The 71,940-nt window shown below is 45.7% G+C and overlaps 1 protein-coding gene and 1 long non-coding RNA gene across 3 annotated transcripts; one reads left to right on the top strand and one right to left on the bottom strand.

The window, feature by feature from the left end:
• Nucleotides 1–26,559: 26,559 nt before the first annotated feature.
• LOC147122678 (uncharacterized) lies at nt 26,560–63,957 on the bottom strand. 2 transcript variants are annotated; one of them, XR_015081373.1, is made up of 4 exons: nt 63,736–63,957; nt 30,705–30,885; nt 27,303–27,551; nt 26,560–27,037 (listed from the first exon to the last, which is right to left on the bottom strand). It is a non-coding gene; the product is annotated as an uncharacterized LOC147122678 (long non-coding RNA). The 2 variants fall into 2 exon arrangements; XR_015081374.1 differs by lacking the exon at nt 63,736–63,957 and adding an exon at nt 41,307–41,439.
• noazfp (nucleolar atypical zinc finger) lies at nt 41,531–62,141 on the top strand. Its single transcript, XM_086008961.1, has 9 exons — nt 41,531–41,795; nt 50,592–50,611; nt 50,979–51,049; nt 54,693–54,772; nt 55,333–55,459; nt 59,026–59,130; nt 59,951–59,997; nt 60,215–60,332; nt 61,678–62,141. The coding sequence occupies exons 1-9, from the start codon at nt 41,676–41,678 to the stop codon at nt 61,965–61,967; spliced, it is 978 nt and encodes a 325-aa protein (XP_085865087.1). The 5' UTR covers nt 41,531–41,675; the 3' UTR covers nt 61,968–62,141.
• Nucleotides 63,958–71,940: the final 7,983 nt, after the last annotated feature.

The following is a 71,940-nucleotide window of genomic DNA, read 5'->3' as shown; positions in this document are numbered from 1 at the left end:
GCAAAAACAGTCCTCAGCATATTTTACCCCAGGTCCATCCCTAAAAAGAGTATAAAAGAAAGACCTGAAAAGCCCGTAGTGCAAACGGTGGAGTGGAGAGCTCCCGAGGGTGGATCTATGCTGACTCTGGTCTAACACTCTTGGGTATTTCAAGAAGAGAGAGAGAGACGTGAGATGAGAAGGAGAGCTGTTTGCGCACGCCAGCCGTCTGTTCGATCGGGGCCGGTACTCGCTGCTTGTCACGGTCATATGTTTTTGTTGCATAACTAGTGTGTGATATTCCGCCTTAAACTCGGATTAAACACAATATTCCCACCATATTGGTTGCAGTAGATCCTGATTATTTGAAATACCAGAGATACGTTAATCTCAACAGTAGAACATAGATGAGTGAGGACAGAAAGATTCAACCTTAGAAATTCCGGCCGCACAATGGTGCCACTGGAAGTGCAGCAGGATGGAACTTCTGCTCACCACTCTGTTCCCACCATTACCTGTCCCAAATTGCAGGGATGGGGTAATTTAAATAATAGGTGCAAGTACCTTCACCGGAAGTGGCACCTCCTGTCCCACGGAGGCAGCATAATCTCAAAGCAGTAGCCTGGGTTTTGGAAAATTGTGCAGATTCCTTTACAGGAGTGCGCTTCAACCTGCTCGATTTTTCAATATTCATTGTGCCGAGCCTATCCAGTGTGCTTGGGTCTGGACCCAGGAAAATCTCCCCCACAGGCCCTGAAAATCCAGAGGGCTATTTATGCCGGTGTTGTGTTCTGTGGTGGCACGTCCACCTGATGTTCCGCTCCAGCAATTGTCCTGCAATTATTCATGGGGTCAGCTCATTTGCATACTCACTGGCATTGGCTGAGGGCAGTTCCCGTGTAACACAGGAGCACTGTGTTGAGGGGGAATGGAAGTTGCAGATACAGACCTTTGAAAGGCCTAGAATGGTAGAAGATTGCAGCAGTGGGCTGAGGAAGCAGCAGGAAAGTCGTGAACATTTCGCAAGACTGAAGTTACTGTTAGGTAGCTGTAACAGATGGCTTATGTGAGACATTGGCCCGAGTTTTAATCAGGAGATGGGTCAGGAGCGGGGCGGGGGGGCGGCTAGAAAACTCTCGGGAAACCCGGGTTCCCTGCAGGCCCTGCCGAATTTAACAGCAGGGCCTGATTTGCATTTCAAAGGTCGGTTTCCCACCTGCAGCCAGCCAGATGAACAGGTTGGCTGGCTGGCTGCGGGCAGGTTGGCCTGTGGCACTAGGCTGCAGAGAGGAGGGAGGGAGGGATTGGGTGGGGGCCGGAGGGTGGTCGGGGGGCTGGAGGAGGACTGGGGGGGAAGAAAGGATCGGGGCCGACCAGAGGAGCATCGATGGGGGGGGGGCGGAGGGGGGAAGCATCCGGGCCGGAGGATCGTGGAGGCGGGGGGGAGGATCGGGGCCGGAGGATTGGCAGGGGAAAGGATGGGGCCAGAGGATCGGGGTCAGAGCATCGGGTGGGGGAGGAGAGAATCAGGGCTGGAGGATCGGTGGGGGTGGGGGGGAGAGAAGGATCAGGGCTGGAGGATTGGGGTAGGGGGGGAAGCATCAGGGGCGGAGGAGAGGACTAGGGCCGGAGCATCGTTTGGGGGGGGTGGGGGAAGGGGAAGCATCGGGGCCAGAGGATTGGCAGGGGAAAGGATGGGGGCCGGAGGATCAGGGGGTGCGGGGGGGTGTGTGCGGTGCATCGGGGTCAGAGCATCGGATGGGGAGGAGAGGATCAGGGCTGGAGGATCGTGGGGGATGAGAATCGGCGGGGAGGGGAGGATTGGGGCCGGAGGATCGTGGGGAGCATTGTGGCTGGAGCTTCGGAGGCAAGGATCGGATCGGGGCTGGAGGAGCATCGAGGCTGGAGGTGGGTTTGGGAAGGCGAGCAGAGGCCTCATGGGGGGATCAGAGGCCTCGGGGGGGGTGGTGGTGTGGTGTGGATCAGAGGCCTCGGGGGTGGGGGGGGTGGATCGGAGGCCTCATGGGGGGTCTCCAATCGTGGGAGTGGGTGAGGCAGGGTTGCTGGATCCAGGAGGTAAGTGTAAAGGCTCTTACCCCCTAGATCCAGCAGTCCTTGCCTTACTTTAGCTGGCAGGTTCCTGAGGCCTGAAAAACCTGACCAGCCAGAGTTAAATGTAAAATGGCAGTTAAATCTGAGGCATGTAGCCTCATTATAATATTTAAATGGGTGACCCGCCTCCTGGGAGCAGGTTTGCTGCCCATCCCATCCCACCTCATTTAAAACTGGACGTGGGCTGGTTGGGGTCAGGATTCAGGTTTTTAACACTTTAACCTCCCACCTGACCCCAACCCACCTGTTTTTTGGGGTTAAAAATCCCCGCATTGTTCCACTTTTACAGCAAGGCTTGAAGAAAGCAATCGGGCATTGGAAGGGGGGGGCAGAAAAAAAAGCACATGATTTTAATGAGACAGACCTTCAGGCACTCCTGGGAAATACAGCAAAGGAGACATGCTTGTGATGAAATATCTCATTCATCAGACTCTGTAGTTAACTACATATATTGTATTGCCTGCTCCGGTGTTTTACCTTGTATTGTGTATAGTGCACCGCCCCCTTTGTGTGTCGGCTCCGCCCATACCTGGCCCTACTTAAGACAAGCCCAGGCTTGTCTTGCAGCAGAACAGCAGAAAGCTAGGTGAAGCCACAGGCATCTTTCTTTGCTAATAAAAGCCTTGTTTTATTCAGTTAACTTTGAGTCTTGAAGTTATTGAGGCGCATCAATGCTCATGGGAGGAAGCCTCTTAAAAGTGTCTCATATGCCTTGTGGAGGAAAGTGGCGATGGCACTGCATCTTCTCCAATCCCCCCGAACTGCAGACCACTGCCGGAAAAAGTTCTGTGACGAGGGCAGACAAGGTAACACAGCAGCCGTTGCCTCTTTTGTTCCTTGGGCACCAACATATTGTTCGCCCTCTAAAATTAACCTTTCACACTACACTAACTTGGGATCTTATAATACAATTTGGCTTCTCCCCTAGCAGCATTGCTTACGTGCAGAACTTGAAAGCCCCTTTCTCCATTTTAACAGGGTGGTATCAGCAGACTATTAAATCAGCTGCCTGATGCCACCTGGCAGGCAGCCCTCAAATGCTTCACCTAATTCTCTCAATTTTGTTACAGTAGAAGGCCATGGAGCCACTGGGAAGACACTTTGCTCTAGCCATGGGAGATGGCGGGATTGTTGGGGAAAATGAGGATTAGTGGGTGCACACCTAGACAGTCGCCATGGCATCCCTGTGATGCACCACATAGCCAGTCGCTTTTACACCCTTCTCTGTCTCCTTAAACCCAAAGGGGTTATACACTGCTATTCTTAATTTATGCCCTTCTTTCCTACAGGCCCATCACAGCAACGGGGGAAGGTGATCATAATGAGGGGGATGAACAGGAGGGAAGAAATTTCTTCCTCGTCAACTATAATAATAATGAGGATGATGATGCTGAAGGAAAGACCTAAAAGAAGTCCCTAAAGCAAGAGCTGGTGCCACGTTCCTCTGTCACACTCTCTTGACGTCACTCCTCTGTGTCGTTTGCTTTCTCCCTCCCACACATCAGCTCAGATACTTTCACCCAGTGGGAGTTTGGCAATGTTTGTGAGGATGTGACACAGGGTGATTCACAGAGCAGTGGGGAGAAATGAGGATGTGCCTTCTTCCCAGTGGAATCTGAGGGAAAGGCTGCTTCAGAGTTGTAGTACCCAGGACTCATGAAAGGAGGATGTTTAAGGAACATCATCACACTTACAGGTTCTGAGGTCAGTCTCTGAGAACGTGTAGCCACAGACAGCTGATTCTAGATTCCGTAATCCTCATTTGTAGCAATATCAGGGAAAAGAAAAGAAAGAAGGAAAGACTTGCATTTATATAGCGCCTTTCACGACCACCGGATGTCCCAAAGTGCTTTACAGACAACTAAGTACTTTTTGAAGTGTAGTCACTGTTGTAATGTAGGAAATGCGGCAGCCAATTTACACTCAGCAATGTGATAATGACCAGATAATCTGTTTTAGTGATGTTGATTGAGGGATAAATATTGGCCAGAACACCAGGGAGAACTCCCCTGCTCTTCTTTGAAATTGTGCCATAGTATTGCCTCAGTGCTACACTAAAGTGTCAGCTTAGATTGTTGTGCTCAAGTCTCTGGAGTGAGACTTTTTTCTTTGTTGCAGGAATTATTGAGTCTCTGGCAGCTTCATTACAATCAGCAGCAATCCCCTGCCCCACCTCAGAAGCCTCTGTGAAAGTAGACACTGCTGTCCTGGTGACAGTAGGGGACAGATTAGATGAAACCCTTCATACCAGCTTCAGACACTGGAGGCCAGTGTAACGATCAATAACATGTCATTCTATAGTGGACACTAGGTGGAGCCGTAGAGCTGTATATAGCTGTATGTATAAGACTACACTACCCAGCTGTATGATATTAAGACTACATTACCCATGAGGCACTAGGCTACCCACAAGGCAGCAGTCAAGATGGAAGCCTCCACAGATACAGTACCTAGTCCACATGTGCTCAATAAAAGGTCTAGCAAAAGCTAGCTGTGTTCATAAGAATGTCTAGTTATTAATGAACATAACATGGTACCAGGGTGGTGAAGATCTGCTGAAAATTGTGAAAAGCGACATGGAGAATTTGAAGCCACCAGAGCGTTTGAATATCACAGAAAAAATCGACTACAATTGGCAGACTTTTAAACAGCAATTCGAACTCTACATTGCAGCCATCGGATTCGGTACGAAGCCAGGCGCAAGGAAGATAGCGTTGCTGCTCACGGTTGCAGGCCCACAGGCGATAGAGGTATTTAATACATTTGTATTTAATCCAGCGGAGAACAGAGAAAAATTAGAAGATGTGCTAAAAAAAATTGATGCACATTGCTCTCCCAAAAAGAATGAGACGTATGAAAGATACATCTTCCGTTCTCGGACACAGCAACAAAATGAGACTTTTGTTAGCTTTATAACTGATCTGAAACTGAAAGCACAGACATGTAATTTCTCTGAGCTCAAAGCATCCATGATTCGTGACCAGATTGTGTTTGGTATTCATGATAAAAAAGTCAGGGAACGTCTGTTGAGAGAAACTGAACTAAATTTGGAAAATGCAGTGAAAATATGCCAAGCCAGCGAGCTAGCTCGAAAGCACGTGAAGACTTTCAGTGAAATCAATAATGATGCGAATGTAATGAGTGATAATGCTGCTGTCGGTGCTGTGTCCTACAAGGGGAAGAAACGTGGGCAGAACAGAAATGAAAAGCAATCGGAGGATGAAATTTTTAATTGTAAATGCTGTGGTTACAAACACCAGTTAAGACAATGCCCAGCATTTGGAAAAATGTGCACAAAGTGTAATGGAAAGAATCACTTTGCCAAACAATGCTTTTCAAAAGTAAAAACGACGAAAGGGCAACAAGTTAATGTGATTGAGGACACTGATTTAAGTGAGACATTTTTTGTAGGAATGGTGTCATGTGACGATATCAAAAAAGATACAGAAAATGTGCAGCCCTCAGAAATAGACAATGCTGAACATAAAGTTAATGCAGTAAAAGAGGACAAATGGATGATCCCACTGCAGATAAATGGAGCATTAGTTACATTGAAACTGGTCACTGGGGCAAAAGCAAACTTAATCAGTATGAGTGACATTAACAATATGAAAGAAAAGCCCAAAATACAGAAAAAGTCAGTACTACTGAAGGACTATAATGGACAGAAAATAGATAGCTTAGGTGTATGCAGACTTAAAGTGACAGTCAAAGGCAAAGTGCATCATCTCATGTTTTCTGTTGTGGCTGAAAGACTTGATTCGATACTAGGTGACAAAACTTGTGAAGACTTAGAACTGGTCAAGAGAGTCTACCGTATAAACTGTGCCATAAGCAGACCAGATGACTCAGGTGATGAAGCAGAGAGCCCATCAAGGATGAAAAGGCCAAAGGGTATCCATGTCTTCAAAAAGCCTAGTTTCTCTAAGAAGAAAGAAAAAGACTTTAAGGTCAAAGAGAAGCCAAAGGAAGAAAAGCACAAAGAGGAAAAACACAAGGAGAAAAAGTCCAAAGATATAACCGCAGCAGATGTTGTTAAGCAGTGGAAAGAGAAAAAGAAAAAGAAGAAGCCTGCACCAGAGCAGGAAGCAGTTCCGGTGGATACTCCTTCTTCCCTCAGGCCAATCTTTGGTGTTCCATTAGCCGAGGCTGCTGAGAGGACTATGCTGTATGATGGGATCCAGCTGCCAGCAGTTTTTCGAGACTACATTGAGAGTTATGGCATGAAGAGTGAAGGAAACACTGAAACCTTCTCCAAGCAAAGATCGCAAGGAGACCTCGATCTATACAAGAGCAGATTGATGACAATGCCGCAACTGCATCTTGTCATTCACCGCCAGAACAATCTCATGAAGACACATCAGACTTACCCGTGTTGAGAAGATCCACACGTGAAGTAAAAGAGCATGATAGACTTAATCTTTGAGTACAATGTAAAGCTTTGAAAATGTGTTGACTGTTTTGAAAATGTTTATATTTATAGAGCACTAACAAAAGTGTTACTGATATTATCTTTATTTTTTTCTTGAAAGTTGATTGATATTGATTTTGTTAAACCTCAGAAAGGGGGATGTAACGATCAATAACATGTCATTCTATAGTGGACACTAGGTGGAGCCGTAGAGCTGTATATAGCTGTATGTATAAGACTACACTACCCAGCTGTATGATATTAAGACTACATTACCCATGAGGCACTAGGCTACCCACAAGGCAGCAGTCAAGATGGAAGCCTCCACAGATACAGTACCTAGTCCACATGTGCTCAATAAAAGGTCTAGCAAAAGCTAGCTGTGTTCATAATAAGAATGTCTAGTTATTAATGAACATAACAGCCAGGATGCAGGCAATTATCTCTCGGAGCTTTCAGGGTCTGATAGTTCCCATTAAATCAGCCAACCGGCTGTTCAATGGGGACACAGATCCAGAGCCCAGTACAATGATGATAGCAGGAGGCGACCTGCATGAGGCTGCCATTTTTCAGATCAACAACACATGCCAGGCATCTGGCCACCCCCTCGGAGCACCACGCAAGTGGCAAGTAGGAGGTGACACCACACTTCCCAGGCACACGCTGCAGAGATGCAGCCAGCAGTGGATCCTTCCCAGGACCAAGCTAGTGTAAGAGGAGGGCCACATCAACCCCATGAGCCTTTTGTACCACAGGAGCAACCAATCACACCTCCTGACACTGGCCCACAGGTTATCACCTAGGAAAAGCAGTAGAAAAGGAGAAAGATGGCATGTTTAGAGCTGCTTGTAATAAAGGAGAATGTGCACTTACTTCATACTGAACTATTTATGGAGATTATTATGGTCATACATGAAAGATTGCCTTAATGCCATGCTCAGTTATTCACTCATAATATGTAGATTTGCAAAGACATATATGGTCAAAGAAGTATGATGTGATGTTCTAGGATGGTACTGGATTAAAGGAATTATAGTATATGTGAAGTTTGGGGATAAGCAGTAATGCCAGTGATGACCAAGAGATACTGTTAAACAGACGAGAACACTTCATGAATAAGTTGAGTTCTGCTGCCCCTTGCAGGCATCACTGAGAAGTCCTTTAACTGACAGACCTCCTGTCGCTCCACCCCATGTTTGTCTGCTTCCAAAGCAGCTAGGACCACCTCCCTAGAAATTTCCATGTCCAGGCCTTTATGGATGGCAAAGTTGTGCAGGGCACAGCAGGCTACAATTATGTGGGGCACATCCTTCTGAGCATATTGTGAGTCCTTCCTCATCTATCAAGGCAATGAAAGTGCCCCTTTAAGAACCCCTATGGTTATCTCAATGAAAACTCTGGTCGAGGCTTGTACCTTGTTGTAGTTTCCTCCACTGGTCTTCTTGCAACTCTTAGAGGGGCCATTATCTATGGCAGCAAGAGGTACACCATGTCACCCACAAACCATCAGTTCACTTGACTATCTTCCCGGAAGAGCTTAAGGAGGGAATAAATCCTGAGGATGAATGCATCATGGCAACTTCCAACAAAATAGGGCATTGACATGGAGGAATATTTGTATCTGGCCACACAGAATCTAGACATTCAGTGAGTGGTACCCTTTACTATTAAGAAAGTTGAGGTGGTTAACAGTAGGAGCATGCAATCCTACATTTTTAAAATTTGTTTATGGGATGTGGGTGTCGCTGGCAAGGCCAGTATTTATTACGTGAATGTCATTTATTGTACTCTGCACTTTGGGGAACACGGCAACATGAGCAAACGAGCTGGCCCTATGATGCTGTTACCTTGCTATCATGCTAAACTGGATGAATTCTCCAGCTCGCCTAAAAAGTGTGTCAGCAATTTGATGAATGCATGCCCAGGTGGCACCCTGGGTGATATTACAGTTTCACTTGTGGCAACTTGAAATGAGCCTGTGGCATAAAAATTGAGTGAGATCATCACATTCAGAGCCAGAGTAGTCCAGGTAGATGATCTTGGCCACAGGTTTTCATGCAGTATCTGGCATAGCTCCCTATTGCCTCTTTGGTGAAGCACACTCTTTTCTTGCAGAGCCCCTCGCCTAGATCTTCATAAGATCTGCATGGCCTGTAAATTCTTTGGCAAGGATTAATATCCCAAAAGGCACATCCTTCTGACCATGGTGAACTATCCTTCCTCTTCCTTCTCGACCTGTCTGTAGCCTTTGAAATGGTTGCCAACACCATCCTTCTCCAATGCCTCTCCTCTGTTGCCCAGCTTGGTGGGACTGTCCTCAACTGGTTCCATTCCTATCTAGCCAGACATAGCCAGAGAATCACCTACAAAGGCTTCTCTTCCCACTCCCTCACTGTTATCTTTGAAGTTCCCCAAGGATCTATCCTTGGCCTCCTCCTATTGCCCCTCGGCAACATCATCTGAAATCACAACGTTTGGTTCCACATGTACACTGCCGACACCCAGCTGTACCTCACCACCACCTCTCTCAACTCGGATTTGTCACGTTGCTTGTCTGACATCCAGTACTGGATGAGCAGAAATTTCCTCCAACTGAATATTGGGAAGACCGAAGCCATTGTATTCAGTACCTGCCACAAACTCCATGCCTCTCATTGGCCACTGTCTGAGGCAGAACCAGACCATTCGCAACTTTGGCATCCTATTTGACCTGGAGTTGAGCTTCTGACCCCATATCAGCTCCATCACCAAGACACTTCCACCTCCGTAACACCGTCCATCTCTGCCCGCCTCAGCTCATCTGCTGCTGAAACCCTCATCTATGTCTTTGCTACCTCTAGACTTGACTACTCCAATGCTCTCCTGGCCGGCCTCTCATCTTCCATCTTCCATCCTCCATAAACTTGAGTTCATCCAAAACTCTGCTGCCCGAATCCTAACTTGCACCAAGTCCTGTTCACCCATCACCCCTGTGCTCATTGACCTACATTGACTCCCAGTCCGACAACGTCTCTATTTAAAAACTCTCATCCTTGTTTTCAAATGCCTCCATGGCCTCACCCCTAATCTCCTCCATCCCTACAACCCTCTGAGATCTCTGTGCTCCTGCAATTCTGGCCTCTTGTGCATCCCCGATTTTAATTACTCCACCTTTGGCAGCCGTGCCATCAGCTGCCAAGACCATAAGCTCTGGAATTCCCTCCCTAAACCTCTTTCCTCAGTACCTCTCTCTCCCTTCCTTTTAGACGTTCCTTAAAACCTACCTCTTTGACCAAGCTTTTGGTCCCCTGTCCTATATCTCCTTATGTGGCTCGGTGTCAAATTTTGTCTAATAATGCTGCTGTGAAGTGACTTGGAACATTTTACTACATTAAGGAGCTATATAAATGCAATTTATTATTGTTGTTATTGTTGTATGCGGCCTCGTTTTTTTCCATCCTGGGACTACTCCTCCTCCTCCAGCATTAAAAGTGCAACTAAGGGACTGTCTATTGGGAATCCCCTACCTGTTACTCAGAACCTCTCATGGTGTGTGGGGAAAATATACTATCATCTCACAGTCCCTCAGGCTGTCAGAGGCAATTCCAGCTCTAGCCAGGTGCAAGGTAAAAAAATAAACACATTAAAAGCTTTTTTGTAAGTCCAGCAATCACTGCTCCAAGTTTCTTCAGGCTGCAGGCTCCAAAGTAAGTCATTTCAGTCAGTCAATAGGTATGCCTCATTTATGTCATTCCAACCTACCCCTGGTGCTATTTTAGCATACCAATGCCGGGCCCCCTCATTTACATATATTTAAAGTAGCTGCCTGCAAAATTGTCGGACAGGCTGTGGAGAGACCCCAGGCCCGAGCACCAATAACACTGCTGCCATTACAGGGCAGAAGCACGGCAGAACTGGGACCCATCCCAGAACCCAGCACCTGTCCCCAAGTTTGTTTCAGAAACTGGCATAAATTTTGATGTCATTTCTGCGTAAGAGCATTCCAGCAAATTCTGGGCGAATGCAACACGACGACTGGTCAAGAAAGATGTACACAGGTTCAGCTTATTCCCACAAGCAATTGTCGACTGAAACCAGTTAGATAATGAAATAGTAACTGCAAGCTCACTAGACACATTTAAACACAAAACTGAAGAATTTGATTTAGTAATTTCACTGTTGCGCTCGCCCAGTGACCGTGTTAAGCTGGATTAATCCCATACTGCCTTACCAATGATTCGTAAAGCATGATGGACTACTTGACATACAGTGAATGGTTTAAATGTAAAAAGCTGATACAGGACTGTGGGAATGCAATACACATAGATAAGAAAGGACGAAACAGAATGTTTATAGAACAGAGTAGAGACAGTCTCAGGGCCGAATTTTGTTGAAAGCTAAAGTGAATTTTAAACAGAACTCTGTAAAAAGAAACAAATGACTTGTGTAGCGTGTGATCGCCTAGTTTTCTGTTTACACATAACTTGCAATTTATGAAAATGTATAAATATTGTAGCCCCGTGAGTCCAGGGCTCACTCTTTGGGAGGCATACTTGTGTGCAGAAACACAAAGGGTTTCTCAGAGTGAAGTCCAGTACTGGTGACCGGAATAAAACTTTACTTATTTTACAGTTTCTGACTTTGTGTATTACTGAGAAAATGACAATAGACTGACCGGCGTGTTGAGTCTCCTAAAGCAGCGAACCTTGATTCCCCAAGTTTGGGGTTGATCCTCCTCACAGAAGCGAGGGGTTAACAACCGCACCCCTTACAAAGTTGGCAGAGTATAGCTAGACTGCACATGCTGACTGAACCGAGACAAGACAAGACAAGACAACTGTTTGTATCTGCACAACATGTGCTTATCATTTGCTATATGTTATGTGTTCAAAATAGTTTTTTCCCCCTGTTTATAAAAAAGAGAAATAAAAGAAGCTTTGTTAAATATTCATATTAGCCAATGGGAAATATCTATTTTATTCCCTTTTTAAACTTCAAGGGTGTGGATTCAAGAATACATGGTACAAAAAGCTACTTTTTTGACATTTGTTACAACAGAGTAACTTGGCAAATGATAAGCGCATGCTGTGAGGTCTCAACAGAATAGCCTAAAGGTTTACTTCCTGTCAAGTTACAATGAAAGAAAATCAAAGATGAAAAATTTCTATAGTATCAAAGCAAGTGTCAACAGCCTTTGCTCCAACTTGTTTTGTATTTTCCTCTACTTTAAATGCAGTCCACCTTGAAGTAAACACAATGAGGTACAATTTCCATAGGGGTTCTCCCCATTTTGGGAGAAGATGGCCATTTATGCCGTTTCTCCAGGGTTTCCATTGATCTTTCACCACAGTTATGGTAGGAGATTGAGAGAACCTCAGCGGAAATTCCAATCGATTGCTACAATATACCTCCATGAATAGGTATAGAAATTACTTTTGATGTTTCAGTTTTCATAACATTTTACTTTTTCTCACTTTAGAGAGCCCGGCAAATGAATCAGGGAATGTGGAAATGGATGTTTGAGTGATTCAAAAGGACTTGTATTGTAGAGTTTCCCCTATGGACAGCCACTGCAGTGTACTACACCTGAGAGGAAGGAACTGCCCCTGGTTTTCTTCCCCTGGATATTTTCAAGTGCTGGGGGATCTCCAGGCACGGGCTTGCCTTTAGGTTGGGCCATGCACCTAAAATAAATTGAGAGAAAATTGGAGCACTGCTCTAGGTCTGAGAGGCCTGTGGGGATCTTGGAACAAGCTCTAGCATTAGCTTTCAACCAGTTCCTCACTGATGGTGTAGTGTCCGCGTATCAATAACACACGGACTGCAGGAGAATGGTAATAACAGGTGTTTACTGAACAGAGGGTATGCTGGAACTGAAAGTACAGAAGCCTGCTACGGCTTTATATACAGGTGTGGTCACTGCCGGTACTACAGTATAAAAGCAGTTCTCTCTTAAAGGTACATACACAACAATTCCTCCCCTTTTAGATAAACAGTACAAAACATTCATTTAACAATTAAATAATAACTAATTACAATTACAATTTTCTCTGTACTATATACATCAACTGAAGTAATCATTTATAAATTCAGTCTTTGAGGAGGCTTCCTGATCCTGTCTGGATAGTGCCTTTCTCAAGTATCCTGTTCTTGCGGCGGAGTCGATTCTGGCACATTGTCATTGGTTGGTTCGTCAGCTTCCAATACCACTGATTCTGAGGTAGACGCAATCTGTACTTCGGGTTCATCACCAGGTGCGCATGCTCGTGGTATGGGTTTGACTTGTTCCTGTGACTCTAGAATCTGGTCAGCATGGCGTCTCACGATGCTCCCTCCAACGTCCACTGTGTACATTAGTGGTCCCTGCTGTGTGCATATCGTTCCTGGCTGCCATTTTTCTGTTCGGTAGTCACGGGCCAAGACTGGTTGCCCTATCTTGAAGCTCCTGGTTGGCTTCTCATTGATGTGCTGGAATTGCTTATCCTCAACATCTCGTCTTATGTTTGGTTTGAGCAAATCCAGGCGATATCTTAAACGTCGGTTAAAGAACATTATGGCTGGAGCTTGGTTGGTGACTGCACGTGTCGCTTTCCGGTAAGCAAACAAGAAATTATCCACCTTGTGTTGTAGTGGTATGTTGTCGTTATACATCGCCTTTATTGCTTTTTTAAAGGTCTGAACAAACCTCTCAGCCAATCCATTTGTGGCTGGATGATATGGGGCAGATGTGTAATGTTTTACCCCATTATTCCTCAAAAACCTCCGGAAATCCTCGGACACAAACTGTGGTCCATTGTCAGAGCAAATCTGTTCTGGCAAGCCATTCCTGGCGAAGATGGTCCGTAGGACTGCAATAGTTTTCTCCGTGGTGGTGGAGGACATTTTGATGACCTCTGGCCATTTCGAATGTGCATCCACGGCGATTAAAAACATTGAGTCCATAAATGGACCAGCAAAATCAATGTGTACCCGTTGCCATGGAGATGAGGGCCACTCCCATGGGTGTAGCGGGGCCTGTGGTGGAGCGTTTTGGACTTTCTGGCATCCTGTGCATCTCTTGGTCATATCCTCGGTTTCTTTATCGATTCCCGGCCACCACACAAATGCCCTGGCTAGGCTCTTCATTTTTACCCCTCCCAGATGACCCTCATGAAGCTCATTGAGCACTCTATCTCTCAACTTGGGTGGAATTACCACTCGGGATCCACACATCAAGGTCCCCCGGCACACTGACAGCTGTTCTCTCCTTGGCGAGAATGCTGGCAACAGTGAGTTGCCATGTGCTGGCCATCCCTTCACCGTCAAATCATAGACCTGAGAGAGTGTCGGGTCATTTCGGGTTTCCTTCTCTATACTTGAGTTTGTAACAGGTAGACATTCGACTATGGTCGACTGGAATATCTCAACAGGGTCCAACTGCAGGTGCTTCCTCCACCGTAGGCAACGGCAGGCGCGACAGCCCATCAGCGTTTCCATGCTGTTTCATACCCTTGTACTCTATGTCGTATTAATGTGCCCCTAGAAAAAGGGACCATCTTTGCAGCCGTTGCGCCGTCATCACCGGAATGCCCTTCTTTGGGTAAAAACTGGAGACAAGAGGCTGGTGATCAGTCAGTAGGGTGAATTTCTGCCCGTGCAGATAGTGATTGAACTTCTTCACCCCCCACACCAGGCTGAGGGCCTCCCTGTCAATCTGGGCATAGTTACGCTCAGCTGAGGTTAACGAGCGCGACGCAAAGGCTATTGGCCTCTCTGAACCGTCAAGGAATTTGCGTGACAGCACCGCTCCAATGCCGTAGGGAGACGCATCACACGCCAACCGAATCGGTAGTGTTGGATTGTAGTGGTTCAATACTTCTTTTGAAGTGATTAGGCATTTACATTTCTGAAAGGCACGCTTACACTCATCACTCCATTTCCATGCTACTCCAGTTTGCAGCAGGGCGTTCAGTGGGTGCAGAATTGTAGATAAATTTGGCAAGAACTTATGGTAGTAGTTCACCAACCCGAGGAACGACCTCAGTTGCGACACATTTTCTGGTGCTGGAGCCTTGACTACTGCCTCAATCTTGTCTGGGGACTTATGTAACCCCTCTTCATCAATCATGTGGCCACAATACGAGATTTGTTTCCTGAAAAACTCGCATTTGGGGCGGTTGGCTCGTAGCCCGAGCACCTGCTCCAAGTTGGCAAGGTGTTCACTGTCATTTTCGCCCGTAACCAGGATGTCGTCCAAATAACACTGGGTCCCCGGGATCCCTTGCAGGACTTGTTCCATCGCCCTCTGCCAAATAGCCGGAGCTGATGCTACCCCGAATACCAGTCGGTTGTACTGGTAAAGACCTTTGTGAGTGTTTATCGTGAGGTATTTTCTAGATGTTTCTTCTACCTCCATTTGTAGATACGCTTGGGCCAGATCAATCTTCGTAAAGCATTTCCCTCCAGATAGTGAGGCGAAAATATCTTCTATCCGCGGAAGTGGATATTGTACTGTGTGCAGGATTGGGTTCACAGTTACCTTAAAGTCCCCACAGATGCGAACCTTCTTCGGCTCCCCAGGCGTGCTGCTCAATGATTTCTTCATTACAGGAACGATGGGTGTGGCCCACTCGCTCCAGTCCACCTTGGACAGCACACCCGAACGCTCCAGACTCTCCATCTCTGCTTCGACGGCTGGGCGGATCGCGTATGGTACCGGTCTGGCCTTAAAAAAATTTGGGTTTGCGTTATCTTCAATTTTTATCGTTGCCGTTACTCCTTTTAGAGTCCCAAGTCCTTGCTGGAACACCTGTTTCGCGTCAGTTAGAATTTTTTGACAGTCGTCCAGGTGTGACGTCGTCATCCTTTTTGTCAGCCACAGTTAGCGCCTGAATGGAATGCCAATCCAATTGTATTTTTCGGATCCATTCACGTCCCAATAATGGTGGTCCTCCATCTTGTAGTATATATAGATACAGTTTCTGTGTTTCCTTGCTGTTGTATTTAACGGGCACCCTTATTTTTCCTCTGGGGTAGACTTTTTGCCCCGTGTATGTCTTCAATACAATGGACGTGTCCTTCAAGGGTATGTGTGAGAATAGCCGCTCATAGTCTCGTCGATTCATGACTGTTAGGGCTGATCCTGTGTCCAATTCCATCTTTACTTGGGACCCTGCTATCATGAGGGTGACCCAAATGGTTCAGTGATCCTCCTTTGCGATCACGTTGTGTAACTTTAGACAACTTAGTCTCCTGCTCGCGGAGTCATTATCACTCTCCTGATCTTCTGAACTACTGTCTGTCATTTTTTTTACTTTCTTGTACTTTTCCTTAGTAGTTCTTTTAGTGTTGGTTTTCATTCCCGACCTGCAGACTCGTGCTATGTGTCCCACTTTTCCACATTGCCTGCATACTTTGTCCTTAAACCAGCAGTCCTTCTGGTCATGGGTTGTTCTGCCGCAGCGATAGCACTTTTCTGCTCCATATGCCATTTCGTTGGTGCTATATTCTTGCGATTTCTGTTGTATTTCCGCAGCTCCCCATGCTGCTGCTTTGTAGGATACTGCCACGCTGAAAGCCTTTTCTAGCGTAAGGTCCTTTTCCGAAAGTAGTCGTTTCTGGGTTCCTTCACTCTGGAGCCCGCAGACAAACTTATCCCTTAAGGTATCTGCCAGTCCTGCTCCGAACTGGCAGTGCTTTGATAACTTGCGTAGTTCCGTAAGATAGTCAGCATTACTCTCATCTTTGTGCTGGTTTCTTTTATGGAACTTGAATCTTTCTGCTATCAGCAGCGGTGTAGGGTTTAGATGTTCCTGTAAGATATTGACAATCTCTTCAAAGCTTTTCTCCATTGGTTTAGCTGGGGTAATTAAATTCCGCAATAGGCCGTACGTTCTCACGCCCATCAAATTTAATAATACCGACGCCTTCTTTTCATCGGCCATCCCATTTGCCTTGCAGTACACTTCAATTCTTTCCACATACGTGGTCCAGTCTTCTATTTCGTTGTCGAAAGCAGCGATACTGCCACTCTTCGGCATCTTGGGTGGTTTAAAATGGCGCCTCCCGTGCTTTTCCTTCTTCCCCAATGGATTAAAATGGCGCCTCCCACGCTTTTCCTTCTTCCCCTTGCTGCTAATGCTGCTCCTAGCATTCTAAATAGTAATGGCGGCGCCCCGCGGTTTCAGCGCGTCTCTCTTTTGTTAGTTAAATTCCTTAGTTTTATTCTTCTTCGACGCTGTCCACTGCGCGTCTCTTTTCCTTCCCCTCTTTTATTTTCTCTAACGCTGCCCGGCTCTTGAGCACCGACCGCGCCCTGTGCGCTCCACCCTCTCTCTTTTCCTTCCTGACGACGCTGCACGGCCCCCTTGCAGAGCCGTTCGATCGAGCTCAAGCCCGCCGCAGTCCGGAAGGGTCAGCGCACTACCTGCTACCAGCACGATTTGCTGGAACACCTTGACTGGGGAGCCAAGCCCAGCTCTCCACAGCTTCCCCTGCGATTCACTGAACTCCGATGGATCACTGGGCGGTTGCCCATGGTCGACGCCCGTTGCTCTGGCTTCGACCTCCAAGAAGCTTCTTTTCAGGGATGGATCCCCGTGAGGTGATGCAGTCCTGCAGGTGAGTTCGAACCTGCTCGTCACCACTGTAGTGTTCGCGTATCAATAACACACGGACTGCAGGAGAACGGTAATAACAGGTGTTTACTGAACAGAGGGTATGCTGGAACTGAAAGTACAGAAGCCTGCTACGGCTTTATATACAGGTGTGGTCACTGCCGGTACTACAGTATAAAAGCAGTTCTCTCTTAAAGGTACATACACAACAGATGGGACAACCAATAAACAAAATTAGAGGAAGTAGTGGCGGGAGGCCTTGTTAGTTCGATAGCAAAATACTGCAGATGTTTGAAATCCGAAATAACAACAGAAAATGCTGGAAAAACTCAGCAGGTCAGGCAATATCCGTGGAGGGAAATTTGAGTTGACGTTTCGGGTCGAACCCTTCTTCAAAACTGGAAAGAAAAGAAACTAGATCGAAGGCAGGGCTGTGATCGGACAAAAGAATAAAAGAAACAAAAGAAGTAAAAGAGATTAGAAGCTAGACAAGATGGTAATAGGCCTTGTTAGTTGGTTGTTTTGGTACTGAGTTGCTCACTGCTTTATTGTTTACTAGCTGGAGTGCCCAGCAGTGCCGAGGGTTTTTTGAGGGCATGTTGTTGTTGGAAGAGAGAGAGAGAGAGACTGGGGGGAGAAGAGAGAGACTGGGGGGAGAAGAGAGAGACTGGGGGGAGAAGAGAGAGACAGGGGGGAAGAGAGACGAGAGACTGCTGGATTTAGTTTGGGATTAGCCTGGAGAGAGAGTGGGGAAGGAGCGCCTCAGGCCTGGCCCGATCGACCCCTGCGAAGGAAGGAAGGAAGGGAGAAGGCGAGCTCTCCCTCCCTGTCCCACCCCCTCACTCTTTCCCTCCCTCACCCACCCCCAGTCTTTCCCTCCCTCACCCTCTCTCTCTCTCACTCGAGGGGCCGATTGGCCTACTCCTGCTCCTATTTCTTATGTTCTTATGTTCCCCCTCTCTCCCTCCCTCTCCTCTCCCTCCCCCCTTCCTCTCCCTCCCCCTTCCTCTCCCTCCCCCCCTTCCTCTCCCTCCCCCCTCTCCTCTCCCTTCCCCCCTCCCTCCCCCTCCCTCTCCCTCCCCGTCTCTCCCTCCCCCCCCCGTCTCCCCCTCCATCTCTTCCTCTACCCCCCCCCCGCTGTCTCTCCCTGATTTCCTGTCTGCCCCTCCCTCCCCCTCTCTGTCTGCCTTTCCTGAGAGCCCGGACGCGGTGAGCCGAAGCCCCCGTGTGCGGATCAGCGCCACAGGGCTGGCCGGTGCGCCGCCTAGCACGTGAGGCCCGGCCAGAGTCACCTTAGCTGAGGTCGCACTCCGGGCAGCCACCGACGTTGACGCGCGCGCTGACTCCCGCCCCGCCAGCCTTTACTAAGATGGCGGCGATGGCTACGCTCGGCCCAGTCCCGCGCTGCCAGCCTTTACCAAGATGGCGGCGATCGCGGGGCGGGCCCAGCGGGACGGGCGGTGCCTAGCTCAGGCGTGGCTGGCGAGGAGAGGCTGAGGCTTCGAGGCCTGCAGGTGGGGTAACCCTCCAAGGTTGCGGCGCCCGGCGGAGGCAGCGAGTCAAGAGGAAAAAAAAGGGTGAAAGGTAGGAAAATTAAGCAGCTTAGAAAAAATATTTACAAATTAATTTACTTTTTTTAAAAACAATTTCCACTCCACACACACAAAGTGGGAAAAATAAACACACAGAAAGTGGGAAAAATAAATCAATAGTTAGAAATCAAGATGGCGGCCACTCACCTCAGCTCAGAAGGATTAGGCCCACCCACACACGCAATAAAATGCCCCCCGTGATGTACCGATTGGTCAACCATCAGGTTAATCCCCTGTACGATTGGTCAACCATCACGTTACTCAACACTAATGAGCGGAATGTTGCCGTTTTTTGAACCTTTTTGTATACTGTCTGAACAATTTTTGTCTGACCAAAAAGTAAATACACCTATTAGACTCCCTTAATGATAAGCTTTCTTTTGATATAACATGTGTGTAGGTACACTCTATAACTTTTGATTGTATAGCCAGACAGACAGACAGAAAGGCAGAAAGACAGACCGTTTTATATATATAGACTAGCTGGGGGTGCCCGGCGTTGCCAGGGCAATTTTGGAGCGTGCGGTCTCCCTGCCCCTGTCTGTCCCCTCTCTCTCTCCTTCCCTCTGCCACTCTCCATCCCTCCCCTCTTTCTGTCCCTCGCTCCCCTCTACCTGCCTAGCGCGTCAGGCGCGGTGTGGTTGTGATACCGGCCGTGTGGGGCCTAGCGCTTGACGCACAGCCGGGATCTCGGGCCGAGACGGACCGCAGCTGAGCTCCCCCGTGGGTTGCGCGGTTGACGGGCGGCCGCTGCCGCTCCCCCGCCCGCTGTGTGTCTCGGGCCGAGCGGTTGTGAGGCGCGGCCCGAGTGACCCCAACGCACCTGCCGCTCCCGGAGCCAGAATGTGGGGGTTTGTTTGGCTGGTGCTGTCGCTGTGGGGATGAAAAAAATGGCGGCGAAGTTTTGGGAGGCTGGAGGATTAGGTCCCGCCCGTGATGCACCGATTGGTCAACCATCAGGTCACTGAACTGTAGGATTGGTCAACCAGCACGTCACTCAACGGGAATGAGAGGTAGAATTGGTCAACCGTTAATGAGCGGATTTTTGAGGATTTTTGAAAGTTTTTAGTATACTGTCCGAACAATTTTTGTCTGACCAAAAAGTAAATATGCCTATTAGACTCCCCTAATGATAAGCTTTCTTTTGGTATAACATGCGTGTAGGTACGCTCTATAACTTTTGAGTGTATAGTGGACAGACAGACAGACAGACAAACAGAGAGACAAACAGAGAGACAAACCGCTTTATACAGATAGATAACTAGCTGGAGTGCCCGGTGGTGCCGAGGGTTTTTTGAGGGCATGTTGTTGTTGGAAGAGAGAGAGAGAGAGACTGGGGGGAGAAGAGAGAGACTGGGGGGGGAAGAGAGAGATGGGGGGGAAGAGAGAGAGACTGGTGGATTTAGTTCGGGATTAGCCTGGAGAGAGAGGCGGGGAAGGAACGCCTCAGGCCTGGCCCGATCGACCCCTGCGAAGGAAGGAAGAAGGCGAGCTCTCCCTCCCTGTCCCACCCCTCACTCTTTCCCTCCCTCCCCTCTCCCTCCCTGCGCCTCTCCTCACTCTCCCCTCCCTCCCCCTCTCCTCTCCCTCTCTCGCGTCTCCTCTCCCTCCCCCTCTCCTTTCCCTCCCTCTCCTCTCCCTCCCTCTCCTCTCCTCCCTCCTCTCCTCTCCCCCCCTCCCCTCTCGCTCCCTCCCCCCTCCTTTCCCTCCCTCCTCCTCTCCCTCCCCCTCTCCTCTCCCTCCCTCCCCCCTCTCCTCTCCCTCCCTCCCCCTCTCCTCTCCATCCCCCTCCACTCCCGCCCTCCCCCCTCCCCTCTCCTCTCCCTCCCTCCCCCCTCTCCTCTCCTCTCCTCTCCCTCCCTCCCTCCCCTCTCCTCTCCCTCCCCCCCAGCTCTCCTCTCCCTCCCTCCCTCTCTCCTCTCCCTCCCTCCCCCCCCCCTCTCCTCGCCCTCCCTCCCCCTCCATGGATCAGCGCCTCAGGGCCGGCCGGTGCGCGGCCTAGCGCGTGAGGCCCGGCCGGACTCACCCTAGCTCAGGTCGCGCTCTGGGCCGACGTTGACGCGCGCGCTGACTCCCGCCCCGCCAGCCTTTACTAAGATGGCGGCGATGGCTACGCTCGGCTCAGTCCCGCGCCGCCAGCCTTTACCAAGATGGCGGTGATCGCGGGGCGGGCAGTGCCTAGCTCAGGCGTGGCTGGCTAGGAGAGGCCGAGGCTTCGAGGCCTGCAGGTGGGGTAAGCCTCCAAGGTTGCGGCACCCGGCGGAGGTAGCGAGTTTAGAGGAAAAAAAGAGGGTGAAAGGTAGGAAAATTAATCAGCTTAGAAAAAATATTTAATTAATTTTTTTTAAAACAATTTTCTTCTCCACACACACAAAGTGGAAAAAATAAATCGTTAGGAATCAAGATGGCGGCCACTCACCTCAGCTCAGAAGGATTAGGCCCGCCCACACATGCAATGAAACGCCCCCTGTGACGCACCGATTGGTCAACCATCAGGTTAATCCCCTGTACAATTGGTCAACCATCATGTCACTCAACGCTAATGAGCGGAATGTTGCCGTTTTTTGAAACTTTTTTGTATACTGTCCGAACAATTTTTGTCTGACCAAAAAGTAAATATGCCTATTAGAGTCCCCTAATGATAAGCTTTCTTTTGATATAACATATGTGTAGGTACGCTCTATAACTTTTGATTGTATAGCCGGACAGACAGACAAACAGACAGACGGATGGACCAGTTTATTATATAAGCAGGGGGTGCCCGGCGTTGCCAGGGCAATTTTGGGCCACGCGGTCTGCCTGCCGGTGTCTGTCCCCACTCTCTCTCCCTCCCTCTCCCCGAGCTGAGCTCCCCAGGGGATGTGCGGTTCGACCGGCAGCTGCAGCTCGCCCGCCCGTTGCGTGTCTCGGGCCTAGCGCTTGAGGCCCGCCGGGCTCTCGGGGCGAGACGGACCCGAGCTGAGCTCCCCCGCGGATCGCGCGGTTTACGGTCGGCCGCTGCCGATGACCCGCCCGCTGTGTGGAAACTGACCTGCAGCTACCGGAGTCGCAATGGGGGGGTCCTGTGGGTGACAACCTGATGGTGGTGTCCCTGTGGGATGAAAAATGGCAGCGAAGTTAGGAGACTGGAGGATTAGGACCCGCCCGTGACACACTGATTGGTCAACCATCAGGTGAGTGAACTGTAGGATTGGTCAAGCAGCACGTCAGTCAACGCTAATGGTAGGATTTTTGAACCTTTTTTGTATACTGTCCTAACAATTTTTGTCTGACGAAAAGTAATATGCCTACGAGCGTCCCCTAATGATAAACTTTCTTTCTCCCCCTGTCTCTCCCTGCTTTACTCAATTTCAATTCAATTCAATTCAAATCGCTTTATTGGCATGGCATGACAAGGTACATCTTATGTTGCCAAAGCATCGAAAAACATTCATGGTTGTACACAAAAATACAGATCTATCCATACAGTGTATAAACAGATATATCCCTGAGTGTATAAATATACATTCATATAATTTGTATATACTCTTTTCTTATATTTAGTGGTTGTCCCTCTGTTTATGGCAAGCTGTAACATAGTGTGCCGCTAAGGTTACACAATTTCTCTCTTCCCCTAGTAGGTATGGGAGTTTTTGGTCGTCATTCAAATTTCTGAATTCCGGGCATATTTTTGTGAATTTTGGGTAGAAATTCTCCCTTATGCCCTGATATTTTCTACAACCTGTGAGGAAGTGCATCTCTGTCTCCACCACTCCCTGACTGCAGTGAGAGCATATCCTGTCCTCTCTTGGTAGCCGGGTCTGCCTGTGTCTACCTTTTTCGATCGCCAGGCTATGTTCACTAAGTCTGTACATTGTCAAGGTTTTTCTCAGTTTGCTATCCTTTACCATGGTCAGGTAATCAGCCATGTTGTATTGTCTGTTTAGGGCCAAGTAGCAATTGAGTTTGCTTTGGGTTTTTGTTGTTTCTGCCCAATATGACAGATATTTTTCCTTTTGCTTAGCGACGATTGTGTTGGGTCGAATTTTTTGTGTTACGCTGTCACTGTCCTGGGGCTGGTTCTTGTTAGTGGTGTTAGTAGTTACTTCACTGAGTCCCAGGACTAGTTGACTGAGGGTATTCTTCTTTATGGTCCTCTCTTGGCATTTCAGGGCTTCGTAATGATAACATTAGGGGTTGCTCATTTCTAGGTGTTTCCAAAATTTGGCGGCTCTTTTTTGGATAGTGATTATTAATGGATATTGGCCTAGTTCTGCCCTGCATGCATTGTTTACGGTTTTCCTTTGAGTCCGGAGGATGCTTTTACAGAATTCTGCATGTAGGATCTCAATTGGGTGTTTGTCCCATTTTGCAAATTCTTGTTGTGTTAGCGGTCCCCACACCTCACTGCCATAGAGTGCAATTGGTTCAATTACTGATTTAAAAATTTTGAGCCAAATGCTAATTGGGATTTCTATTTGGATTGATTTTTTTAATGGCATAGAAAGCCCTTCTTGCTTTCTCTTTCAGTTCATTCACAGCCAGATGAAAATTTCCCGTAGAACTGATTTTTAGGACCAAGTATGTGTAGTTCATGGTTTGTTCAATTTTGGTTGTTCCTAGTGTGAAATTTATTTTGGGTCCCTGATGTCTGGATCTTTGCTGGAACACAAGGATTTTGGTTTTTGGGGGATTTATTGTCAGGGCCCTGGTCTGGCAGAACGACTCCAGCAGATCCAGGTTCTGCTGTAGACCCTCCTTAGTTGGTGACAGCAGAACCAGGTCATCTGCATAGAGGAGGAATTTAACCTTGGATTCATATAGGGTGAGGCCGGGTGCTGTAGATTGTTCAAGTAGTTTTGCCAATTCATTTATGTAAATATTAAAGAGTGTCAGTGAGATGGGCGAGCCCTGCGTCACCCCCCGCCCCTGTGAGAAGTATTTTGTTTGTTTGTCTACAATTTTAACTGCACATTTGTTGTTTGTATACATTGATTTAATTACATCATATGTTTTTCCCCCTACCCCGCTTTCGATAAGTTTCAGGAATAAACCGTCGTGCCAGATGGAGTCGAAAGCCTTCTGGAAATCTATAAAGCATGCGTAGATTTTGCTTTTGTTTTGATCAACGTGTTTGTCAATTAGGGTCTGTACGGTGAAGATATGATCTGATGTTCTATAGTTTGGCAGGAATCCAATTTGGCTTTTACTCAAGACATTGTGCTCCTCAGGGAAGTTTATAAGTCTTTTGTTTATGATACTACAGAATACCTTCCCCAGGTTACTGTTTACACAGATGCCTCGATAGTTATTTGGGTCGACTTTGTCCCCACTTTTGTATATGGGCGTTATGAGTCCTTTGTTCCAGATATCAGGGAAGTAACCGACACTCAGAACCAAGTTGAAGAGTTTTAGGATAGCCAGTTTCATTTTATCGTCTGTATGTTTAATCATCTCGCTTAGTATGCCGTCTGCACCGCAAGCTTTTCCTGGTCGCAGGTCCTTGAGTTTTTCAAATAGTTCTTTTTCTGTTATTATGGAGTCTAGCAGGTTTTGGTTAGCTTTTGTGGCCATTTCGAGCTTTTCCAGTTTTTTGCATATTTGGTGTTGCTCTGGCCTTAGTGTGTTTTTCCCATGTGTCTCCATTTTGAATGGCCAATTCGTCGTGCTGTTTTTTGTGTAATGTATTCCATTTGTCCCAGAAACAGTTGGAATCAATGGATTCCTCAATGGAGCTGAGTGTATTCTTAATATACTGCTCTTTTTTGGTTCTGTGTTTCTGTATTGTGTTAGTGTCTGACACTCTCTCCCTCCCTCCCCTCTCTTCTCCCTCCCTGCCCCTCTCCTCACCCTCCCCCTCTCTCTCCCCCCTCCTCTATCTCCCTCCTTCCCCCCTCTCCCTCCCCTTCCCTCTCCCTCCCCTTCCCTCTCCCTCCCCCCTCCCCCCCTCCTCCCTCCTCTCCCTCCCCCCTTCCTCTTCCCCCCTCCTCCCTCCTCTCCCTTCTCCCTCCCCCTTCCTCGTCCCCCCTCCTCCCTCCTCCTCCTCCCACCCCCCTCCCCCCTTCCTCTCCCTCCCACCCCTCTCCCTCCCACCCCCTCCCCCCTTCCTCTCCCTCCTCCCCCCTTCCTCTCCCTCCTCCCCCTCCTCGCCCTCCTCCCTACTCCCTCCCCCCTCCTCTCCCTCCCCCTCCTCTCCCTCTCCCCCCCTCCCCTCCCCCCCTCTTCTCCCCCCTCCTCCTCTCCCCCCTCCTCTCCCTCCCCCTCCCCCTCCTCTCCCCCTCCCCCCTTCTCTCCCCTCCCCCTCCCCCCTTCTCTCCCCTCCCCCTCCCCCTTCCCCTTCCCCTTCTCTCCCCTCCCCTCCCTCCCCCTCCCCCTCCCCCCTTCTCTCCCCTCCCCCTCCCTCCCCCTCCTCTCCCCCTCCCCCTCCTCTCCCTTCCCCTCCCCCTCCTCCTCCCCCCTCCTCCCCCTCCTCTCCCTCCCCGTTCCCCCTCCTCTCCCTCCTCCCCCCTCCTCTCCCCTCCCCCTCCTCCTTTCCCCCCTCCTCTCCCTCCCCCCTCCTCTCCCTCCCCCCTCCTCCTTTCCCCCCTCCTCTCCCTCCCCCTCCCCCCTCCTCTCCCTCCCCCCTCCTCCCTCCTCTCCCTCCCCCTCCCTCCCCCCTCTCCCCCTCCCCCCTCCTCTCCCTCTCCCTCCCCCCTCTCCCCTCCCCCCTCTTCTCCCCTCCCCCTCCCCCCTCCCCCTCTTCTCCCCTCCCCCCTCCTCTCCCCTCCCCCCTCCCCCTCTTCTCCCCTCCCCCCTCCTCTCCCCTCCCCCCTCCTCTCCCCTCCCCTCCCCCCTCCTCTCCCCCCTCCCCCCTCCTCTCCCTCCTCCCCCTCCCCCCTCCTCTCTCTCCATCCCCTGCTTTACTCTCTCTCCCTCCCTCCCCTCTCCCTCCCCCCCCCCCTGTTGTGTATGTACCTTTAAGAGAGAACTGCTTTTATACTGTAGTACCGGCAGTGACCACACCCGTATATAAAGCCGTAGCAGGCTTCTGTACTTTCAGTTCCAGCATACCCTCTGTTCAGTAAACACCTGTTATTACCTTTCTCCTGCAGTCCGTGTGTTATTGATACGCGGACACTACACCTGCCCTCTCCCTCCCCTGTCCCTCTCTCCCTCCCCCTCTCCTCTCCCTCCCTCCCCCTGTCTCTCCTCCTTTCCGGTACCAGAACGGAGTCAGTCCGACATCGGGAGGCCGGGTGCCCTTCGCTCCGAAGCGAGCCCGGGGTTCCTCGTCGTTAACGCGGCGGGCGTTTGGACCCGGTTGACCGGGCGGCAGACGAACGCCTTTCGCTGCGGTGGGGGGGGGGGGGGGGGGGGGGGGGGGGAGGGGAGAGAGAGACGCCGCCGCTCACCTGCTCGCTTCCCTCTTCCCCCGGGCTTTCGGGCTGTGCGGGGAAGAGAGAGTGAGACGCCGCCGCTCACCTGCTCGCTTCCCTCTTCCCCTGGGCTTTCAGGCTGCGCGGGGAAGAGAGAGAGACTGGGGGGGGGAGAGTGAGACGCCGCCGCTCAACTGCTCGCTTTCCCTCTTCCCCCGGGCTTTCGGGCTGCGCAGGGGAGAGAGAGAGACTGGGGGGGGAGAGTGAAATGCCGCCAGTTGCCAGGGTAACCCTCCTCCTCCCCTCCTGAGCGGCTACAGGCTGTAAGAGAGGCCCGGGCCCGGTTGCTGGGGTAACCCTCCTCCCCCACCCTCCTGAGCGGCTACAGGCTGAGAGAGAGGCCCGGGCCCCGGTTGCCGGGGAAAACCTTCTTCCCCCCACCCCCGCCCTCCTGAGGGGCTACAGGCTGTGAGAGAGGCCCGGGCCCGGTTGCCAGGGAAATCCTTCCCCACAGACCCCTAATGATAAGCTTTCTTTTGATATAACATATGTGTAGGTACGCTCTATAACTTTTGATTGTATAGCCGGACAGACAGACAGACAGACAGACAAACCGTTTTATATATATAGATAGATAGATTACCGTCGGTAGTTAGTTACTCGCTGCTTTATTGTTTATTACCGTTGGTAGTTAGTTACTCGCTGCTTTGTTGTTTATTACCGTCGGTAGTTGGTTACTTGCTGCTTTGTTGTTTATTACCGTCGGTAGTTGGTTACTTGCTGCTTTGTTGTTTATTACCGTCAGTAGTTGGTTACTTGCTGCTTTGTTGTTTATTACCGTCGGTAGTTGGTTACTCGCTGCTTTCTTGTGTATTACCATCGGTAGTTGGTTACTCGCTGCTTTGTTGTTTGTTGCGGTTGGTAGTTAGTTACTCGCTGCATTGTTGCTGATTATGATTGGTAGTTGGCTATAATTCTCATATCAGTTTTGGTCCCAGAATGATATGAAAACAAAATTCTTAATGACAACAAAATCTGAAAAAGAGACAAAATAAACAGAAAGAAATGGATAGCCTACAGACAGAAAAAAAATAAGCAAATAAATTGCAAACAATGAATAACAGTAAAGGTGAGTGATTTCATCGATAACAAGAAAAAGAAACAATAATACATAAACAGGACAAGCATATGAAAGAGCAATCTGAAATGAGCACTGGTGTTACTTTTACATTTCAAATATTAGCTGAAGGCTTTATAATTATGTTTCCTTTTATAACTTAATGGTTTTAGCGTTACAAACCTTTAATTCAGTTCTGGAAGTGCTCCCGGGTCTAGCTGGGTAAGATCCATCACTCTACTTCTTCACACATCACGAAAATGGATTTGTGTTGTAGTGAAGTGTAAACGCACAGCTGCAACATCTCTGCACTGTGTTTCCACATGATGAGGCTGCCCCTCCAGATTTGAGCTATAATATTTCTAACGAGGGAATGAGAGGCTATCTTCTTTTAATTACATTGAAAAGAATTTGGTGAGGAAAGATTTAACTCTGGTGACAAAGCACAAAAACATTATCATATACTCAATTGCTTATGTCACTGTATTCCGTCACTTATACTGATATTTAATCTTCAGAATCATTTAATATTTTCAATACTTTGAAAAGAAAGAAAGACAGAAAGAAAGAAGGACTTGCATTTATATAGCGCCTTTCATGACCTCAGGACATTCCAAAGCGCTTTACAGCCAATGAAGTACTTTTTTGAAATGTAGTCACCTTGGAATGTAGTAAATGTGGCAGCCAATTTGCGCCCAGTAAGGTCCCACAAAGAGGACTGTGATAATCTGAGGTAGATCTATGCACCTCCCATCAGCTGCTCTCTATCTTTATAAAAGTTCTGAGTGTCCGCCACAAGTGAGATGTGACACTGCAAAATGTGAAAAGTATCAAAAAAGAAAGGCAGATATTTTCTGACCTGGAGCCAGAGATTTGTAAACACCTTCCGGTTCACCCTTAACCATAAGCAATGCCATGAGAAAGGCACTAGTAATATAACAGTCTCAACTTTGCCAGGAATAAGGGGTGAATTAATAGGAAGATTGGAGAAGCTCAAGCTGTACAATTTAGAAAGCAGAGGATTAAGGGTGGACAAAAGCAAAATACGGCAGATGCTGGAAATCTGAAATCAAAACAGAAAATGCTGGGAAACACTCAGCAGATCAGGGATCATCTGTGGATAGAGAAACAGAGTTAATAAGAGGAACTTTAACCCCCAAAAATGCGTGGGTCTGGGTCGGGTGGGATGTAAAAAAATTTTAAATCTCAAACCCGAACCCAATCCGCCTCGAACCCGCCCATTTCCAGTTTTAACAGAGGCGGGAAGGGGGCGGGTGACCAAACCGCTCTCAGGAGGCGAGTCCCTCATTTAAATATTTTAATGAGACTGCATGCCTCAGATTTTATTCCATTTTAGGTTTAACACTGGCTGGCCTTGGGAAACCCAGCAGCTGAAGGGAGGCGAGGACTGCTGCGTGGAAGAGGCAAGTGCCTTTCCAGCACTGTTTGTGGGCCAGGAGGAGCAGGGGTGCTTCCTCCGGCCCCCCAAGCTAACCTGCTTCCCACCCCGTGATCAGGCCCATGATCGGACCTCCCCATGACATCACTGACCTCTTTGCGATTGGAACCCCCGTGATATCACCGACCCCCCCCCACCAATCGGACTCCCCCGCCACCCCCCCCATCTCTGCCCCCGATGAGACTCTGACCCTCCGCGATTACCCCCTAACCCTACAAGCCACTCTATAGCCACCTCCCCCCTCCGTCACAATCGCTACCCCCAGCAGCTGTGCAATATTGAGGGAGTGCTGCATTATTGGGTGCTCTTTCTTTCAGATGAGACGTTAAATCAAGGTCCCGTTATCCTCTCATGTGAATGCCAAAGATCCCACAGCACTACTTGAAGAAGAACAGGGGAGTGCTCCCGGTGTCTTGCCCAACATTAATCCCTCAGCCAACACTAGCAAAACAGATTATCAGGTCATTTACCACATTGCTGTATGTGCGACCCTGCTGTGTGCAATTTGGCTAACGTATTTAACCACATAACAACAGTGACTAAACTTCAAAAAGTGCTTTGGGACATCCTGTGCTCGTGAAATGTGCTGTATAAGTGCAAGTTCTTTCTTTCTTCTGATAAAATAAAACTTCAAGGAAAGTCAAGGAAGTAGGACATAAACTTAAATTAGTAGTAGAAATTAAATTTAAAATTGGTATAAGGAAGAACTTGATGGCTCTAGTGGTGATAAATGTTTGGAATAATTTGCCAGACATAGCAGTAAACACAAAAACATTAGAGGTGTTCAAACTGCAGTTGGATGTTAGGACAGCCTTCTTTCCATAGCTACGCTTTCTAAAGCACATCAACATCATGAAAATGGAGGAATCATGTTTAGTATTTTCATTATTTTGGTACAATTTTATGGTCTTAAAACATCAGGCAATCTTGCATTAACCATAAATAATTCCTCTGGTTAGCCTTAATAAAAGTACAAATGTAATCCTTTCCCAAGTTGCTGAAAAGACAATATAAACGTAATACAGTGATGCCAGCAGACAGAATCGTTGCATTTGCACTTTCAGGATCCTGTTTATTTCCAGCACACTAATCTTATCAGAGCTGACAGGTCATAATCAGTGAGCTATGCCAAACCACTGTGCATTAGATGCTAAGCATGCAGAACCAACAACTTGCACATTCTCAATTGTTGAATTGTTCAGTTGCCCAGCAATTTGCTCTACGTCTCTCACAGTGCTGTTCATCTCCCTTGCTGACATGGTCCCATCTGACTGCCAGGAGCAGAGACATTCATGTGTTCAAAAATTGCAGAAAATCTGGAATCATAACACAGGCCTTTCAGGCTGTGAGCTTTTACCAGCATTAACAGGAGCTACAGATTCCAGGCTCCTCACTTAGGGCTCATGGGATTGGGGGTAATATATTAGCATGGATTGAGGATTGATTAACGGACAGCAAACAGAGAGTAGGGATAAACAGATCATTTTCGGGTTGGCAGGTTGTAACTAGTGGGGCACCACAAGGATTGGTGCTTGGGCCTCACCTATTTACAATCTATAACAGTATCTTATATGAGGGGACCAAGTGTCTTATATTCATGGCCCCTCGTTTTGGACGCCTCCATAAGTGGAAACATCTTCTTTATGTCTACCTGATCGAATTCCTTCATAATTTTAAAGATGTCTGTCAGGTCACCTCTCAGTCTTCTCTTTTTTGGAGAAGAGAGCCCCAATTTGTTAAAATGTTCCTTATCGTTAGTTATACCCTGTTAATTCTGGTATCATTATTATACACACTTTCTCCAGTGCTTCTATTTCCTTTTTGTAATAAGGAGACCAGAACTGTGCACAGTACTCTAAGTACATTAATGCTGCTAAGTATTCTATTGGTATTAAAACATGTTAGTGTCCACAAAGTAACATTTTTGGCTATTAATGACTTTTTAAAAGTTATGTTAAAACATTTGTACGGTTTTAATTTGTTACATTCATATAGGCCAGAGTGTGAAATACATTGGGTTGGCATGGTGTAGCAGACATTACAGCCACAATTTGCTTTTATAGATTAAGCTATTATACAATTATACAATCATACAGCACAGAAGGAGACCAATCGGCTCATCATACCTGTTCTGGCTCTTTGAAAAAGCTATCCAATAAGTCCCACTCCTCTACGACGATAGCAAAATACTGCAGATGCTGGAAATCCGAAATAACAACAGAAAATGCTGGAAAAACTCAGCAGGCCAGGCAACATCCGTGGAGAGAAACTAGAGTTGACGTTTCAGGTCGAAACCCTTTTTCAAAACTGGAAAAGAAATAAAATAGATCGAAGTCAGGGCTGCGATAGAACAAAAGAAGTAAAAGAGACATTAAGAGATATTCAAAACCAGACGAGATGCTAATAGGACAGTGGAGACAAAAGACGGCTCAGATTAGGTGTGAAGTGTACTGGCAGGATAAGAGACAGCTGCCTCTGCTCTTTCTCGACAGCCATGCAATTTTTTTTATATATACACAACTCCTTTTTGAAAGTTACTATTGAATCTGCTTCTACCACCCTTTCAGGCAGTGTCTTCCAGATCACAACTCATTGTGTTAAAAAAAAATGCACCTCATCTTTCCTCTGATTCTTTTGACAACTATCTTAAATTGGTGTCCTCTGGTTATTGACCCTCCTGCCAGTGGAAACAATTTCTCCCTATCTACTCTATCAAAACCCTCCATAACTTTGTGTAATGATATCAGCAAATAGTGATGTTATTTGCCTGTTCGATTATGATGCCTTAATAGCATGATTGCAGGTATTGATTACTTATGCCTGACCAGCTGAGGTCATGTGACCGAGAGAAGCAAGGCAGAGAGTTTTACTTTCAGTTTGATTCTAGATGCATCACAGCATAGTGTGTTCTGTAAAAAGCTGTAGAAAGTCTTGAACAAGACTTTAGATTAAACAACATTCTCTTTCAGAAATGAGTCTTTATTGAACCCAAAAAGAAATCAAAACATGGTGTCAGAAGTGGGATGAAAGAGAAAAAATCTGAAGTTAGCAACTTGATGGGACAGTGAAAGCAGTTGTGGCAAGTAAGCAAAATCAGCTCTCCACATATTAGCAAGCCAGAAGAGAACATCGTTGCTTACCATTAGAGAATAGCTAACGAAGTAAAAGAATGGAAGGTTCACACCCACCGGCGACGCTTCAATTGACAGGTAATGTGGCTGAAAATTGGAGAAGGTTCAAACAACGTGTGGGGTTGTATTTATCAGCTATCGGAGCTGACGAGAAAAGTAATAAACAGAAATTGTCACTGTTCTTACATGTCGTGGGTGATGAAGCGCTGGAGGTATATAATAATTTCATATTTGCTGTTGATGGAGACAAAATGAAGCTAGATAAAATAATGGAACAGTTTGAGGCCTACTGCATACCTAAACGCAACGTGACCTTTGAGAGGCACAAATTTTTCACGTGTACAGAAAATCGGCGAGACTATTGATCAGTATGTGACTGAACTGAGAAACCGGAGCAAATCGTGTGAATTTGGGGGACTCACAGACTCGCTGATAAAAGACAGACTGGTGTGTGGTATTCGAGATAATGGTCTAAGGGAAAGACTGCTAAGAGAGCAAGATCTAGACCTGGGAAAAGCCATAGCACTGTGTAGGGTTACAGAGACTGTGAAGTTGCAGGCAAAGGAGCTGTTCAGTGACAGTAGCTGCAACGTGGATGCAGTGAGAAAGAACGGATACAAACCTTTTAACAAAGAGAGCGCCAATGAGAAAAAAGAGACGTGGCCAGCAAACGAAAATGAAAGAGACAATCGGAAGTCATGTAGTCGATGCGGTACACAGCATCCACCAAGAAAGTGTCCAGCATATGGTAAAACATGCAATAGATGCAACAAAAACAACCATTATGCCCGTTGCTGTAAGAACCAAGCACAACAAAGCAAGGTCCATACAGTAGATGAAAGCGAGATAGAGGAATTCAATGTAGATGTTGTGTCTGAAAACAAAAAAGAAAGAGACTGGATGTTGACACTAAAAGTGAATGACATACACATTCCATTTAAATTGGATACTGGAGCACAAGTTAATGTGATATCAGAGACCGATTTTAAGAGAATTAGACCCAGACCAAAGTTACATGGAATACAAGTGAAAGTGACCGGATACTCAGGTACTGATATACCAGTGAAAGGAAAATGCATTGTCAAAGTAACACACAAGGACAGAGAGCACACGCTAGCATTAATCGTGGTGCCAAAGGATGTGCAAGCCATACTAGGTTTAAAAGCCTGTGAGAGACTGAACCTGGTAAAGAGAGTCCTCTTTGTGGAAAGTGAAAGAGAGACAGTCTATGATGAACTGAATGTTGCGTACACACCGGGTAAGCTGATGTATACAGCAGACACGTTGTCCAGAGCTGTTGACCCAGGAGAGCCCGCAAACACAGTGAAAAGACTGAAGTACAAGGCAAAAGACAGTGGAACTGACTTCGACCAGAGCATGCTTGTATACCGCACAACGCCGCTCGAGTGTGGTATGTCACCAGCCCAACTCCTGATGGGACGTCGGCTAAGGTCAAACCTACCCATCCCGGAGAACCTCCTGAAAACAAAAGAGGGGGAGAAAGTGAGGAAGTTCAAAGAACAACCTGATCACACAGCTGAGAACCAATCATCTGAGGCAACAACTCAGATTCAAGGACAATCAATCAGAAAATCCTCAAGAAACGTGAAGCCTCCTGAGAGACTCATTGAGCAAATTTAAGGACTATTGTTATAGAAGGAAGTAATGTTATCTTATTCTTTCTTCAAGTTCTAGTGTATTGACATATTTCATGTGAACACACAAAGCAAGGTTAAAAAACCTTGATAATGAACTTACATTATCATTATCATGAAGTGTTACAGTTAAAATGCAGATTAATACAAAGAAAACATGTTGTTAGTTAAAAGTAAAATACTTTTGTTTTAAGAAAGGGAGATGTAATGATATCAGCAAATAGTGATGTTATTTGCCTGTTCGATTATGATGCCTTAATAGCATGATTGCAGGTATTGATTACTTATGCCTGACCAGCTGAGGTCATGTGACCGAGAGAAGCAAGGCAGAGAGTTTTACTTTCAGTTTGATTCTAGATGCATCACAGCATAGTGTGTTCTGTAAAAAGCTGTAGAAAGTCTTGAACAAGACTTTAGATTAAACAACATTCTCTTTCAGAAATGAGTCTTTATTGAACCCAAAAAGAAATCAAAACACTTTGAACACCTCAATTAAATCTCCCTTTAGCCTTCTCTGCTCTATGGAGAACAATCCTAGCTTTTCTAGTCTCTCCACATAACTTAAGTTCCTGATCCCTGGTACCATTCTAGGAAATTTCCTCTGCATCAATGTTCCCTTTAAGCTGCGTGGCCACACTGTCACGCAGCGCTCTGGACCTCCCACACAGCCGGCTCACCGGCTTTTCAATGGGAAAAAACACGCATATGTGGTATTTTGAATGGGCCATGCAGCCCCTTAAAGGGGCCGTGCACCCAAAAAGAATTAAAGGGAACATTGCTCTGCACCCTCTCCAAGGTGTCCACATTCTTCCCAAAGTGTAGTGCCTAGAATTGGATAGAATACTCCAGCTGAGGTCTAACCAATGATTTTGAGCATCCCCAATCTGTGTAGAGAGAACACAAATGCGGCTGGACCTGCTGTGATTTCCAGCAAAAAAAATGTTTTTTTGTCTGTTTTTTGTTTTTCATACAGACCCCAGCATCTGCAACATTTGACCCCTTGTGACCCCACCTCATTGTTCTTTGATGTAATGTTTTCCTGACTGACCTGTTTGGACACCACTCACACCTTTGATTGCTGTGATTATCTCTCTGCTGAGGTGTGATAAATGGAAGTTAGAAAGATTACCTGTAATCATCTGGCATTCTTCTCTGACTATATAAGCTGTGTCTTTATGCATCTCTCCACTTCACCTGACAAAGGAGCAGCGCTCCGAAAGCTTGTGATTTCAAATAAAACTGTTGGACTATAACCTGGTGTTGTGTGACTTCTTCTATTTATAAAGCCCAAGATCCTGTACGCTTTTTTAACAGTCTTATCAACTTGTCCTGCCACCATTGAAGATTTGTGTATGTGAACCCCGATGTCTCTCTATTCCTGCACCCCTTTATAATTGTTCCATTTACTTTATATTGCCTCTCTTCATTCATCCCTCCAAAATGCATCACTTCACACTTCTCTGCATTAAATTTTATCTGCCATGTGTCTGCCCATTTCACCAGTCTATCTCCTCCTGAAGTATGCTACAATGCTACTCACTGTGTACTTACTACATTTCCAAGTAAACAATTCACAATATAAATTCCTGCAGCAGTGTCCAGGAGATTTACCTTTAATTCCTGGAAACGCCAGGACAATCCTGGAGGGTTGGCAAGCCTAAGTGCAACAGCCTTGGTAATCAGAGCAGAAATCAAGGGTTTAAATCAAACATGGCCACAGTAAATAATAATTCTAAAAGGTCTAAGAATGTTAAAAAAACAAGCCTGAAGGCTTTGTATCTTAATGCGAAGAGCATTCATAATAAAGTGGATGAATCAGCTGCACAAAGAGGTAAACGGATATGATATGATTGGGATTACGGAAACATGGCTCCAGGGTGACCAAGGCTGGGAACTCAACATCCAGGGGTATTCAATATTCAGGAAAGACAGGCAAAAAGGAACAGGAGGTGGGGTAGCATTGCTGGTTAAAGAGGGGATTAACACAATTGTAAGGAAGGATATTAGCTCTGATGATGTGGAATCTGTATGGGTAGAACTGAGAAATACCAAGGGGCAGAAAACGTTAGTGGGAGTGGTATACAGACCCCCAAACAGTAATGCGGAGGTTGGGGATGGCATTAAACGGGAAATTAGAGACGCGTGCAATAAGGGCACAGCAGTTATCATGGGTGACTTTAATCTACATATAGATTGGGCTAACCAAATTAGTAACAATACTGTGGAGGAGGAATTCTTGGAGTGTATACAGGATGGTTTCCTGGACCAATATGTCGAGGAACCAACTAGAGACCAGGCCATCTTAGACTGGGTATTATGTAATGAGAAAGGATTAATTAGCAATCTTGTTGTGCGAGGCCCCTTGGGGCGGAGCGATCATAATATGATCGAATTCTTCATTAAGATGGAGAGTGAAGTAGTTGACTCAGAGACAAGGGTCCTGAATTTAAATAAAGGAAACTACGGTGGTATGAGGCATGAGTTGGGTAGGATTGATTGGGGAATGTTACTTAAAGGGTTGATGGTGGATAGGCAATGGCAAACATTCAAAGATCGCATGGATGAACTACAGAATTTGTTCATCCCTGTTTGGCATAAAAATAAAACAAAAAAGGTGACTCAACCATGGCTAACAAGGGAAATTAGGGATAGCATAAGATCCAAGGAGAGGACATATAAATTGGCCAGAAAAAGTAGTAAACCTGAGGATTGGGAGCAGTTTAGGATTCAGCAAAGGAGGACAAAGGGATTAATTAAGAGGAGTAAAATAGAGTATGAGAGTAAGCTTGCAGGGAACATAAAAACTGACTGTAGAAGCTTCTATAGATATGTGAAGAGAAAAAGATTGGTGAAGTCAAGTGTAGGTCCCTTGCAGTCAGAATTAGGGGAATTTATAATGGGGAACAAAGAAATGGCAGACCAATTAAATACATACTTTGGTTCTGTCTTCACAAAGGAGGACACAAATAACCTCCCAGAGATGTCAGGGAACATAGGGTCTAATGAGAGGGAAGAACTGAATGAAATCAATATTTGTAGGGAAATGGTGTTAGGGAAATTGACGGGATTGAAGGCCAATAAATCCCCAGGGCCTGATAATCTACATCCTAGGGTGCTTAAGGAAGTGGCCCTAGAAATAGTAAATGCATTGCTGGTCATCTTCCAAAATTCTATAGACTCTGGAACAGTTCCCATGGATTGGAGGATAGCTAATGTTACCCCACTGTTCAAAAAAGGTGGTCGAGAGAAAATGGGGAATTATAGACCGGTAAGCCGGACATCGGTAGTGGAGAAAATGCTAGAGTCCATTATAAAAGATGTAATAGCAGAGCACTTGGAAAACAGTGACAGGATCGGACAAAGTCAACATGGATTTACAAAAGGTAAATCGTGCTTGACTAATCTACTGGAATTTTTTGAGGATGTAACTGGTAGGATATGGGAGAACCAGTGGATGCGGTGTATTTGGACTTTCAGAAGGCTTTCGATAAGGTCCCGCATAAGAGATTAGCGTGTAAAGTTAAGGCACATGGGAGTGGGGGCAAGGTACTGACTTGGATAGAGAACTGGTTGGCAGACAGGAAGCAAAGAGTTGGAATAAATGGGTCTTTTTCCGAGTGGCAGGCAGTGACTAGTGGGGTACCGCAGGGATCGGTCCTAGGACCCCAGCTATTCACAATATACATTAATGATCTAGACGAGGGAACTAGATGTAATATCTCCAAGTTTGCAGACGACACAAAGCTGGGTGGGCGTGTGTGCCGTGAGGAGGATGCCGAGAAACTCCAGTATGATTTGGACAGGTTGGGTGATTGGGCAGAAGCATAGCAGATGCAGTATAATGTGGATAAATGCGAGGTTATCCACTTTGGTGGCAAAAACAGGAAGGCAGATTATCTGAACGGCAATAGATTGGGAGAAAGGGAAGTGCAACGAGACCTGGGTGTCCTTGTGCACCGGTCACTGAAGGTAAGCATGCAGGTGCAGCAGGTGGTTAAAAAGGCAAACGGTATGTTGGCCTTCGTAGCAAGAGGATTTGAGTACAGGAACAAGGATGTCTTGCTGCAGTTGTACAGGGCCTTGGTGAGACCACACCTTGAGTATTGTGTGCAGTTTTGTTCGCCTTATCTGAGGAAGGATGTTCTTGCCATGGAGGGAGTGCAGCGAAGATTCACCAGACTGATACCTGGGATGGCAGGAATGACGTATGAGGAGAGATTGGGTCGATTGGGCTTATACTCGCTGGAGTTTAGAAGAATGAGAGGGGATCTCATTGAAACTTATTAAATTCTAACACGACTAGACAGACTAGATGCAGGAAGGATGTTCCCAATGGCGGGGGAGTCCAGAACCAGGGGTCACAGTCTAAGGATAAGGGGTAAGCCACTTAGGACAGAGATGAGGAGGAATTTCTTCACCGAGAGTGGTGAACCTGTGGAATTCTCTACCACACAAGGCAGTTGAGGCCAATTCATTAAATATATTCAAGAAGGAGTTAGATATATTTCTTAAGGCTAATGGGATCAAGGGATATGGGGAGAAGGCAGGGACAGGGTACTGAATTTGGATGATCAGCCATGATCTCATTGAATGGCGGAGCAGGCTCGAGGGGCCGAATGGCCTACTCCTGCTCCTATCTTCTATGTTTCTATGCATTCTAAAGTGTTGCCAACTCTGGTTGAACATATTCCTGGAGGTTTCATCACATGACCTCCTGCCTCCAACTGCCCTGCCCAGTCAAACAGCCTTCCCCCCCATATCCAATAGTTTTATAAATAATAAATGAAAGTGTTCAAAAAAAAACATTTGTTTTTAATGCTCCCTACGATTTTTACCCACAGCAGTGTCCAGGAGATTAAACATTAATTCCTGGAGATGCCAGGACAATCCTGGGAAGTTGGCAACCCTAAATCTGAAATGACACAATGCACCACACCAAGGCCTGACCAAGGTTGCCATCTATAGGCCCAAGTCGGAGGCGGCCCTTGGAGGGAGGGGGTGGTCGCTCTGGCCACCTGCTTCTCTTCAGTGGCTGGGTGGCCCTGGAGCAGGAGCAGGCGGCATCCGCTGGTACGCCTGATGCCTTCTGTGACCGGTGGGCACCGCAGGGGCTGGAGTGCGGGGCGGATAATAGCAGTAACGCTATTATTTAAGTTTTTATGTGTTGCGTCCGTGTATAATAAGACACAGACTGCGGAGAACGGTACAACAGGTGTTTACTCAACGTGGCTCACACTGCAACTGATCTGTACAGATTACTACTCAGTGCTATATACAGGTGTGGTCACTGCCGGTACTGCAGTATACATGAGCTGTAAAACATAGTTCCCCCCTTAAAGGTATATACATTACAATTCCTCCCCTTTTAGATTAACAGTACCATAACACTCATTTAACAATTAAATATCAAACTAATTACAATTAACACTTTTAACATGCAACATTAGCTGAAAATAGTCTATTTATATATTCAGTCTTTGGGGAGGCTTCCTGATCCTTTCTGGATAGCGCCTTTCCAGAGTGTCTTGCTCTTGGTGCGGAGGCGATTCTGGCCCCCTGTCGTCGGTTGGTTCATCAGCTTCCGATGCTACTGTTTCTGGGGTAGATGCGACCTGTACGTCGGGTTCATCACCAGGTACGTATGGGCGAGGCATGGGGTTGACTTGTTCCTGTGACTCTAGGATCTGGTCAGCATAGCGTCTCACGATGCTCTCCCCAACGTCCACTGTATACATTAGTGGGCCCTGCCGTGTGCATATCATTCCTGGCTGCCATTTTTCTGTTCGGTAGTCGCGGGCCAAGACTGGTTGCCCTACATTGAAGCTCCTTGTTGGCTTCTCATGGATGTGCTGGAATTGCTTACTCTCAACATCTCTTCGTACGTTTGGTCTGAGCAAATCCAGGCGAGATCTTAACCTTCGGTTAAAGAACATCATGGCTGGGGCCTGGTTGGTGACTGCATGTGTCGCATTCCGGTAGGCGAACAGGAAATTGTCCACCTTGTGCTGCAGCGGAATGTTGTCATTGTACATAGCCTTTATTGCCTTCTTAAAGGTTTGTACGAACCTCTCAGCCAATCCTTTTGTGGCTGGATGATACGGGCAAATGTGTAATGCCTTACCCCATTCTTTTTCAAGAACCTCCGGAACTCTTCGGACACAAACTGTGGTCCGTTGTCAGAGCAAATCTGTTCTGGCAAGCCATTCCTGGCAAAAATGGTCCGTAGGACTGCAATAGTTTTCTCCGTGGTGGTGGAGGACATTTTGATGACCTCAGGCCATTTCGAGTGCGCATCCACGGCTATTAAAAACATTGAGTCCATGAATGGACCAGCAAAATCAATATGCACCCGTTGCCATGGAGATGAGGGCCACTCCCATGGGTGTAGAGGGGCCTGTGGTGGTGCATTTTGGATTTTCTGGCATCCTGAGCAGCTCTTGGTCAGGTCCTCGATTTGTTTATCGATTCCCGGCCACCACACATAAGCCCTGGCTAGGCTTTTCATTTTTACCCCTCCCAGATGACCCTCATGAAGCTCATTGAGCACTCTATCCCTTAACTTGGGTGGAATTACCACTCGGGATCCACACATCAAGGTCCCCCGGCACACTGACAGCTGTTCTCTCCTTGTCGAGAATGCTGGCAACAGTGAGTCGCCATGTGCTGCTGCTTCATATGATACCGCAATGCTGAAAGCCTTTTCCAGCGTAAGGTCCTTTTCAGATAAAAGGCGTTTCTGGGTTCCTTCACTTTGAAGCCCACACACAAACTTGTCCCTTAAGGTATCTGCCAATCCTGCTCCAAACTGGCAGTGTTTCGATAGTTTGCGCAGTTCTGTTAAATAATCAGCATTGCTTTCATCCTTATGCTGGTTCCGTTTGTGAAACTTGAATCTTTCTGCTATCAGCAGTGGTGTGGGGTTTAAATGTTCCTTTAGTATTGTTACTATGTCTTCAAAACTCTTTTCCATTGGCTTCGTTGGGGTTACTAGATTTCGTAATAAACCATACGTCTTTGCACCCATTAAATTTAACAATACCGACGCTTTCTTGTCATCTGACACCTCATTTGCCTTGCAGTACACCTCTATTCGTTCGACATATGTAGTCCAATCTTCGACTTCATTGTCAAATGCGGTGATACTGCCACTCTTCGGCATTTTGGGTGTGGTTTAAAATGGCGTCTCCCAATGGCTTACAATGGCATCTCCCGCGCTTTCCTTCCTCCCCCGCTGCTGCCAACGCCGCTCCCGGCGGTTCTCGTGGCAATGGCAGCGCCCTGTAGGTTTCGCGCGCTTCTCCTGCGCTGCTGCCAACGCCGCTCTCGGCGGTCCTCGTGGCAATGGCGGCGCCTCGCGGGTTTCTGCGCGTCTCTCTCTCCCTCTCTCCGACGCTGCTAGGTCCCTGAACACCGGCTGCGCCCTGTGCGCTCTGCCCTCTCTCTCTCTCCCCCGTCGACGCTGCTCGGCCCTTTGCTGTGCTGCTCGGTCGGGCTCTAGCCCGCCGCTGTCCGGGAAGGGTCTGCGCACTACCTGTTGCCAGCCCGTTTCACTGGACCACCTCGACTGGAAAGCCAAGCCTGGCTCTCGACAGCCTCCCCCGCAATTCTCGAGTCTCTGCTGGATGACTGGGCGGTTGCCCGTGGTCGACGCCCGAGTCTCTGGCCTTGACCTCCAATCCACTGATCTCCAGGAACGAATCCCCGGGAGGTGATGCAGAGTTCCAGGTAGGTTCGAACTTGCCTCGTCGCCAATGTTGCGTCCGTGTATAATAAGACACAGACTGCGGCGAACAGTACAACAGGTGTTTACTCAACGTGGCTCACACTGCAACTGATCTGTACAGATTACTACTCAGGGCTATATACAGGTGTGGTCACTGCTGGTACTGCAGTATACATGAGATGTAAAAGATAGTTCCCCACTTAAAGGTATATACATTACAATAAGTTTCCTTTGTTTTTAAGTTCTTGATTTGTTGCTGCCCATTCAGAAGTGCTGGTGGTGAGGGCACTTGTGTTTGGTTGCTGGTGTGGCCTGGTGGGTTATTTTGCAAACGATGAGCCCAGTGGGCTGGAGCTCAGGGTAGGTGTCACCAGCGCGCCGGAAGTACGAGCGTTGGCTGCGCGTGCTCATGAATTCCGCGACGTCACAATCGCCTGGGCTGAGGGCGGAATGCGGTGCTGTCCGCCGCGAGCGCTGGCTGAGCTTTCCGTGTGACCCGGATTCTGAGCTGCAGCTACTTCACCCTCACCTTCTCATCGCTCCGACTTTCAGAGCTCTCCCTCCGTGCTCATCCCACCGTTCTCTAAGATGCCGAAAAAGAAGACCGGCGCGCGAAAGAAGGCTGAAAGTCGCAAAGAACGCGAAAAGTTAACCCGGGCGGCCAGAGACAACATGGATGTGGCGAAAATGCCCTGCAATGCCTCCATGGTGAGTGAGTAAGCCCAGCAGCAGCCAGCAGACTGTCAACCAACCAGCAGTGAACACATTGCAATCGAGCAGGCGCGGCCCCAGCATTAACCAACATTTTCTTGCTTTTCACTCACTCTTTAATTTCAGCCTCTTTTCATGCAACATTCATTCTGCCTGAGGGGTTTTGGACAGAAGATCACGCCCAGACTTTTGATGAGTGTTTCCCTGTATTTGACTGTTGGGATGGGTGACGACGAAGAATAACTTCCTTTCCACTAGGCCTTCCTGAGCATAAGCCTGTGTTAAGTAGCAGCAGTGGTGGTTGTCATGTGTAGACAATTAACTCGGGTATTGCATAGTGAAAAGTGCACAAAGTGAGATGTCTTCATCAGCGACGAGGTTTGTGTGCATTATGCAATTGTTTGCAAAAGAGTAAATACGTGGGACACGTAATGATCAGTTACCTCTAGACTCTACTATTCCAGTGCCCTCTGGCTGGCCTCCCACCTTGCTCTCTCCGTAAACTTGAGCTCATCCAAATCCTTGCTGCCTCTATCCTAACTTGTGCCAAGCCCTGTTCATCCATCACCCCTATGCACGCTGACCTACATTGGCTCCTGGTGTGGCAGTGCCTCAATTTAAAAATTCTCCCAATCTGTAACCTCCTACATCCCTGATTTTCATCGCAGCACTATTGGTGGCCATGCCTTCAGGTGCCTAGGCCCTAAGCTCTGGACATCCGTCCCTAAACATCCACTTCCCTCCTTCTTTAAGACACGCCTTAAAACCTATCTCTTTGACCAAGCTTTTGGTCACCTATCCTAATATCGCCTTGTGTGGCTCCGTGTCAAATTTTGTTTGATAACGCCCCTGTGAAGTGTCTTGGGACGTTTACTACATTAAGGGTGCTATATAAATGCAAGTTGTTTGTCAGAAAACGAGTTCAGAGATCGTATGACATTTACTTTATACAGTTTGACAGCAAAGGCCCAGACTATGTGAAGCAGTTTACTAGTGCTGGGATATAAACTTGCTGGTTTTCTGTCACCACTTTTATGTTGAATTCTTGTTTCTCTGTAATTTTCTAGGGGGGTGGTGATAGGGGTACTGACTTTTATATATTGGCCTAGAATTTCCTGCAACAGCGAGATCAGCAGCATATGCCATAAATTTCGTCATTTTATGCGCCGATCTTGCCGTTGCGAACTTACTCCAAAATTTCCAGGATTTCTAATTAGAATGTTCCACAGCGAACACAGTGCTGAATCCGAAGCAATGCAGCCAATGGCCAATTCTCTAACATTATAGAAAGAGAAATAACTTTTCATCTGTGAAACCGACGAGGCCAGTTTTTAAAGGGCACTGCAGGTTCAGGTGAAATTAAACACACTCATACAATCATCATCTTTCAACAACTTGGACTGTGCATAATTTCACACCAGTTAAGTCTCTTGTTTTAGTATTGCTGGATTTTTGAGCACCTTTAGAACAATACTGATAGCATTCAGATTCAAACTAAAGGAGAGCACACAAACAGCAGACATGTGACACTTAATTGTTGGACACATCTTGAGCAAACTGTCTGCATATTCTTAAAGTGCCAAATGCATCCCCGGTGTCCTTGATATGGACTTCCAGAAGGCATTTGAGATAGTCCTTCATCGGAGACTGTTAACTAAGGTTGAAACCCGTGGAATTAAAGGCAAATTATTGAGCTGGTTATGCAATTGGCTGAGTGGCAGGAGACAGAGAGTAGGGATAATGGGCAGGTCCTCTAATTGGCAGGATTTGACCAGTGGTGTCCCGCAGAGATCTGTGTTGGGGCCTCAACTATTCACCGTGTTTATTAACGACTTAGATGATGGCATCGAAAGCCACATATCCAAATTTGCCAATGACACAAAGATGAGCGGTATTGCAGGCAGTGTAGATGAAAGCATCAAATTACAAAGAGATACTGATAGATGGGCAAAACTGTGGCAAATGGATTTCAATGTAGGCAAATGTGAGGTCATCCACTTTGGACCTAAAAAGGATAGAACAGGGTATTTTCTAAATGGTGAAAAGCTAAAAGCAGTGGAAGTTCCAAGAGATTTGAGGGTCCAAGCACATCGATCATTAAAATGTCATGAACAAGTACAGAAAATAATCAAAAAAGGTAGTGGAAATCTAGCCTATATATCTAGAGGACTAGAATACAATAGAAGAACATAAGAATTAGGAGTAGGCCATACATCCCTTCGAGCCTGCTCCGCCATTCAATAAGATCATGGCTGATCTTCGACCTCAACTCCACTTTCCTGCCCGATCCCCATATCCCTTGATTCCCCTCGTGTCCAAAAATCAATCTATCTCAGCCTTGAATATACTCAATGACTCAGCATCCACAGCCCTTTCAGGCAGAGAATTCCAAAGATTCACAACCCTCTGAGTGAAGAAATTCCTCCACATCGCAGCCTTAAATGGCCGACCCCTTATCCTGAGACTATGCCCCCTAGTTCTAGCTGGGGAAACAATCTCTCAGCATCTACCCTGTCAATCTTCCTCAGAATCTTATATGCTTCAATGAGATCAGTTCTCATGCTTCTAAACTCCAGAGAGTATAGGCTCAATCTCTCCTCATAGGACAACCCCCTCATCCCAGGGATCAATCTAGTGAACCTTTGTTGCACCGTCTTTATGGCATGTATGTCCTTTCTCGGATAAGGAGACCAAAACTGTGCACAGTACTCCAGGTGATTTATCCCCAAAGCCCTGTACAATTGTAGTAAGACTTCCTTACTCCAACCCCCTTGCAATAAAGGCCAAAATGCCATTTGCCTTCCTAATTGCTTGCTGTACCTGCATGCTAACTCTGTGTTTCCTGTACGAGGACACCTAAATCTCTCTGAACACCGACATTTAATAGTTTCTCACCATTTTAAAAAAAAAGTAATTTTTGTATTCTTCTTACCAAAGTGATAACCTCACATTTCCCCACATTATACTCCACCTGCCACTTTATTGCCCACTCACTTAACCTGTCTATATCCCTTTGCAGACTCTGTGTTCTTCTCACAGCTTACTGTCCCACCTAGCTTTGTAGCATCAGCAAACATGGCTACATTACACCTGGTCTCTTCATCTAAGCCATTAATATAGATTGTAAATAGCTGAGGCCCAAGCACTGATCCTTGCGGCACCCCACCAGTTACAGCCTGCCAACCGGAAAATGACCTGTTTACCCCTACTCTCTGTTTTCTGTCCGTTAACCAATCCTCTCTGTCCATGCTAATATATTACCCCGAACCCCATGTGCCCTTATCTTGTCTTTTATGTAGCACCTTGTCGAATGCCTTTTGGAAATCCAAATATAACATAGAAACATAGAAGATAGGAGCAGGAGTAGGCCATTCGGCCCCTCGAGCCTTCTCTGCCATTTAATGAAATCATGGCTGATCATCCAAATTCAGTACCCTGTCCCTGCTTTCTCCCCATATCCCTTGATCCCATTAGCCTTAAGAAATATATCTAACTCCTTCTTGAATATATTTAATGAATTGGCCTCAACTGCCTTTTGTGGTAGAGAATTCCACAGGTTCAGCACTCTCTGGGTGAAGAAATTCCTCCTCATCTCTGTCCTAAATGGCTTACCCCTTATCTTTAGACTGTGACCCCCCTGGTTCTGGACTCCCCGCCATCGGGAACATCCTTCCTGCATCTAGTCTGTCTAGTCCTGTTAGAATTTTATAAATTTCAATGAGATCCCCTCATTCTTCTAAACTCCAGCGAATATAAGCCCAATCGACCCAATCTCTCCTCATACGTCATTCCTGCCATCCCAGGTATCAGTCTGGTGAATCTTCGCTGCACTCCCTCCATGGCAAGAACATCCTTCCTCAGATAAGGCGACCAAAACTGCACGCACTACTCAAGGTGTGGTCTCACCAAGGCCCTGTACAACTGCAGCAAGACATCCTTGTTCCTGTACTCGAATCCTCTCGCTATGAAGGCCAACATACCATTTGCCGCCTTAACCGCCTGCTGCACCTGAATGCTTACCTTCAGCGACTGGTGCACAAGGACACCCAGGTCTCGTTGCACTTCCCCTTTTCCCAATCTATTGCCGTTGAGATAATAACCTGCCTTCCTTTTTTTGCCACCAAAGTGGATAACCTTGCATTTATCCACATTATACTGCATCTGCCATGCATCTGCCCAATCACCCAACCTGTCCAAATCATACTGGAGTTTCTTGGCATCCTCCTCACAGCACACACGCCCACCCAGCTTTGTGTCGTCTGCAAACTTGGAGATATTACATCTAGTTCCCTCGTCTAGATCATTAATATATATTGTGAATAGCTGGGGTCCTAGCACCGATCCCTGCGGTACCCCACTAGTCACTACCTGCCACTTGGAAAAAGACCTGTTCATTCCAACTCTTTGCTTCCTGTCTGCAAACCAGTTCCCTATCCAAGTCAGTACCTTACCCCCAATCCCATGTGCTTTAACTTTACACGTTAATCTCTTATGCGGGGCCTTATTGAAAGCCTTTTGAAAGTCTAAATACACCACATCCATATCTATTCTACCAGTTACATCCTCAAAAAATTCCAGTAGATTAGTCAAGCACGATTTACTTTTTGTAAATCTATGTTGACTTTGTCCGATCCTGTCACTGTTTTCCAAGTGCTCTGCTATTACATCTTTTATAATGGACTCTAGCATTTTCCCCACTACCGATGTCGGGCTTACCGGTCTACATTCTATTTCCTCCCTTTTTATACTACATCCACTGGTTCCCCTTTATCTACCCTGCTAGTTACATCCTCAATAACTTTAATAAATTTGTTAAACACGATTTCCCTTTCATAAAACCATGTTGACTGCCTAACCCTATTATGATTTTCTAAGTGCCCTGTTACCACTTCCTTAATAATGGATTCCAGCATTTTCTTGATGACTCAAGTCAGGCTAACTGGCCTGTAGTTCCCTGTTTTCTCTCTCCATTCTTGAATAGCGGGGTTACATTTGGTACCTTCCAATCCGCTGGGACCGTTCTAGAATCTAGGGAATCTTGGAAAATCACAACCAATGCATCCACTATCTCTGCAGCCACTTCTCTTAGAACCCTAGGATGTAGCCATCATGACCAGGGGATTTGTCAGCTTTTAGCCCATTAGTTTCTCAAGTACATTTTCTCTACTGATAATTACTTTAAATTCCTCACTTTTATTAGCCCCTTGGTTCCCCACTATTTTTGGTATACTTTTTCTGTCTTAAACTGTGAAGACAGATACGACAAAATATTTGTTTAACGTCTCTGCCATTTCCTTATTCCCCAATATAATTTCACCTGTCTCGGCCTCTAAGGGACCAATATTTACTTTTGCTACTTTCTTCCTTTTTACACAATTGTAGAAGCTCTTACAATCTGTTTTTATATTTCTTGTTAGTTTACTCTCCTATTCTATTTCCTCCCTTTTTATCAATTTTTTTGTCCTCCTTTGCTGGTTTCTAAAGCTCTCCCAATCCTTAGGCTTACTACTATTCTTCGCAACATTATACGCCTCTTCTTTTAATCTAATACCATACTTAACTAATTTAGTTAGCCATGGATTAATCAATTTTCCTGCGGAGTTTTTATTTCTCGGTGGAATTGTAGATTTGTTGAGAGTTTTGGAATATTTCTTTAAATGTTTGCCACTGCTTATCTACTGTCATAGCTTTTAATCTAATTTCCCAATCTACCTTGGCTAACTCGCCCATCATACCTATCTAATTGGCTTTAAGTTTAAGACTCTCGTTTCCGACTGAAGTATTTCACTCAAATTCAACGTGAAATTTTATCATATTATGATCATTCTTCCCCAGCGGATCCTTTACTATGAGATTACTAATTAACCCTGTCTCATTACACAATACAAGATCTAAAATAGCCTGTTTCCTGGTTGGCTCCCTGATGTATTCTAGGAAACAAGGGGGTAGAAGTTATGCTACAGCTATACAAAGCCCTGGTTAGACAACACCTGGAGTACTGTGAGCAATTCTGGCACGCCACCGTAGGAAGGATATATTGACCTTGGAGGGAGTGCAGCGTAGGTTTACCAGACTGATACCTGGACTCCAGGGCTTAAATTACGAGGAGAGATTACACAAACTAGGGCTGTATTCTCCTGGAATTTAGAAGGTTAAAGGGTGATTTGATCGAAGTCGTCAAAATATTGAGGGGAACAGATAGGGTAGATAGAAACTATTTCCGCTGGTTGGGGATTCTAGGACTAGGGGACATAGTCTGAAAATTAGACCCAGACCTTTCGGGAGTGAAATTAGGAAACACTTCTACACACAAAGGGTGGTAGAAGTTTGGAACTCTCTTCCGCAAACAGCAATTGATGCTAGATCAATTGTTAATTTTAAATCGGAGATTGATAGAATTTTGTTAACCAAAGATATTAAGGGATATGGGACAAAGGCGGGTATAACGAGTTAGGTCACAGATCAGCCATGATCTCATTGAATGGCAGGACAGGCTCAAGGGGCTCAATGGCCTACTCCTGTTCCTAGGTTCCTGTGTTCCTTCTATGAACACATACATATTATCATTCTTCCCCAGCGGATCCTTTACTATGAGATTACTAATTAACCCTGTCTCATTACACAATACAAAATCTAAAATAGCCTGTTTCCTGGTTGGTTCCCTGACGTATTGTTCTGGGAAACAAGGGGGCAGATGTTATGCTACAGCTATACAAAGCTCTGGCTGGACAGCACCTGGAGTACTGTGAGCAATTCTGGGCACTGCACTGTAGGAAGGATATATTGACCTTGGAGGGAGTACAATACATATATTTACTGTTTGGTAAATCAGTCAACCACAGCCCTTTTGCCATGCATAGTTTCCAGCATCTGATCCCCATGCGATCGAGCAACACCGATGGATTCTGCCTCTGCTTTGGACAACATGCCACTTCTCCATGGTTGGCCCTGGGCAATGATCCATCCAGTAGATGAAGACCTGAATGGGAGACTGTAGGATGGAAAGAAGAGCTGTTTGTACTCTTGTTGATGAGGCATCAAAATCAAGTGATATCGAAGGACCGCCTATTCTGGAAAGAAAGGGCTTCACTTATGAATCGTGATCACTTAGTTGTAAATCGTTCAAGGAGCTGCTGCAATATACAGGAAACTTTGTGCTATCCGGAGGTGAGCTATCCGGCAATCTGGAGCCACCAGCAAAAATCAGCAGCCGTTTTTTATTCTTTTTGTTTTTTTTTGCTTTGTTTGAACAGTCAAGCTGTGCAAGGTCTGTAGCTATAGCAACAGCTTCAGCTACAGAGCTTTAGGGCCACACCCGAGTGTTTAGAAGCTGTTGCTAAGTAACGGTGTTTGTTGTCAAATACGGAGATAAGAATCTCCGTATCTCTCAACATTAACTCTGGAGAGTACGGCAGTTTTGAGGCAACGGCAGCAGCTCGGTCCCGTGGGTGCCGGATAGCACAAAGTTTCCTGTAGCACATTCTTTAAATGCAATCAGAGAATGCATTTATAATATAGTCAATAAATCACACTGCTGCCAGGTTACCAGCACCATTATTTTTCAGTGTAAGCAACAGCAGCGAGAAAACAGGAAACAATAAGGAAATTTGCAATCTCCAATGATTTTAATGGGGGCAGAGCTATAATGATTATCTTCTTTGTTTCGGTGAGCGTATCAGCAGAGCAGCGCAAACGTCCCAGGAAATTCTGCTGCAAGTCACTTAGGAACTCTCCAGGAAATTCTGGGATATTGTCATAGTGTCATAAGACATGACTTGTAAGTAGCCAGTCACTAAATTTTGATCACGTTGCAAACTACATCTGGATCTATATAAGTCACCTTGGACCTGGTACAGCCTTGTAAAGATGTATTAGAATATGGTGCATGACTGTCAAATGTAATTAGAACCGTTGGCTGTTTTCACACTTGTAAATTATTCTAACTATTAAATGGAAATTAGTGAATAGCAGTGAGTTTTACAAATATGTAATCTAATCAGTGATCAAATGTGGTACACCATAGATTTGATCAGAGCACCCCCTACTGCACCAGTGTGACACTTTTTTCCCATTTCCCACATCAGCTATCATGTGGCCTGTGAGTGAGGTTGCTGACTATTGCCAGTGTTATGCTGCAGACCCATGCCCACTAGAGACTGGATTGAGACAGCCCCAACTCATTTCATACAGGACCCTTATGATCAGTAGACAGTGGAGACTTTCATACAGCTAGGCTTGGCTGAATTTAACCCAGGTCTTGGAGGTGAAACCCCATCCCATCCTTCATAGAAAATGTCTAATTCACTGTTGAATATGATTGCATAATTCATGAGCAGTTGTTGCTTAACCTAATTAATATCGCAAAGTTTTTAAAAAGTAAATTACCGTACTAAATACTGTTGCCAGATGGGTGGAGAAGTATGTGGTAATATCACTGCGTTCTTTGCTGCCCATACATGACTACTGTTTAGAATTTGAAGGAAATTTTAAAAAAATGTTGGATATAGTACAGAAAATTGTGGCAGAGGCTTGATGCTTTTTTAAAAAATTCATTCTCAGGATATGGGCGTCATTGGAATGGCCAGCTTTTATTGTCCAACCCTTATTTCCCAGGTTTAATGCAACCGAGAGGCTTGCTAGGCCATTTCAGAGGGCAGTTAATTGTCAATCATTATTCACTCTCTTGCGTGACTATAAAATGTTATGTTTCATTGCTAAAATTCATTTGTTTGTGGCTGTTTTTTAATTCTGCTCTAAATTTTTTTTTGTTTTTTTTGTTTCCAATAAAAACAGGAATGCGATAAATGCCAAAGGTAAGATATACCAGAGAAATAATATTTGCAGTTTTCATTGTTTTTTCATTTAATTTCTTTAATCATGGATAGTGTAATACTATCATATTAGCCCATTGTATGTCGTACAATATATTCTCAAAGTTTCTCAACCACATACATTGAAATTTAGCCTGAGGCCAAGGGACATTTTTTGTCTCTGTTTCTATTGGCTGTTCTATACAAAATCTACAGTAATCTCCTAAATCTGGAAGGGCCCTGTTAAATGTCCATGTTTAGGATTCATAAGGCAGTGTCCATATTGTAGTGGAACAGATGGTTATCACTTGATGTTTCAGGACCTAACTTTGCATTTGTTTCCCATGTTCACTTTCCTCTGTTGGACAAGACGGCAAAAGAATCGAGCTTTTTGTTACTTCTGTAATTCAGTACAAAAGTTACCTATTTGTGCACAGTGTGGTAAGTAGGATTCAGTACATTCTTGAATTAGTGCATTTGCTTTCATTTGAGTTTTCTGTCTTGTAATGCCCGGGAATAAATGGGAAGATTATTAGGTGAAGTTACTACAGAAAACTAAGATTAACCTTTTCTAGATTGTAAATAAAACTATTTAAAAATGTTTTGTTGGGAAGGGGGTGGTATATAGAAACATAGAAGATAGGAGCAGGAGTAGGCCATTCGGCCCCTCGAGCCTGCTCCGCCATTCAATGAGATCATGGCTGATCATCCAAATTCAGTACCCGGTCCCTGCCTTCTCCCCATATCCCTTGATCCCTTTAGCCTTAAGAAATATATCCAACTCTTTCTTGAATATACTTAATGAACTGGCTTCCACCGCCCTCTGTGGCAGAGAATTCCACAGGTTCACCACTCTCTGGGTGAAGAAATTCCTCCTAATTTCAGTCCTAAATATTATGTTGATATCAAGAGCTCTTGAAAGTTCTATGTTTGTGCTATGGTACTGTTACCTGAAAATACTTTTCTACACTAGTTTAGGTCGGAGAACTGTATATGTTGACACATTTAATAGCAGATCCTGCTTAAACTGAGTCCTGAGTGACCTTTGTACAAATTGATTTTGTGTGTGTGTGTGTGTGTGTGTGTGTGTGTGGTGTCTCCCCCCCCCCCCCCCCCCCCCTGCCGCTGTCCCTTTTATTCCATGAGCTTCAGCTTTGCTGGTAAGCCTATTATGTGGCACCGAATCAAACGCCTTCTGGAAGTCCATGTACATCACATCAACCGCATTGCCCTCATCAACCTTCTCAGTTACCTCAAAAAAACTCAAATCAAGTTAATTAAACAGGATTTGCTTTAACAAATCCATGCTGGCTTTCCTTAATTAATCCACACTTGTCCAAGTGACTTAATTTTGTCCGGATTATCGTTTCTAAAAGCTTCCCCACTACTGAGGTTAAACTGACTGGCCTATAGATAGTTTATCCTTGCACCCTTTTTTGAATAAGGGTGTAACATTTGCAATTCTCCAGTCCTCTGGCACCACCCCCATATCTAAGGAGGATTGGAAGATTATGGCCTGTACCTCTGCAATTTCCACCTTTACTTCCCTCTGCATTCTAGGATGCATCCCATCCGGTCCTGGTGACTTACCTACTTTAAGTACAGCCAGCCTTTCTAGTACCTCCTCCTTATCAATTTTTATCCCATCCAGTATCTCCACTACCTTCTCTTTCACTATGACTTTGGCAGCATCTTCCTTGGTAAAGACAGATGTAAAGTACTCATTTAATACTTCAGCCATGCCCTCTGCCTCCATGCGTAAACATAGAAGCATAGAAAAATAGGAGCAGGAGTAGGCCATTCGGCTCTTCGAGCCTGCTCTGCTATTCAGTATGATCATGGCTGATCCTCTATCTCAATACCGTATTCCCGCTCTCTCCCCATACCCCTTAATGCCTTTTGTGTCTAGAAATCTATCTATCTCCTTAAATATATTCAGTGACTTGGTCTCCACGGCCTTCTGTGGTAGAGAATTCCACAAGTTCACCACCCTCGTAGGTCTCCATTTTGGTCCCTAATCGGCCCCACCCCTCCTCTTACTACCAGTTTACTATTTATATGCCTATAGAAGACTTTTGGATTCCCTTTTATGTTAGCTGCCAATCTATTTTCATACTCTCTGCCCCTCTTATTTCCTTTTTCACTTCCCCTCTGAACTTCCTATATTCAGCCTGGTTCTCACTTGTATTCTCAACCTGACCTCTGTCATACGCCCCCTTCTGCTTCATCTTTCTCTCTCTCTTTCGTCATCCAGGGAGCTCTGACTTTGGTTGCCCTACCTGTCCCCCTCATGGGAATGTACCTCGACTGTACCCAAACCATCTCTTTAAAGGCAGCCCTTTGTTTGATTACAGTTTTCCCCGCCAGTCTTTGACTCCAATTTACCCGGGCCAGATCCATTCTTAACCCACTGAATTTGGCCTTCCTCCCGAATTTTTACTCTAGATTGCTCCCTGTCCTTTTCCATAGGTAATCTAAACCTTAGGATACTATGATCACTGTTCCCTAAATGTTCCCCACTAACACTTGCTCCACTTGACCCACCTCATTCCCCAGAACCAGATGCAGCAATGCTTCCTTCCTTGTTGGGCTGGAAACATACTGATCAAGAAAGTTCTCCTGAACACACTTCAGAAATTCTTCCCCATCTCTGCCCTTTACCTTATTACTATCGCAGCCTATTAGAATAGTTGAAGTCCCCTATTATCACTGCTCTTTAGTTCTTGCACCTCTCTGTAATTTCCCTGCAAGTTTGCTCCTCTATATCCTTCCCACTAGTTAGTGGCCTATAGAATACACCGAGTAATGTAATGGCACCTCTATTGTTTCTCGGCTCTAACCAAATAGATTCTGTCCTTGATTCCTCCAGGACATCCTCTCTCTCCAGCACTAATATTCTCCTTCATCAATACTGCCGCCTCACCACCTTTCTTTCCTTCCCTAACTTTCCTGAACACCTTGTATCCAGGAATAATTAGCACCCAATCCCGCCCTTTTTTGAGCCAGGTCTCCGTTATCGCCACAACATCATATTCCCATGTGGCTATTTGCGCCTGCAGCTCACCGACCTTATTTACCACACTTCTGCAGGCACAAGTTGAAAAAGAGGCCTGAAAAAATCTGCGAAGCACAGAGCAGGTTTAGCAGAAAATAGGAGAAGGCTGTGGAGAGTGAAATCAGCAGCCCAAGGTTAGGGAGGGAGAAAGCACAATACTGTAATTGGGAAGCTGGTTTAAAAAAAAAAGTGAGCAGGTGGGGAAAAAAGGTGCAGGAGCTAAAAGAAAAATAGCAAAGAAGATAAAAATGAAATACAAAAGAGCAGCAGGAGTTTATGGGGAATGTTGGGGAGCAGGTGGAACTAAGAGAAGGAAAGAGGATCAAAGAAAAAGAAAAGGCATTTTCTTTAAAAAGAAGGAAGTGGCCGAGGTAAGGTTCGGGTCGGGTCACTGCTGGATAGGACATCAATGACTGCTGGCGAGCAGATACAATTTCTGTGCAAGACACACAGAAAAGTAGAACCTCAGGGAGCACTCTGGTGGCTTTGCCCCTATAATGGTATAACTACCTGCTGGTGAATGAACTCGGACATGAGACCAGTCCCTAGTTGGGAACGTGGGAGGAGAGCCTGGCAATCTATTGGTCACGGGCCGGGTTGTGAGGTGATGCAGAGTTTGCCCATGTCCTAAAATTACACATTTGTCAGAACTTACCCTATGGACCAAGCTCCCTACTGTCCTCAAACTGGTGAGAGAGATCTCAGGGCTCTGCAACATGAAGGATGCAGTGTGATCGGATCATGACAGAAACACTTGCAAAGGTGCTTAACTCTTTTTTAATCAGTGAGCAACGCTAGAGGACATTGCTAGTAGCTCAGTATTTAGCAAAATACTGCAGATGCTGGAAATGTGAAACAAAAACAGAAAATGGCGGAGACGCTCAGCAGATCCGTTAGCACCTGTGGAGGGAGCAGACAAGTTTGTGTTTTGGGTGCAGATCTTGAAGAATTGTTAAGTGTGCACTGTAGTTTCTTCACACACAAAAAAATGTGTTTTCTTTGTAAGTTGCATCTTTCTGTCCTCTTCAGGCAAAACAAAATGTATGTTGAAGAGCTCAGACTGTGTTGTTAAGCACCCTGGCGTCTACAGTACAGGGCTCGCCATGGTGGTGAGTATTCACTTGGCTTTTGTACATCAGGATAATTGGAGGAGTTTTCCATTAGGACATATTTATGCCTGTGATTTTTCACTGACGTACAGTGCACCTACCTTGGCTGTAGTTTGATTTTTCTTCAGCACCAGAAATTTGGAGTACATTTCTACATGGTTTTTTTTAATCATTTAACTTTAACCAGTTTGCTGAGTTTCACTTATTGAATTTACAGTGCAGATTTTGAATTGGTCCACTATCCAAGAATTGCTAGGAGAAAGATTCTAATTAAGTTGAAGAAAACAGTGGAGAAGATTGTTTTTGTGTGTGTGTGTATTACTAATGTGCAAGTGCTGAATGCGAGGTTTGTTTTGTCACATTGTGTAACTGATATGTAGAAATTTGATTTATTGTGCCTGGCACGAGAACAATATTGAAAATGTATTTTTTTTTAAATGTCTTTGTTCGTAATGGTGAACAGTAAACACGAGGTATATGAAACTTAAGCTAAACTACTTAAAATGTAAGTAGACAGGAAGACAACGATTAAATTCTTTTTTTCTTTCCCCCCCTCTTAGGGAGCAGTTTGTGATTTTTGCGAGGCCTGGGTGTGTCATGGGAGGAAGTGCCTGAGCACTCACGCCTGTATCTGCCCCCTTGCTGATGCTGAGTGTATTGAGTGTGAGAGGGGTATCTGGGACCATGGTAAGGATTGTCTTGAATTACCTCTTTTCAGGAAAGGTGAGAAGTTTTATACTGGGCGATCAGCATGCACATTGCTGGCGTGTTCATGATGGGTCTTGCAATATGATTTTAATCGCTGTGTATGGGCTGGCTTGGCGACTAACCGGTGACAAAATTGAGACCAAGTTACAGTAAGCGCCATGAGTGGGATGTAAATTGTATTCCAGGGCCCTTTATCTCTACCATCTGCTACAATCCAGGTAAAGTAATAAAAAAATGATAAATTGATATTAAATTTAAATGGAAACTAAATTGACGCAGGTGTTTTGGAGTGGGTCCATTGAAGGCTCTTGAAACAATTTTCCTCACCGTGACATTGGTTTCTAATGTGTGAAAAAAAAATTCATTGAGATATCACCGGTGGTATGTTTTTTCTAAGTCTTGCAACTAACTATTTACTGTTCACCCTACCCTTACTACATGTCATTTTCTAGTAGCACTTTTAGGACAACATTTATACTGTTTAATTGCTATGTAAACATTGACGATGGGAGCCCTCATTAACACTTGCCTGCCACACTGTAAGGAGCCCTGCTGCCTCAAGGTGGTGTTGTGCAGCCATCACGTCCCATTGCCCAGGCACTGCGTCTCTCTCTGAAAATACCCCATTCTTCTGCTGACCCTACTGTGCCTTCAACCAACGTCAAGAAAAAACTTTCCAACTGCAAAAAAAAACTTTAGTGCAAATGTTCTCTGAAATATCAACTGTAAGTAAAGTCAATATCCTATGGTGTCGAGTCCAGATCGAGTGCAGTATTCAGGACAAGAAGATTTAGAGAGAGCTGGGGGATAACCGGGCCGAGGGGGGGAGGAAGGGGCTTGAAGGATGGGGGCTAGACGGGTGAAGCATAGAAAACAAGTGGTGGATGTAGTCAGTGAGTTACATCCACACTCTCCCCGGTCCCAACATTTCTCGGGTGTGGGGGGGTGGGGGGCCCTCTAGCCCCACTCAAATTTCTTGGTCTCAAGATCGGCTCCCTCCAAGCCTTCTGCCCTTTAGTTTGCAGCCCTGCTGAAACTTTAATGCGTCCTGCAATCTCCATCCCGAGCCCAGCCTCAGTACAGTTGACTCTGGTCCATCTGCTCCCTAACATCTCCAGCTGAAGCAAAAATAAACTGGGCATCCAGCTCCGCTCCTGGCAGGGTTTTCTGCTTCATTTACCGATCTCCGGCAAACTTCCGCTTCGGGTCCTGCTTCCGTTGACTCTTGCTCAGTTTTGCTGCCACTGATATTTTTAAAAATGGATCCTTGAAATCTTTTGTTGTTCCCATTACATTTATAAATAAAAATATTCCCCACTCCCTTTTGGACAGTGCAATAGACCCTGTTCCAATTACACTTAAAACCACATTGGCTGTTGTAAACAATCTTAAAAATATACTTGTCTCTGCCCCAGTGTTTTCCTGGCTCCACATAACTTCCAGCACGTTTGTTTGAATTAAAACCCTGTCAGTGCAGTGCGGCGGTTCAAATGTAATAATTATTTGATCCCTGATGTTAGATAAAGAATAACACTAAAAATAGGTTTGTAAAAGAGGTAGCACCAAACAACTACTCTGCAACCTTTAGCCCCATCTTTGCACCATCCATGCCAGCTTTTCTCCTGTCTGTCCTGTTTTTGGATTTGCTTCAGGCTCTTCTGTGTTCATATATCTCGGGGTCTGGGGTGGGGGTTGCTGAAAAATCACACCTTCCCCCTGAGGGCTTTGGGAGAGAGTACGTGTAGTTCCCCAGCCTTTTATATAAAAAAAATAATTTAAAAAATGAGCCTACAGGCCTGGAGGAGAAAAGGCTGTAGTTCAGCACTGATCCCCAACTCCTCCCCCCCCCCCCCCCGAGAAACATTGGGACTGGGGAGAGAGTGGATGTAACTCACTGACTACACCCACCACTTGTTTTTTATGCTTCCCCTGTTTAAACCCCCATCCTTCAACCCCCTCAGCCCGGTTATCCCCCAGCTCTCTCTAAATCATCTTGTCCTGAATACTGCACTTCATCTGGTCTCAACACCATAGGATATTGACTAGCCAATAACATGTCTAGAAATAATTAGCACAGCACACCACTAAACGCACCATAACACTATTTCATAAATGTACAAAAAAAATACATCAGTATATTGAACCATTCACGTCTCTGAGCTTCTGGCTGCCTGTGTGCAATACTTGGGAATCTGTGAGGAACTTTTTTCTGTTCTGTGGGTGGGGGCTATGTTGTAAGTATTGCGATGCTTGACTTTTGTTGCCTCAGTCGTGAAGCTGCTTCTTTACAAATGAGCATTACAGCAACATTTTTTAATTTTCATTGTAAACGTGTAGCAAAAGCATGGTAGACCTATAACATTTTGCACATGTAGTAGTTCTTAAACTCTTGGATGAAGTAATACTATAACTCCTGAGGCTATTAATCCACAGCGCCACCTATTGGCTGTATTAGTGAACTACAGTATAACATTTCAGTATAAATAGCCGCACCCTGCATTAGGAAACCTGTATTATTACAACTATGTAATCGAGGTAGCTGGACCTGATTTTTCTTTTATAAAGACCATAGTCCCTGTATCACAGACCAATGTACTCCTCCTACACATTTACGAAACTAAATTTGAAGCAAATAATGTAGCTATTTCTGAATTACAAAAACTTGGATTACGTTGTATGAAGTAGATTATCATATGGGCTCCTTATGCACTTAGCTGATTGGTTTGTGAGCACTGACCATCTTTTTTCTATTATGCATTAACGCTTACTGTGCATGTCTATACATGTTGCTTTTTGTCTCGGCAAACTGCTGGCTGGCGCCTGGTTAATCATCAATTGTAATAAAGTAGATGATTTTGTTGCTTTTAAGGGATACATTCATTAACATAAGTACTTCAGAAATAATATTTTGTGTTAATATAGTAATGGCTCAGTGCCTAAACGTGCCACTTGGGGTGGTATGAACTGGAAGGTTTTACATGGCAATTCTTGTCTCAGTAATAGCCACTCGGGCAAGATACCATTTGCCTGGAAGGCAATTCAGGTGTGAACACATAATGAGTGTCATATGAGCTTACAATTCAACTATGGAGGACACCACAGCCCAGCCTGACCCCAAGTCTTAGCTCACCCAACGTCCACACACAGGGAACTTTCCTGTAGGGGTGCCCTGGATAATGAACAGGAACCCTGGCTGATTTTCCATCCCATATGTGTGTTAAATTATGTTAGAAAGAGCTGATGGGATAGTTGACTTTTTAATCTGCCTTAAAGTTTTTTTTTAAGTAAAAAAGTTTCCCAGGTGGTCCAGGGTTTGGCCCGGAATTGCTTTTCACAGTTCAGTTTACACCAGCTTGCGGCTGATGGCGGAGCTGAAGTGGCGTCCGCTTAACTCCTTGAAGTGGTCTCGCACCAATTGCCACAATTCAGTGCAGCACAAAATCGTTATTCACTCCCTACTTCAGGTTTTATGAGGAAACCGTCATATTGACTGAGAAATTTACTGTATCTATGGGACCATAATTTACATTGTGTTAACGTTACAGGAGGGAGGCTGTTCCGCTGCTCTTTCTGCCACAACTTCCTCTGTGAAGATGATCAATTTGAGCATCAAGCCAGCTGCCAAGTCCTGGATTCTGAAACTTATAAGTGTGAGTTATTTTTGATATATCTGATGCAGACCTCCTTGGTTATAAAACCCCTGATTTTTTTTATAATGTAACTATAAACTAGTTGTTTTTTCTTTAAAGTTGCTTTTCATTAGTGGTAGTCCAATAGCAGTTTTAATACCAAGTATCTAAAGGACTGTAGTATCACCTTTGCATTGGGAACTGGGTTGGAGTCCAGCCAGGATTGATAGATTGGATGAAAATCTCATCTGTTGCCTGGACGGACACCCCACATCTAGTGAGTATTTCCACAGAACAAACTGCCGCTTAAATGCATAGTCTCACTAAGACAAAAGCACTGCAATCATTCAGAATATGATAGGGAGGAAACTAAGTTTCAATGGAAAGATGGGCTGAATGGCCTCCCTCATTAAATCTTGTCTTTGTAAAGTCATGGAGGCAGCTAGTGAGAGAAATGAAAATGTTACACTGGTCTATTAGAGGATGCTTTTCTAAATAGTGGGGGCAAAAGGCGATGAAGGGGGTGATAAAGTCAAAAGATAGAAAGACTTTGCATTCATACAGTGACTTATCATGGCTCTGAGAAATGTATTAAAGTGCTTCTCACAGATTACTCTATTGAAGTGCTCACTGCTACGTTATGGTGCAAGAACTGTTCCATTTCCCTGCGGTGACATCTCTCTCCTTGATGACCATATTCACCCAGCAAAATAAGCATGGTTGGGAGTGGCCAGATTTCTATGAAGTTATAAAATGATTTATGTGCGACCAGATAAAGCACTAGATCAGTTACTGGAGCAATTTATGATTTGTTACTGATCAGAACTTCATTTCTTGCCAGGCATCTCCTGTAACCGCCTGGGACAGCATTCTTGTCTACGTTGTAAGGTAAACAATTTTTTTCTTTGCTCCCATTGCTGAGATTTGGATTCCACAGAATTTGACCATTAAATTCACCCGTTGTAATTTAACTGAGTAGACTCATTGATTTGTTTTCTAAATGGCAATTTCAACTGAAATGTAAGCCTGTATAATTTTAATGCTGTACTTTCCATAGTGCGCAACAATTATACTTTTTTAATCCCCTCCTTTCCCTTCCCTGCAGGCCTGTTATTGCAATGATCATGTTCGCAGCAAGGTCTTCAAACAGGAAAAGGGGAAAGTGCCGCCTTGTCCTAAATGTGGCCATGAAACACAGGAGACAAAGGATCTAAGCATGTCCAGTAAGTTCAATCATTGCTTGAAATGGCTTACCCATTTGTGTGTTCCAACAGTCCACTATTGAGATGAGAGACCATTGCAGTATCCATACCATATTCAGAGGTTGGTTAGATTGGTCTATTTTTATTCAAAGACTGCATTATTCAACATTGCTTAGAAAAAGATCTTTTAAACTGTAATAACATTTTATTAGAAAGTGACTGTAGGACATTATTGTACTGTCACAGGATGTTTTAAGTCATAGGCCACATAACATACATGCTCCCCATCGCAGAGTTCAAAATCGCCGCCCCTGTTCACAAGTTTTTAAAGGGCTTCTCCCCACCCTACATCTTGGCCTGTTTCCTCTGCTCCACCATCAGTGGCAGAGCCTTCAGCTGTTGTGTCCCTCACTCTGGAATTCCCTTCTGTCTTGTTACTTTGTTATCCACCTTCAAGAACCTCCTGAAAACCTACTTTGAATACACCTTCCCCCAACTCTTGTCCTTGCTTGCCATTTGGTCCCCCTGTCGTGTATCTTTTGGATATTTCCCTATGTGACACCTTCATTAAACAGCTCAGAACAAAATATAAAGCAACCGAATTACAGGAAACTTTGTGATATCCGATCTATCAAAACTGCCGGACATACAAAGTTAATGTTGAAGCATACGGAGGTTTTCATCTCCGTATCTGACAACAAACACTGTTGCTTAGCAACAGCATCTAAAGAGTCGGCTACAGCTGCAAGCGTCTCTAGCTGAAGCTGTTGCTATAGCTACAGACCTTGCAGTGCCTGACTGGGGAAAAAAATGAACGAGAACTAAAAAAACTTACAGAAAACGGCTCCTGATTTTTGCCGTTGGATCAAGTATTCCGGACATACAACCTCTGGATAAACCAAAGTTTCCTGTAAAAGGCTGCTGTTTGAATTAAAATGTTTTTTTTTCTTGTTAATATAATTGATGAAAATAGAGAAAATGGAGGTACTGGGACGACAAGTGTTGGCCACTTTTATTATTTTTTTTACATGTTTGTTTCAGTTATATAGTGTCGATAAAGCTACTACGGACAACTGGGCAGCTTTATTACAACAAGAAAGACTTGCATTTATGTAGTGCCTTTACCACCACAGGACATCCTAAAGTGCTTTACAGCCAGTGCAGTCCCTGTTGCATTTTTTTGGTATCTGAATACAAGTGTCAAACTTAAACAAAACGGCTCGTGCAGGGTGGCCTGGAAGCTCCACATCCTGGCGCTGTAATGTTTAAAGTGATGCCGGATATTTGGTTTCATCAACTGCATACCATTAGTTAAAATACCAGAAATCCTAAATTGTACATCAAATGAACTGTGTTTGTGTTTTAGCTCGTACATTGAAGTTTGGCAGACAGAGTGGTGGTGACTATGATAGTGCATCTGGTTATGACGACTACTGGAAAAATTTGGCGTCTGGAGGAAGCGGAGTATACGCTGTTGACGAAGACGATGAGTGTGGTGAGGATGATGAAGAATATGATGAAGAGGAGGATGAAGAAGTGGACGAAAAAACAGAAAAAGAGGCTGATGGCAAAGTTGAAGGCTATAGCGACACATTTGCTGGTCTAAATCTGGGGAGAACCTATGCAAGTGGCTATGCAGATTATGAAGAATTGTAAGGATATAGAGTATCATGATGGACACTCATTGAGGATGGTTTGTAACTTTATATTTAAAAATGTATCTTCAGGTGAACCATTAAAGTAAGGTGGATTGTAATTGTACACCTTGAAGTGCGTTGGTTGGTTTTAATTTTCTTCAAACCCTTTAAATAAACCTCATTTGCTAATTCACTTGCGTCCCAGTTTGCCTGAAAATGACTCGCTTGTAATTTCCCACAGACATTTGACTTTATGTCTTTCTTTATGCATTTTAGTTTTTGCTTTCTTTTTATTTTTTTTTATTGTTTTTTATGGGATGTGGGCATTGCTGGCAAGGCCAGCATTTATTGCCCATCCCTAATTGCCCTCGAGAAGGTGGTGGTGAGCTGCCTTCTTGAACCGCTGCAGTCCATGTGGTGAAGGTACTCCCACAGTGCTGTTAGGGAGGGAGTTCCAGGATGTTGACCCAGCCCCGATGATGAAGGATCAACGATATACTTCTAAGTCAGGATGGTGAGACTTGGAGGTGGTGGTGTTCCCATGCGCCTGCTGCCCTTGTCCTTCTAGGTGGAAGAGGTCGCGGGTTTTGGAGGTGCTGCTGAAGAAGCCTTGGCGAGTTGCTGCAGTGCATCTTGTAGATGGTGCACACTGCAGGCACGGTGCGCCGGTGGTGGATGGGGTGCAAATCAAGCGGGCTGCTTTGTCCTGGATGGTGTCGAGTTTCTTGAGTGTTGTTGGAGCTGCACTCATCCAGGCAAGTGGAGAGTATTCCATCACACTCTTTACTTGTGCCTTGTAGATGGTGGAAAGGCTTTGGGGAGTCAGGAGATGAGACACTCGCTGTAGAATACCCAGCCTCTGACCTGCTCTTGTTGCCACAGGATTTATGTGGCTGGTCCAATTAAGTTTCTGGCCAATGGTGACCCCCAGGATGTTGGTGGGGGATTCGGCAATGGTAATACCGTTGAATGGGAGGTGGTTAACCTTGCTTTAACCCATGCTGCCCTCGAGCAACCTATCTCTATGGACATTGCCACTGATGTCATTCTTTGGTTAGCTTAATAAGAGGAGTGTCTAAATAATAATTCTTGCTCTTAATGGTATCATTTTTAAAAATTTAATTCTTACGATATGGATTTCACTAGCAAGGCCAGCATTTATTGCCCTGCCCGAGTTGCCCTTGAGAAGGTGGTGGTGAACTGGGGCAGTCTGGCCCAGCTGGCTATGTGGCACTAACAAGTGCATTGGTAGAGTTGGCGGCAGACCCGCTGTTGTCCTGGGAGGACAGCAGGTGCCTGTCCCAAGGAGCCATGGTCACTCTCATGGGACTACTGCGTCTCCGCACTCCTACGACTCTGCTTGCAAACAGAGTGTCGTAGTGAGGTGACGCTCTGAAAGTTCCCGTCAACACTGGCCCCCAAAGCCAAGATGGCAGTCGGCTGAGGTTCCATGACCGCTGAGAGCGCTATCGGGAGAGGCTGGGGATGGGGTGCCACCGTGGTGTTGATGGAGCTTACCACTCTGACCATGTTGGACAGAATGGTCTCCATCAGGGGTGGGCAATTACTTGGGCTGGTGCACTGCTTAGCAAGTGTTGGTGAACTGTTGAGAGCTGACCCAATGTCCCTCCCCCACCCCCAGTTACGCACTAATCACAAGGTCCCGCGCAGGCTGCTCACCAGCTCCTGCCGCTGGAAGAGATATTGTAACTAATTTAAAGGGACCGCATACTTTGGGAGAGCAGAGTGTTAAATTGGTAAATTTGAAACAGGCCAACTCTATTTACCTGAAGTCCTCGTGCTCTGGAATCCACTCCCGTATCTAAGACGGCGATGAGCACCCCCTCCCCCGCCGGTCAGTCTCATTCTTCGGTAAAAGAGTTATCGAGATGAGCAGCCATGACTCGACTCAGACTAATGTGCAGCTCGAGCTCCGGCTCGTCTTCTATTTCTGTCCCGTCCAGTGGGCTGTATCTTGTTCGCCGCTGGGCTAGAAGCTCCCCCCCGCTCTTTCCTGAAGAAACCCCCAGAAACGGCAGGGACCCGACGTAACTGGGTCTGTGCCAGAGCTACGCCGGGAGACTGGCGGTACCCCCGCGGAATTCAGACAACACCTTTCACCCAATTGTACCAATAAACAAAAATAGCATTTTATAACTCACTGGAATGAAATCAAGCCCAGGATTAATTTTGAATTAGTTGCTAATATTCCTTCAGAGACGAGTATTTTTTTAAAAAAGTTCTAAGTAAACAGTCTTCCAATCGATTCGATTGTGTTAATTTTGAGTCATGCTGCTAATGGTATTATATATTTGAAGTATTTGTTATCGTGCATTTATCTGGAAATTTGCACAGATTTATGGTAACTGAACCCACAAACTGAGGAACTCGCCTTTCATGTTGCAGTGACGGAAGAAACTGAGGTTTCGGCTGTGTATAACTTTGTTGATTTACAAGCTGCAGATAATGCAGTAAGTTTCTATTTCCCCGTAATCGGTTCAGACTTTTCCGACTCTGGTGCTACAGATACCGCTGTAAACAGTAGAAGGTGTCCTGCACTGTAGTGTTAATATTGTTGATGTATTTTTGCAAACTTGAAAGGGGAGGTTATAGCAACGACACATTGATGCAGCGGACAGCAGATTCGATTTGCCCGCCTCTTTTTTGGGTCATGACTCCCCTCTGCCTCGGAGACAATGAGCTGCCTCCTGACGTTACGAGGGGCGGCGGACGTTCGGCCTCGAAGCCAGGCTTTGGTGGGCCAGATTGAATCCATTGGCGGCCCACATTTTGCCTGCCACTGGTATCCATGCTCTGCATGAGGCCTTGACATGTTTGGAGCTGGACTCCTCCATGCCCTGCGACATTGTATGCAAGCTCACTGGCAGGCTGCCCAATGTACCTAGCATTTCCTGGTGTATGCCCAACAAACATCTTCGGTCTGCTGGGCTCTTGAAATCAGCATCTGAGTTCTCTGCAGCAGAGCTAGTATGTGAACTCTCCCTAAGGTGAGCTGACACCTGTGGCAGGCTTTTCCCCTGCCCTAGCTCCGGTCCACCTGTGGCCAGGGATCTACCATGTAAGGGCATCTCCTTTTAACCTAGCCTCTAAACTACTTGTGGTGGCAGTATCTGAGCTGGTGCTTGCCAGGGTGAGATTGAGTGCCGTTGCATCTTCAGCAAGGCTGGCCTCCTCTTTCTCCATTGGCACAGGGGCTTCCACATCTTCAGCACCTGAAATGAAAGCGAGGGACAAGGGTTAGCTTTTAGTGTGAAAGGAGGGAAGCGAATGAGAAGTGGCTGCTGAAAGCAGCTGAGGTTTGTCATGCAGATTATAGTGAGATGGAAGTAATAAGGAGAAAAGAGAATACGTTCGTAGAAACCCTGTGTGACGGCTCCTGCAGTTTTAAGTCGTCATAGCCACAACTCTTCCCCTGCCTGTGATGGCCAACACACTTTCTTTGAGGGGGAAGAGGGTGTGCAGACGTGCTCTTCCTCCTCTGCTGGTAGCTTTCTGACACAGGTTAAACACAACCTTCTCCTGCAAAAAAAAATGGAGTGTGTTACTGAGAGTCTGAGGTTTTTTTTTAAAGAGAATGCACCTATCATGCTGGGATAGATGGTACACAATGTGTCGGATGTGAGGTGAGAGTAGGAATAGTGTGTGTGAGTATGAGGACATAGAGGTGTAGTAAAATGTGGTACAGTGATTATTGGAGAGTAGATTGAGGCGGGGAGGAGAGTATTCATGGAATAGAATCATAGAAGAATTACGACACAGAAGGAGGCCATTTGGCCCATGTCTGTGCTGGTCGGTAAAGAACTACACAGCCTAATCCCACCTTCCAGCACTTGGTCCGTAGCCCTGTAGATTATGGCTCTTCAAATGCATAGCCAAGTACTTTTTAAATGTGATGAGGGTTTCTGCCTCTACTACCCTTTTGGGCAGTGAGTTCCAGACCCCCACCACCCTCTGGGTGAAAAAATATTTCCTCATCTCCCCTCTAATCCTTCTACCAACTATTTTAAATCTATTCCCCCCTGGTTCTTGACCTCTGCTAAGGGAAATAGGTCCTTCCTATCCACTCTATCTAGGCCCCTCATAATTTTATACATCTCAATTAAATCTCCCCTCAACCTCCTCTGTTCCAAGGAAAACAATCCCAGCCTATCCAATCTTTCCTCATAGCTAAAGTTTTCTAGTCCTGGCAACATCCTCGTAAATCTCCTCTGCACCCTCTCCAGTATAATCACATCCTTCCTGTAATGTGGTGACCAGAACTGCACGCAGTACTCAAGCTGTGGCCTATTGTGAGTAGTGAGGCTGTAGGTAATGAAGAGAGCAAGAGAGGAGTATTCTTACCTTGACAACACGAGTGAGGTCTGTGAAATTTTTTGTCATTACAGCTATGTCCTTGGTACTAAGCTGCCGGCATTCACATGCTCTGCGACCTCTTCCCACTGTCACCAGAGTTGATACCTGGCTTCCTGCCCCCAGGGGGAATAGGATGCCCCTCGTCCTGTTGACTGCTCAAGCTGGGCCTCTAATGAGGCATCCGAGAACCTAGGTACCCTGTCTGGAACTCTTGCAGTCATCTTCCTGAATCTGTGCAGTCCCCCTGTTGTCTGCAGCCAGAATGCATCTCCTCTTTAAGAGGTGCTGGCTGCCTTTAAGTGGCGTCAGAGATGCCTGATCTCTGGCTACAAACCCTTTGGGGGCCGATGAGTAGCGTGTAGCACAGGCTACATGCTTGAGTGGTTATAATCAGTAGGCAGCAGTCGTAGCCAGAGAATCTCCTGCAGTGGCTTCTCTTCCCGCTCCTGCACCGTTGCCTCTGGAGTCCCCCAAGAATCTATCCTTGGCCCCCTTCTATTTCTCCTCTACATGCTGCCCCTCAACGACACAATCCGAAGACACAGGTTAGGTTCCACATGTACACTGACAATACCCAGTTCTATATCGCCACCACCTCTCTCAATCCCTTCACTGCCTCTGTTGTCAGACTGCTGGCCTGACATCCAGTCTTGGATAAGTCAAAACTTCCTCCAATTAAACATCGAGAGCATAGGAACAGGAGTAGGAGTTTCAGCCTGTTGCACCATTCAATTGGTTCATGGCTGATCTGTATCTTAACTCCATCTACCTGCCTTGGTTCTGTAACCCTTAATACCCTTGCCTAACAAAAATCTATCCATCTCAGTTTTGAAATACTCAATTGACCCTCAGCCTCCACTGCTGTCTGTGGAGTGTTCCAGATTTCCACTACCCTTTTTGTGAAGAAGTGCTTTCTGACATCACCCCTGAGCAGCCTAGCTCTAGTTTTAAGATTATGCTCCCTTGTTCTGGACTTTCCCACCAGAAGAAATAGTTTCTACTGACCCAATCAATTCCTTTAATCATCTTAAACACCTCAAATAGATCACCCCTTAATCTTCTATATTCAAGGCAATACAAACTGAGTCTATGCAACCTGCCCTCATAATTTAACCCCTTTATTCTCATCCTTGTTTTCAAATCCCTCCATGGCCTCGCCCCTTCCTATCTCTCTAATCTCCTCCAGCCCCACAAACACCCCCCCCCCCCCCCGAGATATCTGCGCTCCTCTAATTCTGCCTTCTTGAGATCCCTGATTATAATTGCTCAACCATTGGTGGCCATGCCCTCTGTTGCCTAGGCCCTAAGCTCTGGAATTCCCTGCCTAAACCTCTCCGCCTCTACCTCTCCTCCTTCAAGATGCTCCTTAAAACCTACTTTGACCAAGCTTTTGGTCACCTGCTCTAATTTCTCCTTATGTGGCTTGGTGTCAAATTTTTGTCTTGTAATACTCCTGTGAAGCGCCCTGGGACATTTTACTATGTTAAAGGTACTATATAAATACAAGTTGGTGTTTTTTTTTGCCCTGGTATAATTCTGGTGAATCTGCGCTGCACCCCCTTCAAGGCCAATATATCCTTCCTGAGGTGTGGTGCCCAGAACTGAACGCAGTGTCCAGATGGGGTCTGACCAGAGCTCTGCACAGCTGTAACATAACTTCCAGCCCTCTTGAGATAAAGACCAACATTCCATTAGCCTTTTTAATTAATTATATTTTTTTCCTGTCCACTAGCTTTTAGTGATTTCTGTACTTGGACCTCTAAATCCCTTTGCTCCGTCACAGTTCCTAGATTCTCTCCATTTAGAAAATACTCTGATCTACATTTCTTCGGTCCAAAGTGGATGATCTCACATTTCCCCACATTGAACGCCATCTGCCACAGTTTTGCTCACTCACTTAATCTATCCACGTCCCGTTGCAACTTTCTGCTCCCATCTACACTATTTACTGAGCCACCTAACTTGTGTTGTGCGAAAGACTGATACTTGGATGTTTTAGTAATAACATATATAAGTGTGAGTGTAGAATAGTGAACTTCACATTAACCAAATATCTATATTCTGTATGATGTGTACATAAATATTAAGGCTTGTTCAAAATGCAGCCGCAAGGACAGCCAAACAGACTTGACTAGTTCTGATCACAGTCACGCAGCTTACGAAGCCTTTTACTGCTTGAAGCCAAAAATAGGAGAGATAAGGTATATTCCATGAGGTGAAGAACGTATAAACAAGATAACGATGGTAGGGTAGAGTTGTTGGAAAATTACTGAGCCAGGAGGAGTCAAAATGCTACCCTTTGAGTGACAATGGTATTTTTGACACTGGCCAAACAAACTTTTGATAAGAAATGGGTTAAAACCTTGATACTCGAAAAACAACTTTACACTGACCTACTGTGAGAACAAAGGAAGAGACTGAAGACGACGTCACCTGTTCCAGAGACCAAGGGCTGCGAGCTACTCGTTAAACTATCGCCTGTTGTTAAGTATATTATGCTGCAAGCTTAATAAATCTTGATCTATTGCTCAAACATACTGGCTGCTGCCTATTGGTGTCTTGTCCAAGAACTCTGAGGGATCATTAAGATCTTAGTGTCATCAGCAAACTTAGATATACGGCTCTCCATTCCTTGATCCAAGTCATTTATAATTATAGTGAAAAGCTGAAGCCCCAGTACAGGTCCCTGGGGGATTTCACCAGTCACATCCTACCAATTTGAGTACATACCCATTATCCCTACTCTCCATCTCCTACCTCCTAACCAATTCCCTATCCCAGCCAATAGGTTGCCTCCGATTCCATGCACTCTCATTTTTGTTAAGTCTCCTTTGTGGAACCTTATCGAATGCTTTCTGGAAGTCCATATAAATAACGTCCCAGACACTCTATTAGTTACCCCCTCAAAAAATTCGATTAGGCTCGTTAAACATGACTTATCCTTTACAAATTCATGCTGGCTTTCTCTGATCAGCTCGTATTGGTCCAAATGTTCAATCAATCTGTCCCTAATAACAGATTCTAGTAACTTGCCCACAACTGACGTTACACTAATAGGCCTATAATTTTCTAGTTCATCTCTCCTACACTTCTTAAATAATGGAGTGACATTGTTTCCGGCCCCCACCACAAACTCTTCCACAGTCACCGATTTCATCCCCTTCCCTGTCCACTGTCTTGGGATGAACCAGACTGTTTGCAACTTCTCCATTCTATTGGACCCGCAGCTGAGCTTCTGACCTCATACCCTTTCCATCACAAAGACCGGCTACTTCCAACTCCATAATATTTCCTGTCTCCGCCCCTGCCTCACCCATGCTTTTTTTAAAAATCTCGATTCGAATATTCCAATGCTCTCCTGGCTGAACTCTCAACTTCCACCCTCCATAAACTTGAGCTCGTTCAAAACTCTGCTGCCCATATCCTAATTCGCACCATGTGCTGTTCACCCATCACCCTGTGCTTGCTGACCTGCGTTGGCTCACATTCCACCAATGTCTCAATTTTAAAATTGTCATCCTCATGTTTAAATCTCTCTCTGGCCTCACCCCTCCCTATCTTTGTAAGCTCCTCGAGTCCTATAACCCTGCGAGAACTCTGCATTCCTCCAACTTGGGCCTCTTGTGTATCTCCACCCCCCACCCCCCCCCCCCCTCCCCACCCCAACCATAGGTGGCAATGCCTTCAGCTGTCTAGGCCCTAATCTCTGGAATTCCCTCCTGAAACCTCTTTGCCTCTCCTCCTTTAAGATGCTGCTTAATATCTACCTCTTTGACCAAGCTTTTGTGAAGCACCTTGGAATGTTTTACTACATTAAAGGTGCTATATAAATGCAAGTTGTTGCCCTGCAGGCACAATCAAATTTCTATGTTCATGTTTCTAGGGAGAGAAGCATTTTTGGGTTTAGTAGATATTTCTTATACTCTATTGACTTTTCTTAAGTAATAACACTTTGGTTCCAAATGAGAAAGTTAGGAGTAACAACAATGAACTTTCAGTTCCTCTAACTCTGGCCACTTGTACATCCTGCCCCTCCCTTTGTTCCACTGTTAGTGGCCTTGCTTTCAGTTGCTTAGGTCCCACTCTCTGGAATTTCCTCCCTAAACTCCTCTGCCGCTCCACCTCTTTTAAGACCCTTAAAGCTCATCTTTTTTGGCCAGCCCTCTTCTCTCCTATTGGCACCTATTTTTTTCTCTCTCGCCTCTGAAGTGCATTAGGACATTTTCAGTATTCAAGGCACTATATAAATTATTGTTATTTACCCTGGCCCTTGAACTCTTCACATAGGAAACAATTTACCCGGATCAACATTATCAGTCACCTTTTTAATTTTGAAAACTTAGATCACCTCAAGGTCGCCTCTTTACCAAGCATAACAAACCCAATTTATTAATCAAAGTAAAAACAATGATGTTGTACGGCTGGCTAGAACTGTTGCAAATAACAGAACATCCCATTCTCACTGTCTTGATTTATAAGATTAGAGAGGAAAGGGTAGGTTTTCCTGTCTCCCCTTCCTGTCCCAATGCTCCATGATGGAGTAGTGCAGCCAAATCCTACTGCATCCAGTCCCAGGATTTCCTGTTCTTGTGCCTTCTAAATGCCTGGGGCACCGCATGTGTAGGCCAGGCCCCTGGCGAGGGTTAAGCACTAGCAGCAGCTCCAGGAATATCAGGGGCAGCGGCAGGTCTCGGGCCTTTACAATTAGGACCTGATGGCTGTCAATGAAGCTAAACTAATTTGAAACCAGTGCTTCCCCAGCAAGTCTTCAGCTTGCCCTGGGACACCTGCGGATCCCTTGGTTGGCAGGGGTCTAGGGGACAGGCCACAGTGCCATGTTCTTCAAACACCTCTGCCCTGGGACACCCAGCTGACGATAATACAGGAGAATGAAGTGGGAAGCCACAAATGCTCCCGCTCACCTCATTTGCATGGGATTGTCTGACCTGCACCTATTGCAGTTATAGGCCAAGCTCACCCACTACTCGCCAGGCAAGCTCCTGAACAGGATGGAGATATGGCGATCCAGGTTATCCAACACTTTCATAACATTAGTGCCTGGGGAAGTCGGCATTTCTAGGGGGAAAAGGTCAGGAATATTGTCCCTGAAATCTCTTCATCATAATTGTTTGTAACTGCTAGATTTTTAACATTTTCCCCTCTTGCTATTTCTGTTAAGTCGTAAGTTTTACCAATGAAAGGTAGAATTTTTGCAAGTGTTTCCAGATCTCCCTTGGTAACTTTGGTGGAAAATTGTTGAAACCCAGGGAAGTGGCCTGCTGCCAAATTTGTGATAGGAGATTGGAAGAAACCCCGTGAGAATTCCAGGCGAGAGTGTTGATTGGAATGGGAGATGGTGAGAATCATTTTGAATGGGTTTACTGAATATGTAATGTTAGATACAATCATTAATCAAGGATGCATGTGTGATTTCTGTAGTTTATATTAATTCATGTTTCTGTAATGCAAACTGAGTGAGGAAACCAATATGAATTGGCACAAAGAAATCTGATTGTAGCTAATTTGAAATTAACTTTCACTTATTCAAATGATCTATTTTGTTTAATTTACTCAGCTTCCTGCTTAATTTTTCTTTAGAGGACACGACAATACCCTTA

The sequence above is a fragment of the Somniosus microcephalus genome, chromosome 2 (assembly GCF_052327205.1).
Source record: "Somniosus microcephalus isolate GS21.2 chromosome 2, FLI_Smic_1.0, whole genome shotgun sequence".
Lineage (NCBI taxonomy): Eukaryota > Metazoa > Chordata > Chondrichthyes > Squaliformes > Somniosidae > Somniosus > Somniosus microcephalus.
The sequence above is the reverse complement of the archived record's forward strand: the minus strand, read 5'-3'. Positions and strand labels throughout refer to the sequence as shown.

Bases quoted from the DNA above. Each gene is read 5' to 3' on its own strand.
- noazfp (XM_086008961.1), top strand. From the start codon at position 41,676: ATGCCGAAAAAGAAGACCGGCGCGCGAAAGAAGGCTGAAAGTCGCAAA. The intron at 41,796-50,591 runs GTGAGTGAGTAA...CAATAAAAACAG, and splicing joins TGCCCTGCAATGCCTCCATG to GAATGCGATAAATGCCAAAG. The intron at 55,460-59,025 runs GTAAGGATTGTC...TTAACGTTACAG, and splicing joins GAGGGGTATCTGGGACCATG to GAGGGAGGCTGTTCCGCTGC.